We start from the raw sequence: 72,089 nt of genomic DNA on the forward strand, positions 1-72,089 counted from the left end.
ATAAATATGACCCTTTAAAGACGTAACACATCAAAATCAAGTAAATGTTCACTTTTAACCAGAAACTAAAACTGATATACCATTTACCAGTGCCCAATTTTGTGTTGATTATTTTTACAATTTGGCGTGCTGATAGAAAAATCAACAAGGTGATGGTCTTATTGCATATGTCAGATCTGATCGTTGCAGCTGATAGAAGAACTAAACTAGAATTCTAAGATGCTGAATCCATAGGTATTAAGGTAGCTATTTGAAGTACAAAATGATTCTTTATCGGGATATGTAAGCCTCCTAGTATGTCAGATGACCATCTCAATACAGATGGAGGTATATTTTTATTGGTGATTTTAATTAATTAAAGATTTAAATAATTCAAGACATACTGTGTGGAATAATACGACCGCAAGTGGTATGGATTTCGCTCATTATTGAAGGTTGTTCGGTCAACCTTGGTTGTTTACACCCAGTTTTAACAGTTGAGTTGTCTCAAAGGCCATCAATCCACATCTACATTCTGATCCAAGATTTGAACAATACAAGAAACACTATGTGGAATTAGGCAATCAATCCTCATCTACATTCTGATCCAAGATTTTAACAATACAAGAAACACTATGTGGAATTAGGCAATCAATCCACATCTACATTCTGATCCAAGATTTGAGTAATTCAACAAATACTATGTGGAATAATATCGGCCGCAGGAAAAAACAGTAAACGAGGTCTGGCAAGACGATACAAACCGCCGGCATTTGAAATATTGGCAAGTAGGGGCTATTCTGGTAACAGAAGTAACAAAAGTTACTCTAGTGGAATTAGAGTGAACGAGGAGCACGACCCCACACTTACGCTAGGCCATTACCTTAATAATGCTTTCCCCGGTTGTCGGAGAATAAAGTAATTCAAAACTGGTAGCAGTAATGGACCGGGCGCTCTGATATACAAGAGGAGAACTATTATAAAAAAACACAACGTTACTGTGGTACCGCAGGCATTATGCTTGCATATGGTCTATAGTAGAATTATAGGGTCATGACCCCCCTGTCATCTTACCAGACCCCGCCCCTGCCTGAACACTGCAACAATTGTTTTATTGAAAATAATACAAATAAAAAACAATCATGAATTTCAAAATGCATTAGGATTAGTGTCTCTTTTTTTTTTTTAAGAAAACGTGTATAAAATAGGAAATTCTAGTTTTGAAGTTTTCATTTTTCTAAATCTTTTAAACGACCACTGACTATAAGATGCGATAAAAACGAGCATGTCTTTTTGTACTGTCTGTTTTTTTTTTATATAAGTATGTATTAAGTATTCAAATAAAAAGATACGTCTAAAAGTTCCACCCTCCAAAGTATTCCTTCAGTAAATCGTGAAATCGGAATAACAGTTAAGCTTATAAACTGGTCATAACCACATTTTGTCGAAAGTTCATGATATAACCCCTTTTAATCCGAAAAATTCAATTCCTTTTGTTGAATCTGTTTTCGTCGTCTGCTGGATCACCACTTTTCATAAACCTGAAAAAAATTTAAAAACTGCAGCAGAAAAATAATCCCAAAAAGGCGAATGTAGGGGTAGGTGGGTGGGTTTTAGCAAGGTTCCTTATCGAACGTTAGAAAATTCTAAACGTGACGTACGTATGATGGTGACATCACACAGTGGAAAGGTCTCAAACACGTACAAGGTTCAGAATACGGAAGAAGAAATACTTGAGAACAAATACGGAATTTAAACTGTTATTAAACCTGTATTATCAGTAAACTGATAAACATTATTATGTTACGCTTAATTGTGATAAGAGAGATTCGATAAGAGAAATCGGTGATATTGTTTTAATTTAATTAAAAAACATTATAAAGAAAGCTTCATGTTTATGGAATTTTCTAAAGCACCCCATTTAGACTTGATTCAATGAAGCGTGAATATAAGTTATTATGGCACTGGTACTAGGGATGTGCACAACTTTAAATCTGTTCAGTTAAATTGTGAAATACCACTTTATCAAAAAAGAAGATATACAGAAGTTTAAAGAATTTTCACAAATCAATGTTTTTAAAAGATTGAAAATATTTAGAATTTGATGATGTAAATGTAGCATATGACAATTTAAGTTATGTTTCGACGAGGTAACCGGACAAACATGCACCTTGGAAAGACGACCCAGATTTTTTAATAGATTCCTTGTCGACCTCTATCTATTTTGTACGATATGGAGTTCCTTCAGACACTTGTCAAAACAAGAAGATAAAAAAGCCAGAGAAATTTGTTTCACATTCGGTATATTAATGATATTCTTTTCGCTAACAATTCATTTTTTTTTATTGGGTTCCATTAAAATATCCCTTAGAACAAAGGCTTCATCCGCCTTATTTTAAGATGATTCTTTGAATATGAAATAAGCGGTCATCTAAATGACAAATGTAAAATTTTTTATTTTGTAATTATTTTCTCCCACCTTATTAGCTATAAACAAACTTCACTTGCATATGGAATATACATATCTCAACTCATTCGAAATTCAAGAACTTGAAACTGCTATTCAGACTTAAAAACACTGTCTGAGCAGAGATTTGATGAACAAGGTTTGATTCAAAAGGGTCTCGTCCTTTTTTCTTTAAAAAGTTCATCGGAAGATTATGAACTTGTTAATAAATATACTGTATCAACTTTATAAATAATACCTGATGGTCTTGAAATATAGATTTTATGTACAGATGTTGTTATCTTTATTACGTGTTGTAGTGTTTTATTTGTCTTTGTTCATTTTTAACCTTTACTATTTAGTCATTTTGTTTAGCTCAAATTCTCACCACTTGGCATCCGTCGTCGTCGTCGTTAACTTTTTACATTTTAAAGGTTCTTATACAGAACCACTTGTTTTTATAGTGTTTACGATTAAAACACATTCAAGTTGTTAACTGTTGTATCCCAATTTCTGACAATTTTACCTTGTATTTCTGTTAGTTTTGCTCAAACATTATACTTAAAATAATGGAATGTTATGCGACTGTCAAACAAGTGTGATGTTTACCTACCAATAAAACCATGTTTAATCTACCATTTCCTACATAGGAAAATGTCTGCAGAAGAAGTGCACCACAGTCAAAAGAACATATTAGTCTACCAAACTCAGAAACATGGTTTTCAGGACAAGTGGCATCGTAGATTTGGTTTATAGCCATCAACAATGACAGAAAGATTTGACTACAACATTATTTTATAGCAGCTTGTGTTTCAAACGGTCCGACAAAAAATGATAGTATTCATTGAAATTTAAAAAAAGAAGACATTAAGTTTAGGTACCTTTGCTTTTTTTTCATTCTAGTAGAAATAGTTTTACAAGGGAATCTTGATCAGGAGCACACACGTTGGAATACCATATAAACAAGGATATATATATATAATTTAAAGAAAAACAACTCTTCGTACAACAAAGAACTCTGAGGCATTTGGCATTGTTGATCCAAGATTCACCTGGTGATTTCCTCCCAATATATACCGCATAATTTTATGAGATCGTCCGCTAACTCTAAATGTAGAAATATCAAACTTATTCGCAAGTAAGACAACCTGGAGTAAAATCCTATAGAAAAGTGTAATTCCTTACATATCAGTCGCAGGTTAAAAACTAACGACCACCAATACACTACGTATGTTGAGTTATGCGGCTGGAATTTTTCTTCATAGATATGGAGATTTCATTCAAGTTAATTGAAAGTCATTGTTTTATCATAAAATTTATTTAATTTCGGATTCTCTTTTTTTAAGATAATTTTAGGTCGTAGTATGAAGTAAAATCTAGTCGAATCTTTCAAAACTGACGTTTTACCAACTGTACTAACTTGGTACGCACAAAGCTAGCAGATTGGACAACCAGAAAGATACAAAAACAATAGATAGAAGGTTAATACAAGAAACATAATATTGAGAAAAATCTGGTCAATGATTACGGAAATTTTGCTATTATTTATTCTTATGTTGAAGGTTTTGGTAGGCATTTAGAATACATGTGAAAGAATGTTGTTGGCGGTGGCCAATTATTCCCAGCTAGATATATTGTAGTGCACTCCAATCCGGCTCCGCATTCACAGTGACCATAAGCCTTGCTATAATCATCGCAGTATTCACCTTTTTTCTTGTAACTTTCGCACCATCCACCTGAAAAAAGAGAAGAATAAGATGAAAGAGTATCCGTGGTAGCCTAATTTTAAAAAGAATTTGTATTATGGAATTGCTGAAAAAAATATAAGCATAACATAATGTTTTGGTATTTTTTGTTAAGCTATCCTTATAAGATAATTTTCCATTTTCGTTTTCATATATGTATACATGGGATCGGACGAGCCCAAAACAAATCAAATTACTATTTAAGACTATTCAAATCGAGAATCAAATAAAAACGTAAAAAGTTTGACTATTAAAGATAGAGCGTCATGAACCTAAATAATCCCCTTCAAGACATCACTTCCCCGGGCCTTGATTTAAGACATCATGAGTTTTTTTTAAAAGGGACAATACTGAAAACATTGCGTGAGATGAATACATTTGTTTAACACATATAACTTAGAAATTTAAACGCATAAAAGTCCTATGTCGTTAAGAACATTACTATTGAATTTGCATATACTTTGAAGAGTCTTTTCTGGTGTTTGCAATGACCGCGATAAGTGATTTTTCTATAAACATGAAGTAATGTATACTTCTTATTCAGTGATGTTTGAGACCAAAAAATATAGAAAGCTACAACGACAAGTCATGAACAGACACTTTATACATCAGATAAGGCTCGAGATGTGAAACCAAATATTTTCAATTACTAATAAGTTTTTGTCGAGCCTGCGACTTTTGTCGCAACAACGAGACATAGTGATCATGTTTTGTTGTCGGCGGCTTCGGCGTCCACTTATATTCACTCTGTGGTTAAAGATTTTGAAATTTTAATAACTTTCTGAAACTATCCTGGATTTCCACCAAATTTGGATAGAGGCTTGTTTATAAATCATAAAATAACATCCAGAAGTAAAAATGTTTCTCCTTATTTCACTTATAAATACTAGTAGACTTAGTATTTCTAACTGTTAACATTCAAAATGTGGTTAAAGTTTTTAGAATTGTAATAATTGAACTATCCTGGATTTCTACCAAACTTGGAAATGAAATTTTTAATAATATTTTCCCCCATTTTTGTTGAGCCTGCGACTAACAGCAAAGTAGGAGATACATTGGGTTTCATGGAACCCTGATGAATAATTTTTTTCGTGAGGTTCTCTAAAAAATTAATTGTAAAAAAGCAAATGCCATAGATTTAGGGGTAACGGTTAAAACTAACCTCGAGTGATGAAATATTGTGTCGCAGGTAAAACATTAACCTGCCTTTTCTTACTAGGCACCACTGGTCCCTCGTAGTAGTAACAACATTCATCTGAACCACACTGTGAATCATGTCTACACTCAACCTATAACATAATATATTCTATCATTTTTCGTATTTCCTTTGGCTTTCAAAATGTTTTGATTTGAGCGTCACTGAGGAGTCTCATGAAGTCTAAACGAGCGTATAGCGTAACAAATTATAAGGCCACAAATCTTTGACGAGTTTCCAGAATAAAAATTCTTGCTGTAATTAAAAAAAAATTCTTTAATTTGGTTTTGATAACTATTTTTTTTATCAAAATTCACACGTTACTTAAATTTGTGGCAACTTAAAGCATGTCGTTTGACAAATTTGTCCATAGCTTAATTTATGCTGTATAATAGGCGCCACATTTTTTCTCTCTCTCAAATGGTCTTTTTTAATCAATTGTTACAGAATCATTTCATAATTTGATGGATGGTGGTATTTACTTAGTATTAACAAAACGAAAGAAGCACATTCAAAAAATTTTGACAAGTCGATAAAACAAATACGTGTGACTTTAACAAGATTTAAAAAAAAGTGATTAAACAATCAGGCGGAAGATACTAACAGAGAGAATCAAAACTTAAAAAGCTTAAAACTGGACATCAGGATCCACACCAAAAATCTCAAGATACTTCGAAGCGTTATTTCGAACCGATTGTGTTGCTCACAGTAATACAAAGCTATTGATTACACAAATTCGGTAACTTCACAATCGTCGTAAATCGCAGTAAAACGGGAGATCAGATACAACAGTTAGAACATATACTAGGCCATCTGAGAAAGAAATTCCATAATAGTCCACCAACCTATGATGGCCCTTGTAATGTATTGAACTAATTGATAAAATGATAATTAAGCGTTTAAAGAAGATTCATTGTATACCACCATATTTGATTTTACTATCGCAGTACTCAATCAGTCTAGTTATTTGCCCAACTCTTCAAATTTTTATACAGATGTGCAATTTTATTGGTTGACTGTTTATTTATATGAAGAAACATTTCTGATATATTGCAGTAATCAAAATATTCCAACAAATACCAATATTTGTGTTTTAGAATCATTTTTTTTTCAACTAAGCCATTTGTATGTCTTTTTTTATTTTTAGCCATGGCGTTGTCAGTTTATTTTCGATCTATGAGTTTGACTGTCCCTCTGGTATCTTTCGTCCCTCTTTAAAGGGGAATCACTCTTTTAGTAAAAAATATACTGGAATGATAGGACATCTTTAAAATTTTTACTTGTAGCAAGAAAACAATATCGGTGACACCATTTTTTTTTTAGTTTCTCAAAACATATTATTTAACCTATCTTCTTACAATTAATTTGAAAATTCTGTGTCAGAGATTTCTTTTTTTGCGCTCAAAAATGTTTTTTCATGATAATTCTAAGCAAATTTAGGCAATTTTCAGCGACTCATAACTTGAAAAATAGCATTGTGACCTATCCTTTTTAATATTTTTTTTAGTAAAGTCTTAATTGTGTCAAAGTATAAGAAAACCTATCGCGGGAAACAAATACATAAAGGTGTGTATTGATATTTTTTAAGAATGCCTCATATACACATTTTTTTTAAATTTCGATACCATGCATTTTATGTAAATCCAGAAAAGCGCTTCGGACGCAAGAAATAATTCAACGTGTTGTTTTCAATTTTTTACCTATTACTTACTTTAGAAGCGGTTACAACTTGACAAGAAATAACTAACACCATTAATATATCTCTCCACATGTCTACTTCGTAAACTCGTCAAATCAAAGAGAACTGCGACTTTATCTATACTGTATTTATATCTGTAGATACAACATGTACAAAGCCTGTCTAAATTTCAGTACAACAAAGATATCGGTATTTGTATATAGTTTTTGACATTTAGCTGCTTTTGATTGAACACACAAATAAATTGTATATACATGACTAGCTACAACAACAAATTTACTTTATTTAGGTTTTATCTCCGTTGATATATTGTACATAAGACTAGATCAACGTTCTTCTCTTCAAATATTAATACGTTTGGAAACAAACCAAATTAACAAGCAAATTAATTCATAATTTTCCTTACCATTTTCCATATTCTCAAATATTATAAAGGTAAGAGAATTAAAACCAAATCAAAAAACGATCTAATTATAATATCAAACTCTTATTTCTAAAAAAAAAAAAACCCTCTTACGAACTGGATAATGAAATCACAGGTCTACATTCTCATTATATAAAAAAGAAGATGAGTTATGATTGCCAATGAGACAACTATCCACAAATGACCAAAATGACAGACATTAACAACTATAGGTCACCGTACGGCCTTCAACAATTAGATTGCTTTCAATAATGCAATACGAATTTGAAGTAAGACGATGATCCTAGCTTTTTTCATTCCTCCTTTGTAGAATCTTATGTGTTGTCTGCCTATTACGCGAGCAGAGGTTCCCAATGATGACTATTGGCAGAATACACACTCATAATGACACATAATACATAATATATATTTTGAGAAATGGATCAGCCTAAATCATATTTGTGTCTAGTAAGTTATTCAATTGGTTGTTTTTTTTGTACTCCTTGTATTCTATCTATGTTTGTTTAATTCATTTCTAATATTTCTCTCTGAGTTAAAAATCTTATGTCATTCGTTCAATGTAAATATTCAACTTGTAAAAGTTTGCATAAGGGTTTGTTGGATGTTAAAATATTCAAGCCAGCATCACTGAAAAGACATTAATTGTCAAAATGCGCATCTCGTGCAGTAAAATTGACAACGTTACTTTTATTCCAAATTCACATTTTTTAAAGGAGGAAGGCCCAATAAGACCCCTGTTTGGCCCAAAAATATAGCAGTTTTACAAAATTGTTAAAATGTAAATTTAGCTATTAAAGAACAATACTTCTGTTACAAAATTATGAGCTGTTGTTTGCAATACAATGCACATTTGTCGGCAACTACCATTTTAAAGTCATGCTGAAATACCGTGGCTAAAATCTTTGAATTGTTTGCAGTTTGGATAATTTCTAGACAGTTTCCACCTGAAATTGAAGTGGCTGCATTCGTGTGCATTCCAAATATTTAAATGTAAATTGTATTTGATGATAATACATAACATATATAAAAGGTGAGAATGAACACGGATACGGCCACTTTCATTTTTTGACAAAAAACATCTGAAAAGTGACATATTGTCTGCTCTATGGTCGGGTTGTTGTCTCTTTAACACATTCCCCATTTCCATTCTCAATTTTATATTATGGCATATTTGATAGATTTTGCATGATAAATCTTGAATTAGAGTGTCTGTAATGACTAAATCAGGTTAAATCTTTCACATAAACTAAATGAACCGTCCCTTAAATGGTTAAAAAGTGTCTTAAATATTTCTTCAGATGAACCTAAACTTTGAGGCCAAATTCGGCCCTTATCGAACCTATTCCTTTCTAAATGGTTTATTCCTTGAATGCCAACATCCTTTGATCTACCGAAAATTTACCTGTGAATCTATGTTGGCATTCGAGGAATAGGTGTTAGTATAACAAAAATGCATGCTTATCAAAACAATCATTCTAATTAGATAGAAATGTGAAAGTTCATGTTTGTCAAAATTAATGGTGAAATTTGCTGTTACTGCACGCAAAAATATGAATTCTCTTAAAATGAACACTATGATATGTGAATATGGTCTGAGGAATTCCCGTTTGCATAAATTCTACAATAGACTCCTTGGACTTTGTTTTCTATATTTCTATAGTTGATTCAATGTGCTGTAATATGCTCCCTTATTACATGATGGCATTTCTTGAAACTTTGTGTATCGTGTTAGATTACTATGTTTAATTTGTTCAGCTGTTTAAGGTATAATTTACTTGATTATAAAATTACACCCTTTTTTATTGTAAGGGATTCATAATAAATTGCTATGGTGTTTTTTATGCATGTTATGTTTTCAACTCATCGTATTTCTTGTTACCCTATTTTATTGATTTTCTTGAACCTTTGTAGTGTTGTGGATAATATGTTTTAAACATTCTTTATTCCTTTAAAATAATTTTACCCCCAATATATACTATTTTTCTATCAAAAAGTGATAAAAGGTTGCAATTTTATCAAGTTCACCAATCATCTTTAACAGTTATATATCATAATTAAATAAATATCTGCTGAAATACTTTTGTTGGCGTTCAAGAAATTGGTTATGTATAAAATGCTGACACCTTCTAAATACATCATTTTTATACGTTTTTCAACATAATCAATCTTTTCTGTTATGAAAAATGGATGGTTAAAATAAATAACTTAATGAAAAACTGAAGTATTTCAAATTACAACTTCTATCTAAAAAGTTTTATTTCTATATTTTCATATGTTACTTATGGACGACAAATATAATTTATACAACCATAAACAATTTATTTCATACAACCAACAAATGATGTCATATATGATACATGTTGTATATTCAATATATATCAGACATTTGACAATGCCATTTTAAAATTAAAACTTGGGGGTGTATAAAACACAATAAAACGTAATTTTTATTGCATATTATCTTTTTTATTTAACTTTGGGTTGACATTCATAATGGCCACCAAATGGTACACTTCTTGCATGATGGTCTTCATGACGCGTTATGATAGATAAAAGTGGGTGTGGAATCCATTTGCATTCTACTACAGAAGTACATTCACAATGTCCATTACGTTTAACAATGCTGCTACAGGGTACACCATGCGGCTTTTACCTTTTACACCATCCACCTAAAACAAAGTTTTTCGTTTATTGTTTTGTCAATAATAAGTTGAGTTTCTCTGTATTGTGTCTTGTTGGGGTCTATATAGTATATAGCTGACTAGTTTATACGTATGTATTTTATTCAATGCCGAAGGCCGTATGCTGACCTAAAGCTAACATTAACTTCATTTGGATTCCGGTTGAGAGGTTTAGCTAGCTATAAAAGCAGGCTCAATCAAAAATTTTCTACATCAGAAAATGCTTGTACCTAGTCAGAAGTATGAAAGTTAAACGCTGTTACATGTATCCATTCATTTGGCGTGTTTGCGCTTTTGATTTTGCCATTTGATTAGGGAAGTTCCATGTTGAAATTTCCTCGGAGTTCAGTATTTTTGGGATTCCACTTTTTGGATAGGAAAAGGTATTTAACAGGCCACATACGGACCTCTCAAAGATTTGTTACAAGTGTTTTAACGTGCAAAGAGCAAGTCATTCTCTTTAAACGAAATGAAATTTAATGTCCCCTTTCTGAGCAAATACACCCAGTGTGGCCAAATGGACGTCCCGCTTTGAAAAGGGTTTACTTCCGGTTTGAATAAATCCAAGGAACAGGGAATAAACATATTGTTTTATACCCTAGTCCAATTTAGAATTACATGTGCATCTTTAACAACCGATCTTCATGATAAAAACTGAAGTTCAACCTTTTAGGTTTTAGGTCAAATTGAAATCTGGGGGAACCATAAAGCCAAGGTAGGGGTAGTAAAGAAATTTAGTGTAAGTTTAAAATTTCAGAAGTACGGAGCATATAAACGTTGAAAATATGCCCTATATTTTGACCTTTCAAAAAAATAGTAGTACATATGAACTTTCCATTTTAGGATATATTGTTTTCAAAACTCCATAGTAAAAGTGGTACAGTTTTAACCGTTAAAGGAGTTCCTATGGGAAATTGCATTGTAGGTATTTACAGAAATGCAACCTATGAACTGTTTCGGCAGATAGACTGTTCGGTAGATAAACTGTTTATACCCGATAATATTGACGAGTGACTGGAGGTGAAATAAATATGCTCACCTAGCACGATTTTTAGTCGCGAGGACAAAATAATTCCTAAGATGTTCTATTGTTGAAGATCTTATACACAATATATAATTTAAATGTACTTTTTATTTTCTCTTGATAACTTCTTCGCTATAACAAAACAAATAGTTGTTTTGAAATTTATTAATGTTTGCTTAATGTCTGGTGGAAAATATTTTATGCATAAAAATTTTAGCTATTGAAAAGTAAATATGAAAATGTGCTTCGCCAGAATTTAAAACAAAAAAATAAAAAAGGGAAGTTCCATTAATAAAACATATCTGTGTAAAATTGTAAAGGAACATTTAAGATTGTTTTAAGGTATATAAAGCAGATCCGAAAATAACATCTGATGCTTTGGATCAAACTATAACTATTTTCATTTACCTTTAATGACAATGTTAAAGTAACAACACTAACTGACAATACAATAAATTCTTTCCACATTGTTGTTTGTTGTTTGGCGAATATATTCCTATCTAGACATTAATTTTTCTGGAGTATTTATGTTGTTTAGTTGTCAAATTGATAAGGATAATGACCTAATCTATACATTTATATTTGAAGTGACGAATGCTCTATCCTTAACCACAATTCTAATATTGCGAAATATAATGTACTGGCGGAAAGTACAGCCACTAAATTATCAACAGTTAATCTTTGGAAGGTGTATACAAATACAGGTAATTTAGTGAAGACAATGTAGGAAAGAGGAGTCAGTTTGTTTTTTCAGGATTTTGAAATACACAACCACATCCCTTCAAAATGGAAACGTTAAATTCGACGTCTGGTGTATATATAGATAATACCATGCTATATAAATAAGACCGTTAGTTTTCTCGTTTGAATTGTTTTACATTGTCTTATCGGGGCCTTTTATAGCAGTCTATGCGGTATGAGCTTTGCTCATTGTTGAAGGCCGTACGGTGACCTATAGTTATTAATGTCTGTATTATTTTGGTCTTTTGTGGATAGTTGTCTCATTGGCAATCATACCACATCTTCTTTTTTATAAATATACGTAACAGAATTCTTCATCAAATCGCAGTCAACACTTAACATCATAACGAAGTCATCAATACGATTATCCTTTCTTAAAATAGGTATAAAAAGATAGCCAATAGATCACTTTACGGTCGTCAACAGTGAATAAGCCCATGTCGCATAGCCAGCTACAAAAGGCCCTGCAATGACATTTGTAAAACAATTCAAACTCGTTCGTTTTTTCGTTGGTTGTTATATCTCTTCTTACAATTGATAAGGTAGAAACTTTCCATTACATGCGACAGATGTACTCACTTCTCAAAGAAAAGCCTAAGCACATGATTACAGTTTTTAACACCTTTATTTTATTAACTGACCAGTTGTTAAATAGTTTTTGGGAAATTTTCTCAAATATGATATATGGTTAGTCTGTCAAAATCACCTTAGTATTTAAGTTTAAATACGTGACCAGTTTTTACATTTGTAAATATAATTTGGGATTTTTTTCCAGTTAGGATTCATGGTTTGTCTATCAAACTCACCTTAAAGTTTAATTGCAATTGCTTTTGCAATTTACAGGACAATTTCCCAAATATATATGAAGACGTCTTTGTGGACAGAGCTTTTATAATTCTGATATTAATTTCGAATTTCTATTGGCTTGTCAATCTTACTTCAGCAAAAAAAATTAATCACGACCAATATAAACTAAAGGTCTGCTTAGGTAAATTTTTGTATTTTTAACAAAATTGCCAAGGGCTACCATCAGAAGCTAGCAAAATATAAACCATTAAAAAAAAAGAAAAACACAAGAAAAAGTATCCTCTTTTATTGTTGTATTATATTGATAGATAAATGTGTTGTCTCGTTGAAGATAACACCGATATACTAGTAGTCTCTCTGTTTTGTGGGAAAATTATCATATATCATTTAATTTTATATTTAGGTTCAATGTAAACACGACACTGAATGTGGAACAAATGAATGTTGTTACTATCATGAAGGGTTGATGGTAATGAGTAAAAGACAGACTTATGTCCCTATTCCTGTAATGGCTCAACAAGGTAACGTTTTGTAAAGGCACATGTTTTTCTTGAAAGGAACTGTTGTTAGTGGTTCAATTTAAACACAAACGTTTTTTTTTTTAACTCATAATAGATACCAGGATTAAAATTGTACATAGACGCGCGTCTACTAAAGACTTGTCAGTGACACTAAAATGAAAAAAGTTAAGGCCAAATAAAGTACGAAGTTAAAGAACGTTGCTAACCGAAAATACCGAATTGTTTTTTCAGCTATAAAGTTAATCTAATCCTGGATTCAACATCCTTAGTATAAAAAAGAATGATGAACAATGATGACATTAGCAAGTGAACTGGGGTATGAAGAGAGAGAGAGAGAGAGAAAAATAAAGTGTAACAAAGGAATAATACGGTTAGCATTCCTCATGTCCATTGAGGTAATTTATTAACATATGTAGTAACTGTGTACACAAAATTGTATATGAAAATTCATGTAAGATCTAACAACATTCCTTTTAACAACCGGATAATTCATTCCTTTGTTTGATTGAATTAATACTTCCTGAAGTTTGTTTACAATTGACTTTGATGTAATTCAGTCAAATGTGTTAGATTATTTGTGTTGTCTGTATGTCGGATATTGCATTTTCCTTTTGATATTTTTTAATTCGAAGTTGTAACCTACTTTTAGTACAAACATATTGTGCATGGACCTCGTTTGCAAAGAAAAAGTTTATTCTAGACAGTTTTTATGTGGTTTGTTTCGGTCCTTTTAGAGTTATTTTCAGGATTTAAATTCTAAAATTTGATCAAGAGGGATTCCAGACTTCAGGAATTATTTACTACGGGTTTTTGGCGAGAATATCTATAATATTAAAAAAAAAGAAAAAAAAACTTAAAAAGTACTTTGATTAGATAAATAAGTATATATTGTAGCATGTATAATGATTGCAAATGAAATAATTATCAATTAAAACCAAATAAGGTGAAGTAGACACATATATATTAGCGTACAGCCTTCGGCATTGAGTAAAATCCATTGATTAGTCAGCTGTACTTTATAGGCCCAAACATGAAAAAATGTGGAGAAAACAACACGTTACATCATAGAACAAAACCAATACGTTAAATTCATAAGTATAGATTGGTCAGCTATACTAAATGGCCCTAATATGACTAAAGAGGGAGAACAAAACAATAAACGATAAACATTGTTTTAGGTGGATGGTATGAAAAGTATCAACCTTAGGGTGAATATTGGAGCGGCATAGCTAAAATGAATAGGCATTGTGCATGTGCGCCTGAACTATATTGCAAAGGATCAACTGTAGCTATATAACTGCAACCTGTAATCCATGCAAGCAGTATGCAAATTGGTGGACATTCAGAGTGTCAACCTTAAAATGCTTAAAGAAAATTGTATGCCAATGAAAATTTTTTATTGTGTTTTATTCATCTCTTAACTTTAAATTAGAAAACGACTGATATATGAATTGCATATATATGACATCTTGTGTTGCCTGAATGAAATACGTACTTGAAAATGTTTGCACCTGTCCTAAGTCAGGAATCTGATGTACAGTAGTTGTCGTTTGTTTATGTAATATATACGTGTTTCTCGTTTCTCGTTTTGTTTATATAGATTAGACCGTTGGTTTTCCCGTTTGAATGGTTTTACACTAGTAATTTTGGGGCCCTTTATAGCTTGTTGTTCGGTGTGAGCCAAGGCTCGGTGTTGAAGGCCGTACTTTAACCTATAATGGTTTACTTTTTAAATTGTTATTTGTATGGAGAGTTGTCTCATTGGCACTCACACCACATCTTCCTATATCTATTGATAGTTGTATATCTATACTGTTAAATCTAAAGCCCGTTTTTTTTTGTTCACCTAATAAACGCATAACCGAAGTCAAACTTATATAATAAAATTATCGGTACCAATTTTCTTGCACCAGATGCGCATTTCGACAATACATGTCTGTTCAGTGATGCTCGTGGCCAAAATTTTTGAAATTCAAAACTTATATAAAAGATGAAGAGCTATAATTCAAAAGGTCCAAAAAGTATAGCCAAATCTGCGGAAGGAATCAGAGCTTTGCATGAGGGAGATACATTCCTTAATTTATAATAATTTCTATCATTTTGTAACAGCAAATTTTAATAATACAAAACAATCCCTATTTTCATGCCAGTACCGAAGTACTGGCTACTGGGCTGGTGATACCCTCGGGGACTCATAGTCCACCAGCAGAGGCATCGACCCAGTGGTAGTAATAAAATTAACGGTACCAATTTTCTTGCACCAGATGCGCAGGGTATATATACTTGATAGAGTATACTGAAAATTTTACCCTTTTATATCGATTACTGTTTCAAACAATTTGATAAGTTCCGGAATTATACGATGCGATTTCCTTTTAGTCATGTCATTATATGTCATATGTTACCTATTACCTTATCAGTACGTTTCGCATCTGTCATGCGCACTACCAAACGGTGTATTACAAATTCGCTTTAATTATACACTGGTCATAATCACAAGGTTGACATTACTAAATTCATCATTGTCCAATTGTTTCCTATTGTAATATTTTTATCAGCACGACTTTATAAAATGATAATACGAATGCTTAAAATCTAGACTTAAAATAAGGCGTAGGTACAGTTCCCAATGTGTTAGCCGACTGGACGTAAAAACGTCGAATCAAAGAATTCAACTTTATTTATAACTTATATAGGACAATGCTGTTGATAAAAAAATTACTCCATTTCAGGCCCTTTGTTTTCTAAATAATTAATATTACCAATAATTGATAAGTTCCAGGTCGACGGGTTCAAACAGAAAGATTTTGAAAGCAGAGAAAACTGTTAGATATCGGTTGTTTGCCATCGTGTAACTCTTCAATACCACTGCATATTTTTATTTTTCAAGCCCGTTCCAATGTGCACAACATCCCTGGTAAAATGCACCACAGCCTTAATTTCTGTTTCCGCAATACTATATTTGACATTTTTACTGAAATAGCACATTTTTGTTGAGGGGTTTGCTATATATGTTGAAGACCCTTTGGTGGCCTTGGGTTGCTTTTTGCTCTATAGGCGGTTTGTTGTCTCTTTGACACATTCCCGTTTTCCATTCTCAATCTTATTCCATATTCGTGCATGTTTATGTCTGTTGCTATGCTCGTGAAGTCCACGAAAAATGTATAATATAACCATTGATAAAAATAGCTATGTTTTATTCAAATATTTGGGCATTTTGTGTTTCCGTAAGTTCCAAGTGTCAACAGGGTTTCGGAACATTCAACACGCTTGCTTCTCAAAGATTACCCGATGACATTGCGTCATCTCTAGATAGTTTCTACCGAAGTATGCATAGGTTGTTTTTTTCTTAATGTACAGTTTCTCGCTTTTTATGTAGATTATACCGTTAACTGGTTTTCCCGTTTGAATAGTTTTACACTAGTAACTTTTGAGACCCTATATAGCTTGCTGTTCGGTGTGAGTCAAAGCTCTGTGTTAAAGCTGTACATTGACCTATAATTGTTTACTTTTAAAAGTTGTTACGTGGATGGAGAGATGTCTGATAGGGAATCATACCCATACACCATCTTTGTATATCTATTTGAATATATTTAATTCATGTTCCAAACGATCATTAAATAACAATAAAATATATTTCCGGGATGAAAATAATTTGGCAATTCCAAATCACTTCAAAACAAATACACCCCTTCAACAAGGGTTCTTATGCAATGTGGATACGTCTAAGATACAGAGAACCTTTGATAATATTTAACCTGTTCGCGTCTTCCTGGTTTTAATTCATCGGGAACAAAACGCGGACGACTGGATTCGACACAGGTTTTTACACTTTTAATCACGTTATCACGTCTTCATTTTCAAATTTATAAATGAAGTTAGAGCATGCATGATCACAACTTATGTGTCTAGATTAAAAAAAATGATGTCGAAACATTGAATTTATATTTGGCAATTGTTTTACATTAGACAAATATTATTTGTATATATGGTATATTGATAATCAATGAAACGATACACATTTTGAACTTTTTTTATAGTCAGAATTCGCGATATTACGTATACTCTATCGAAATCTTTACATTGTACGCCATTATATAAATATTTTAACTACACAATAAGGTTATACTCTATGTAAAGGATCAAAGCCATTTTAAAAGGTACAAAGTTTTCTTTTGAGCGTATTCTTTCAAATTGATTGATGTGTTTCATCTACGGAATCTTCTTGAAATAATGTTTAGGGTGATTAAAGAAGTATCGGAACAAATGCGATTTCCAATAATTCGCAGATTTATCATCGTCGATTGTTTTATATATCTTGGCTAGTATTGCATATACAGTTACCCTCCCCCTCCAGTCTCCCAGGAAACAATTATTGCGGCATGTTTTAATTATGTCGCATATTTCTCTGTCTCTTAAAGAGATGTTGCCATTTGCATTATAACACACAAAACGTAGAACATGTGCATATATAACTGGCGGAATAGTGCTAACTGTTAAATAAACATCTGGTAATAGTTCTTCAAGATTCAGTGTTGACCATGGTATATTATAAAACAGGTCGACACAATAACTTTTCGTGCAGTTCAGGAATGACAGGTTATGATTCCATTTAGTTGCAGCCACTTCTTCTAAATATTCCATCATAACGGCTTCGTAAAAACCATCAGCAATTAACATTTTATCTTCTCTAGGTTTCGTAAGAATCATCTCTGTAATCTTTAGGGTGTATAAAGGATTGCCGATTTTATAAAAATATGAAGCAAGTAATAACCAGCCCGCGATGGCGTCGACTTTAGTTCCAATGAGAAAATGAGCCTTACACTGCCTGTAACTTGAGTACATCCTTTTGTTTTCTTTATTAAACACCGTATGTTGATTTTGTGGGTAAACTTGATTTCCATAGCAAAACGCTATCATATACAACCCTTTAGTATAATACGGTAATTTGTTATTTAGAAGTCTGAATAAAACTTTGTGCACTATACCTCTACTCTGTTTCAAAGTGCACCAACACAAACTCGTCCGGATTAGTTGTAATTTGAAAATAGCTTTACTATTGTCAAGAAACAAAGTGTTAAGTTCTTTAAAATCTTTATGACCTGGGAAGTGTAAATTAAATTTTTTGGAGAAAATATATTGGCATAGCAATTGAAAAATATTTAGCAATTTAACTTCTATTTGTGTCCTTTCTTCCGGACGCAGTCCCTCGAATAGGTTGTTTTCTGTTATAAAGTAATGAGGACAATATCCGTATCTAATCCAATAAATAAGACGACGCTGTATTGCATGAAGGCACTGTACAAAATGTTTTGGTATCCACATATTGTTATCAAATTCTTCGCACAACCAAAATACAGTTGTCTTGATAAAGTAAGAGCATAATCCTGATTCTGACAGCAGGTCCCTTTTCATGTACTTAAACGCTGTGTAGCACAAAACTTGTGTGTGATTGAATGAATGAATTAAATCTCTTTCTTGTAATGAGAATGATATTCGCCATTCAAATGAACAGTCTTCAGTTGAACCGAATTTGCTGCCAATTGGTACTAGCAAGATTCCTTGGCTGACAGAGTTCAATATAACATCAGTTGTTGGCCACATTGATGAGATTCTATTTCTGGTCAACCACGAGTCTGCAACATCTGGCCATAACATAGCCCGGAAGCAAAATAGATGGTCAATTGTATCTCTTGAATCGGAAATACATGGACCATGAATCTTACAGTCACTATCACGATATCGCGACAGAAAATAATTCTTAAACCTAGTGTTTGAAATAAGAGGTCCATAAAACGTATTTTCTCCCCAAGTATTAAAAAGTTCCTTCGAAAATCGGTTTTGCCCAATTTTTAGATGTGTAAAACCGGGATATGAATAACCATTATCAAACAACAGAACGGGATAGTCTTCCTTAATAAAAGAACAAGCATGCTTTACTTGTATTTGTTCCAGAACTGTCATTAAGTCATAATCCCCACCAGGAACATGCAAACCCTCAGCTTTACTACCACTGCTAATATTTGTATACACAGGCGATATTTTAGTAGAATCATCTAAGACTTTAAAAACTGTTCTAATTGCTTTAACATAATTCTCCGATGCACATTCCGTGAGGAGGTATCGATAGATTTCCGATGAATGGCGATAAAATTGTTGAGGTTCAATAACCTTTAGCCCTAAAATATAAAAATAAAAAAACCTTTGTATTAAATATTGTAAAAAGCATTTTTTTGTGTAAATAGTTTGATAAATGTCCAATAAATAAAACTGAAATTGAGTAATATTAATAATATGTGGTTCTGAAATTATGAAAAAAATATGTACCAGTTACAAATCATAGAAATTTGTTTTTTTTAATAATTCAATGGTACCACAATTATTTATATCTAAATAATTAAATTCGAACATTATCAGTAATGTTATCTAGCGAAAAAATTATCATTATGTTGTTTGAATATGCTATTAAATCATTTTAGGAAAAACTTTAATCAGAACGAATAATTTGTTGGATACGTTTTTATGATTTGATACTCGTACCTTGGCTGCACAGTCGAGCATTCCTCAAATCGTGACAAATGTCTTGAAACTGTTTTGGAAGGTTATTCAGAAATACTTCAAAATAAGGAGAGGAATTTGAATGTGATTTTTCGGTCTCCACTTCCCCTAAATACGTTAGCATTCTAGAATATTCTTTTCCGGTAAGCTCTTCTTCGTCTTCATCATCTTCTGCATCAGAATCATCAAACGGTTCAGACCAGGTGAACGGTCGATAACAGACATCACTTGCTCCCTTGATAAAATCTTCAAATGACATCTGAAATAAACCATGTTTGTGAATAATACACAGACATCGTAATCTTGAATACTTCAAAATATAAAATACTTGTAACCTGTGATGAACAAGCTCACATACTTTACGCCAAAATATAAGTGAAAAAACTTTTAGTGACCTGATGGCTTGGTTTACTCTGTTAAGGTATGATGCATATCGTTTATGTTTTAAGGTACCACAATACAAAGATGTTTACGCCCCCAATCAGACAACTTAAAACTGATGAAATATCTTTCATCCATCTTTAAATTTCACAAATAAGGTACCAACAGAAGGAAAAAAGATTAATCTTTAAAATGTAATAGTTTCATTATGACATGATTATTACATAATTAATTAATTATTATGTAATAAGTTGCTATATTGTGATCTCCACACTTGCATGAAATAAGCTTGTTTTTTTGTTATTCATAGCATCCCAAAATATTTTATAGATTTTTGTATACCGGTAACAGAGGTTGACCCCCAAAAGAGTGTATCAGATTTTTCCTATTGTATTTCATTCTCTAATAAACCTTCAATGAAGTTTGCAACCTCAATTCATATGAGATCACTAAATCTAATTGGGTATACAATTTGTTGTATTGTTGTGTTTGGAAATCTGAGACACTCTTTTGAAGAATAACATGTGTGAACATCAAATATATAGGGGAACCCATGTAGGAGCTAAATTTATTTAAAACTACATTTTCATGACAAAATAAATGTGTCATAATTAAATAGATAACGATTTTCACACTTGTACCCCATTTACTTCAATATAATCCACACATGTGCAATTGGAATACTTCAGGATTGGTCTTTAATCATTAAGGTTTTGACCAGTAAGAAAGCATTCTATTTCAGCAGTTCTAAATATATAAAGAAAATGCACACCCTATGCATCAATATTCATTTCTGGCGGGAGATGTTATATCATTATTATATTGGCTACATCATATAACACAGTATATTTGACTTTACGCTGGAACATGTTTACAATATGTGCAGTTCGTAGACCAACGTTTACTTCAAAATAAATTAAATCAACACAGTTATAAAACAGAAAGACAGACAGACACACAACATAAGTTTATTATTATTATTTAACAATCGTAACAACTCGTTACACAGTCAAATAACTTAGTGCTAGCAGAAAGGCTACTGAAGTATACTATTTTTCAAATAGTAAATCGACAAAAAAACTTTTAAAGAGGATAAAAAGAGTAGTCAATTTAACCAAAGGCCCATGATGCCTTAGTTTGTATTACTTACTTAATTTATCAGCTGACAGACAGAATATCAGCAAAAATTAAGTTAGATAACCCAGTATACAAAAAAAAAGGGGATCAAAAGAGGTTCCAGAGAAAGTGAGCAGTAGCAATGCAAGTATAATTAATAGATATGACATTCATCTTTCACAATGTCATTCTCAAGTAATCATCATGTAAAATAAAATCAATGTACAATATTGAAGTAAATTGAGGCTACTGTAGTTTACCGATGTTCATGTCTTTTAAATCGAGTATCAAGTCAGGAATATTGAAGTTGTTTTCCATTCTTTCGGTTTGAAAACAAAATACCGAGCTTCTAAATGGAAACATCAAATGGCAAAATCGACTGTTCAAACGCACCAAACGACTTGAAAACAATTATATTATTCCTGACTTGTTACAGGCATTTTTTATGTAGAAAGTGGAAGTTGAAACCTGGTTTTATTGCTAGTTAAAGCTTTTAAAATAACACACAATTTTCCAAGGTACTTTTGGGTAGAACAATTATTTTCTTTTTTTCTGTTATACTCTGAACATACAATTACCATTCATAATGTGTATTTATTATTTACTATCAACGGCGGTCATATATCATATAATGATTTTAGTATATGTCTGTTCGAAGTATACAGAAAAAAGGAAATATAATTGAGATTAATTTAAAACTATGAAATAACGGATCTTGAAAAAAGGGTGATTTCCTACACACATTTTACATACATGTACTTCCAATCACACTCAAAATGCCCGCAATTTTGCTTGTAACCCGGATTTGTTTTTTTCTCAATCGATTTATGAATTTTGAACAGCGGTATACTAATGTTGCATGTATCTAATAGTTTTAGAATCTTGAATACTATAAAAACAAACAATTATGTCAACAAAAAAAAATCAAATTGGCATATGTGCACTTTTTAGACAAACCACATCAGCGAAAATGAAATGCAAGGATTCAAAACAAATACCATGGAATAATAAAACAATGATGAGATCTACAATTACGAGCCATGCCAAAAGAATACTGTGAAATAACTTTTATTCATTGGGTACCAGTTTTAGTGGTTTTCGTGGAATTTACGTGTCCAACGAAATATAAAACCTGTTGTCCAATTCTAAACATGGAAAGATCCCCATGTAGGTTTCAATAGATGGATACGGTTCGTCTTGTATCACATGTGAATATGACCACAGCTTTTATAAATAAAACATACTTAATTGTATTGTATTGTATTGTGTCGTATTGTCATATAAGTCAATGCACTAAATGTACTAAATATACATTTTGTTTATAAAACTTCAGACCGGATTTTACCCATTCAATCCTTGATAACATCTAAAATGAACTGCTGTTAACCTTTAAATTGTAATAAGAAATGAGTTTCGACAGATGACAGTCAGCTTTCCGGTGATGATAAGCGATAATAAAGTGTTCAATTCTTCATAATTCTCATACGAAAAAAAATCATTTTGGGATTTCATAAAATAATTCCACAATTCAAATACATTTGTAGAATTTTCTTATATGTAATTGTTTTCTTTAAGTGACTTGTTTACCATTTTTATGGTCCAATTAACACATTACTAGAAAGTTAATCTGTTTATCATTCTATCTCGAGTTAATAGATGTAATAACTTCTGATTACACGTGTGCAACAACTAAATATAGTTTCCTTCAATCAAAATCATTTGTTAGCATACATGTAGATGAATCAGCTTATTTCGAAAAACCTATTACATGTAGTTTGATAAAAATATTACGTGAATTTTGTTTATGACGAAAGATAAACAAGTGAGAGAAAATGCCACAGCCTTGTTTTACAATGTCCAACAATAAACAAAATATGATAAATAAAACAAATATTCGTTTCTGAAGTCTTAAAATTCGTTACTCGAATTTTTTCTGAGAAAATTAAAATCCACGAATTTAAAAACCTACAAACATGTAACTTTTGCTGAAACCAAGAAACCACGGACTAAATTGGATTAATAGCAGAGACAAGAAATAGACAAAGCCAAATAAAAAGATCATTATTACTTAATATTACTTTAAATTATGATGTAAAACAACGTCATTACCAAGAATCTATACTGCAAGACCATCGTGTACTATTTGTGAAGTTTGGAAGCATTTAGAGGTCGTAAAACTGCATTTGAAATTCGACAAAATTGATATACCCAATTGTACCTTTAAAAGAGATATGTATTCAAATGAATGTATAGAAAATGCGGAAAATATGCATTTTAACTTTTATTTTAAACATCTGTTTAGAATACAAAAGTTCAGAAAATACGAAATGTCGCCCATTCATGTATACTTTGCCATAAAATAAATATTTTAAAAAGACACTAAAATACGTTTAATTAAGGATTGGAATATTGAAGTGAGTATAATTTTTATTCAAACAGGTATTAAACTTTATGTTGAATATAAAAATAATAATATTGTCTTTATATCTGTTTCAAATTCTTCACACTGATTGATCGAAATAATCTATCACTTTTATCCTTCTTTAAAACTTTTCAGAAAAGTGCAAACGATCTTTTCCTCTATTGCAGATGTGTGTTGGACGTCTTTAGGGGCATACGATACAGTTTTGATCCCGTATTTAGAGTTCGATGAAAAGTCCCACTTAGGCTAATTTTTGCCTGATTAAATCAAATATGTAATAAAAAAAATACCTTCCTTCTACTTTTCGAGTTAAATGAGGTCGAAATTTTGTATATTTGCTCAAAATTCAGATTTGTGGTCGTATTTTCCTTTTTGATAGAAAGCAATAACTTTTTTGTTTTAAAAGATAAACAAAAATTGTTTTTTGTAAAATAATTTGTAATTTCTGTATTTTATAAGTATCATAAAAACTTATGCATTTTTGTATTCAGAAATAACTCAAATTTTTCAAAGGATCATGAATTGAGAAAAAAACGTATTTTTTTGCTATATATTTATCAAAAGTTAAAAAAATGCACTATTTACAGTTTTATAAAATGTGGTTCACATAATCTCCCTGCAAAATGAAAGAAAATGTTGTTTTAAAAAATAGGGGTCCACGCACTCATTTTCAAATTAAATCGTTTTGAATGATAAGAATCAGTTGAAAAATGCATCTTTTCCCGGTTTTTCACAGATTGACTTCGCGAAAATAACATTTTACGTTAGCAACGTCATTTCCGTCCCTGTAACTGTATCGTATGCCCTTAAGATTGTCTGTAACACAGTTATTACCTTTGGACGTACCCAATTAACTTAGTGTTACTTTCATTTTAAATCATGTCGTGCACTGTTGCAGTACTAGCATTCATTTGTCTCAAATTATAAGACATAAGTCGTAGCCGAGACAATTTCAATTAAAAAAAGGTGAACAATAAAAGGTGAATGTAGAATACTAAATAGTAAAAGAAAAAAAAAAGGATATAAATAATATAAATTTCTGTTAAGTCTTTGTTTTATTCACATAAATTAGAATTGTTCTTATATAATAAAATAAGAATATTTAACGTTTAACGATGTCCTTGATAAAGGCAACAGTAGTATACCACTGTTTGAAAGTCATAAATCGATTGAGAGAAAACAAATCCGGGTTACAAACTCAAACCGAGGGAAACCCATCAAATATAAGAGGGGAATAAAACGAAACAACATAAAAACTGAAGTGAACAAAAAACAAACGAGAATGCAACAAACACAGAAAAGAACTGTGAGATAACTTCTGCCATTTTCCTGAGTTGGTACAAGACATTGTAAGAAAACATGGTTGGTTGAACCTGGTTTTGTGGCTTTCCAAACATTGCGCTTTTATTGCAATAATAAATATAACACTTAACTGACAACATAACATGATAGGAATACATGACAAGAACAGTACAAATAAATGAAGAACATTCAGGACAGCTAGAGAAATACACAAATAAACTAAACACAGAATTAGAAACGAACACATAAAACGTAGGACAGCACAGCAGAACAACGACCTGTCTCCTGTCTGTCACTCGACTGAATCAATGCCACAAAAGTGACGTCACAGATAAATTTCTAAAAATTTGATATCATTCAAGATCAGGTTTGTTATTATATTATTTGATGTATTTGATATCAATAACAAGAAAAATAATATAGAATTGTATTTAGTAATTCGATAATCAATTGTAGCTATGTCGGTATATCTTCTAAATCAAACTGTTAAACAAATTAATCATATATTTACTTCAAACTAAAATCTTATAAATGAATTATATGATTAATTATCTTTACTTTTACATACGAAAATAAAATAAAAATAGAATTACAACTTTGAATGTGCATGCTCAAACTCCTGAAAAAGTTATGAAAATATATTTAGTTTACAAAGTTTACTACCTTGATATTGAATCAATAAACTTTACTGCACCACTATGCTTAGCATGACTAACATTGACACTTTTTTATAATGCGCTCCGTTTGCGTGTGACATCGTTACCGTACTAGCTGTCATTTGCCTCAAATTTTAAGACCTTAGTCGTAGATGAGACAATTTCAATTAAATAGTAAGGTAATAAGAAATAATTAAAAATAAATAATTAGAATGATATGTTTTGCCGAACGTTGAGCGATGTCTTATAATTTTCAATGAAAGTTTGAACGTTTATGCTTTCTACTCCTGAAAAATGATGAAAATATGTTTAGATTATCAATTGTACTACCTTGTTATTGAATCGATTAATTTCACTACACCACGATGCTAAGTATGTCTAATATTGAATCGATTAATTTCACTACACCACGATGCTTAGTACGTAATCGATTAATTTCACTGCACCACGATGCTAAGTATGTCTAACATTGAATCTTTCTTCTAGTTTGCTCCTCTATGTGTTACTTGTGTTTCGTTTACACGCTTTGAGCTTCGAACAATTTCATCATATTATATATTATACTAGCCGTCAGCTATCTCAAGTTGTATATTATCATTAAGTATTTAGGATGGACCAAATCGTGTATATACCAAATTTTGTCATCGATGTACTTGAAGTATTATTATCTTTACGATTTCCTCCTGATTCTTGGAAAATACAAAATGTTCTATTCCTGTAAAATGACATACATATGTAACTCGACGTACAGCCCTAATTGGACTGGTTATTGCCAACCAATCATTGCGTTTGATTATATATACATGTATATATGCACAAGTTTAAACAAAGTAATCCAGAACTTTCAAAATCACACGCTGGAAATTGCGTCCATATAAAATAATTTTATAATGACAAAAAATGATAGAAATCTGGCATTCTATTTATCAAGTTTTTTTCTAGATTCCCGTCCTATTGTAGTTGACATTTAATCATGTATAAACACATGTATTGTTATGATATTGTAATTGTTGTATTTATTTATATTGGCCTGATTTGTGTTTTGTGGCCTGATAGTTGTCCATTCGTTTTTGATACGTTTTGTTATTTGATTTTGCCATCTGATTATGGACGTTCCGAATTGATTTTCCTCTAAGTTAAGTATGTTTGTGATTTTACTTTGTACAGAATAATCTTAGAACTGTGCAGTTTAGAAATCACTGGAACAATTACAGAATGATTGAAACTTTCCAGAATGATCATAATAAAAGATGCGTTATATAAACTTCTATATATAGATGACGTTCTATATAGATGACGTTCTTTCACTAAACAATTCAAAATTTGGTGACTATGTGGAACGCATCTATCCCATCGAATTGGAGATAAAGGATACTACAGATACAGTTAAGTCGGCTTCATATCTTGACTTACATCTAGAAATTGACAATGAGGGTCGGTTGAAAACAAAACTTTACGACAAAAGGGATGATTTCAGCTTTCCAATTGTGAACTTTCCATTTCTAAGTAGGAACATTCCAGCAGCACCTGCATACGGGGTATATATCTCCCAATTGATACGATATTCCCGTGCTTGTATTTCCTATCATGATTTTCTTGAAAGAGGGTTACTGCACAAGGAAGCTATTAAACTAAGAGTTCCAAATGGTGAAGTTGAAATCATCCCTTCGTAAATTTTACGGACGCCATCACGAGTTGGTTGACCGTTATGGAATAACCGTTTCACAAATGATATCGAATATGTTCCTTACGTCGTAACTACAATCCCCTTCACTTTCATGAATGTGACCTACCGAATTAGACTATTTACCGGATTTGTAATCACATAAGCAACACGACGGGTGCCACATGTGGAGCAGGATCTGCTTACCCTTCCGGAGCACCTGAGATCACCCCTAGTTTTTGTGTGGTTCGTGTTGTTTATTCTTTAGTTTTCTATGTTGTGTCATGTGTTCTATGGTTTTTCTGTTTTTCTGTTTGTCTTTTTCATTTTTAGCCATGGCGTTGTCAGTTTTAGATTTATGAGTTTGACTGTCCCTTTGGTATCTTTCGTCCCTCTTTTTCTACATTTTACAAGAAACTTCTGTTGTAACTTTCTAGGATGTTCCATTATAGACTGTTCTAGAATCTTCCATGACAACTATATATATACAGACACTTAGGTTAAACTCTTACTCTTGCACTTGGACTTAGACATCGATAGACATTAATATTCATAGCATTGACACTTTTATTCTACAAACAACATCCTACTGGATTGTGACTGTAATATTCAGATTGGATTCCGAAAGATATCCGGATACAGATAAAGATAAAAGATTGGACTCATATTTTGACAGTTAAGTTGATAGTAAAATTTGTGTAATACTTCTTGTAAACTTTTGTATAATAAATATTGTTAAATTTTAGTATTGATTTGTGTCTTTTATTGGATACAATTTAAAGGTAATTTCTGGCCGTAACAGTATTCCATACCTATCTTACCCAATATACTTCTTTTCTGTCCTCCTTAAAAAATCATTTTCTTTTTATTAAATTTGTTTTGGGGAAGATATTTAGAAGGTGGTAAAGAAAATCTTGGCATTCTCTCTACAAGATGCATTTGATTAAACTTCTCTTCTCTGACCAGACGTTAAAAACATATACATGCACGTGTATAAATTTGCAACAAGAATGTGTGGCCAATATAATTGTGCCCATCACATTCAAGATCATATTTCCATGTTCAGTAAACCACTTAATCCGGGTCAGACTCTTATTTGGTATATATATTGTAAAACGTTTGCAGAACAGTAGAACGGACGGAAACACAGATCAAAAGATAAAATATCAATTTGCTATCATAAGTTGATCATAAAAGTAACATCCTACTTAACCAAACCTCAAGGAAATATTTTCAGTTTATGTCCGTTTTTGAGTACGTATTTATATAAGTTAGATGAGTCCAGTTACCATAAAATACTTTCGAAGTATTCATAAAATTTTGAATAAATATTGAAAATATTAGTCATTTGTTAGTCACAATTTTATTTTTTTAGATTATGTGATCAACTTGTTTTATTTATATTTTTAAAGTTGATATATATTTTTACGTAAGTGTGGATTAATATTGTGTTGATGTCATATTATGATTGATTATTGTGAAATTTTAATTTCAATACTGTATTGAATACATTTTTAATTTCAATTTGTTGTTCAAATTTCAAATTTGTGTCTTTTGTTGATTACAATTAAAAGGTAATTTCTGGCCAAAATATGATATCTGATAAAATTCAGTTGATAGATACAAAGAATAGGTCTAGGTTGGTTAAGACTTGGTCGAGTATGGTTCAGACTAGGTCGAGTATGGTTAAGACTTGGTCGAGTATGGTTCAGACTAGGTCCAGTACGTTTCAGACTAGGTCGAGTACAGTTCAGACTAGGTCGAGTACGGTTCAGACTAGGTCCAGTACGGTTCAGACTAGTATAAAATGGTTAAGTACTGGTCAAGTACACATTCAGACTGTTAAGTATGGTTCAGACTACAGTCGAGTATTATCAAGTCAATCTCAGACGAATTCATACTGGTCGAGTAAAAATCAGTACAGTCGAGTACAGATATATGCCATTTCAGACTTTTAATGGTTTGTAGTGATACTAAACCCTTAACAGGAGGGATTGTGCCTGATATTCATATGATGAAGACATAACCTTTCAATAAGTTTAATTGAGGTCTAGAGCTGGCATGTCAGTTACTGCTAGTAGTCTGTTGTTATTTATGTATTATTGTCATTTTGTTTATTTCTTTTGATTCATATTCTGACATTGGACTCGGACTTCTCTTAAACTGAGTTTAACTGTGCGTATTGTTTTGTGTTTGCTTTTTCTACATTTGCTAGAGGTAAAGGGGGTGGGGGTTGAGATATCAATAGCATGTTTAACCCCGCCGCAATTTTGCGCCTGTCCCAAGCCAGGAGCCTCTGGCCTTTGTTAGTCTTGTATAATTTTTAAATTTAGTTTCTTGTGTATAATTCGGAGTTTAATATGGCGTCCATTTTCATTGACATAGTATTCATATTTGATTAGGGGCCAGCTGATGGAAGCCTCTGGTGCGGGAGTTTCTCGCTACATTGAAGACCATTGTTGTGTCATGTGTACTTTTGTTTGTCTGTTTGTCTTTTTCATTTTTAACCATGGCGTTGTCAGTTTATTTTTAATTTATGAGTTTGACTGTCCCTCTAGCATTTTTCGTCCCTCTTTGACACATTCCCCATTTCCATTCTCAATTTAATTTCAACCACGCACTAAATGCCCACGATGTCACGAATATGTTCTAGTTACTCTTATTTCAGTAAACATTAGTAGAAATATTTTCTGTTGTTCTAAAGGACATGTAGATGAGAACAAAGTTTTTATTTCCACTTTGGCTTTTCATGTGCTTTTTTTTTGTCATTTAGCTCTTTAACTGTTTCAGTTCTTATACATTCTTGGCTTCCAAATATTCGATAGATCAATTGATTGTTGGTTGCTCAACGTCCAGTGGTTTAAACACTCGACTTTGAGCGTTCCGGATAACGGTACATTCAGAAAAGCATTTTAAACACATGCGATAATAACCTGTTGTTTTCAGATACGCATGTAAAATGTTTAAACACGCTGCATGTTTATGCACCTGTTGTAAATCAAGAGCCTGTTGTTTAGTGGCTGTCTTGTGTTGTTGTAATTCATATGTGTTTCTCGAATCTGATATCGGGTTTTTTATATACTTGTAGATTAGACTGTTGGTTTTCCTGCTTAGATTGTTTTACACTAGCCTTTTTTGTGCCCTATATAGCTTGGTGTTCAGTTAGAGCATAGGGTCCGTGTTTAAAAGGAAGCTCGCTTGTCATGTTTTGGAACTTTAGTCAGATTTTCGGAATCCTCCGGTTTATCCATTTGAATGCCTTAACAAATTTTGCCTGGTGACCTCCATTTTTCTTTTTATAATTCTTTTACATGTATAATGATAAGCTGTCTGTTAAAGTCTCATGAAATTTTAATTATCTTTTAGTTTTTTTTGAGGACTTAAACTTGTCAATGATAAAGCTATGAAAAGTCAAGAGAGAACATTTTCCCGCCAAAAAAATGGCTTCTATCTCGAAAACAAGCAAGGTGACCTATATATTTTGTTTGCTCTTTTGATTCCTTTATTTATCCTCTATCAATATATGCTAGTGTTTTGAAAAGTTGATTATTCTGAAACTGAGAAGCCAACTCCCTTAAGGCTTTACCCTATAATTCTCAAGATTTTTTTTTACATTATGACTTGAATGGAGAGTTGTGTCATTGGTTTACTCTGACCACATCATCTTGTTTGCATACTTCTTTTTGTGCTGGTGCTTTGTAATTTCGTTATCAGTACTAGTGCGCAAACGCAATCCCACATATTTTGGTCGCTATATATTTCCAAATGGCATTTTTTTTTAAATATGCTATAACCTACTTGTTCATGTGTGAAAAAAATTGTGTTTGAAGATGTCTATATAAGAATAGATGATATTGATAAGTGTGCCGGTTGTTCCTTTGTTTTCCTCTTATAGTTGATGTGCTCTCCCCAGTTTAAGTTTATAACCCGGATTCGGTTTCTCTCAAGCGATTTATTACTTTTGGTATGCTAAAATTGCTTTTGTTGATTGACGCTGTATTACCTTATATAAACAGAACTGCTAAGAGCAGGAGACAATTATGTGAAATAAGTATCTCTTTGACACACTCCCCATTTCCATTCTCAAAGTGTCTTTTATTATGCAACGGTTCTTGAAAACAGTTATTTACAGTCGCTGTCAGAACCACCTCGTCATTCTTTTATCATACACGGCACAGGTCGAGTGAATTTGTAGATATTCTTTGATTAACGTTTTCTCTATTTGTATTTAAAAGATATATAATCTTGTTTTTCCTTTATAGAAAGATCTAGATGCGTTTGGTAATCTTTTGTAGACAGTTTATTGATTTACAATAAATTGTTTGTCCAAATTTGTAACAAAAGTAAAACTTAAGTAACGATTTTGTGAGATATAATCTGTCATTTTCATACTCCTATATTGAATGGAAAAGAACACAATCCACTTTGGGAAATCATGGACTAAATTTTGAAGTTTTGAAATAGCTTACAGTAAATGCTAAGACTCTTATGTCGGTACTTTGTGTCTTTTGTGATTTAGTTGGTTGTTTTGTAGTGGATATCGATCTGATGATTGAAACAACGTTTTGAGTCAATGTTTTTTTAGTTTGATTTGTTGTACAATTATAAAAACTGTCGAAGGTAATGAAGAATTAATCACTCACAAGCATATCGCAATACAGTTGGAATAAAAGGAATGTTTGTTTCATAGATGATCATGAATATGTGCCATTTCTATCATACTGATAATGTCATGCATCATTTCTAGTTTACCACCACTTAACGTGAACTAACGCAGGCAAGCACGACTAGCACTAGATATTATTTTATCCTACCTCAACCGTACTCTTCATTTTTGCAGTTGGTTTAGTTTGGGTTGCTCGATCTGTTATTCTCTGTGTACATATTAAGTGTTAAATAAAATTGAGAATGGAAATGGGGAATGTGTCAAAGAGACAACAACCCGACAATAGAAAAAAACAACAGCAGAAGGTCACCAACAGGTCTTCAATGTAGCGAGAAATTCCCGCTCCCGAAGGCGTCCCACAGCTGGCCCCTAAACAAATATATACTAGTTCAGCGATAGTGAACGTCATACTAATTTCCAAATTGTACACAAAAAACTAAGATTAAAATAATACAAGACTAACAAAAGCCAGAGGTGGGGTTAAATATGTTTATGAGATCTCAACCCCCCCCCTATACCTCTAGCTAATGTAGAAAAGTAAACGCATAACAATACGCACATTTAAAATTCAGTTCAAGAGAAGTCCGAGTCTGATGTCAGAAGATGTAACCAAAGAAAATAAACACAATAACACATAAATAACAACAGACTACTAGCAGTTAACTGACATGCCAGCTCCAGACTTCAATTAAACTGATTGAAAGATTATGATTTCATCATATGAATATCAGGCACAATCCTTCCCGTTAGGGGTTTAGTATCATACCATCATAACATATATGAGAAGAACATAACCCGTGTCATGCCAATAGCTGGTTTTTGAACAAATGTGTTTAGTTTCTATGCAAAGACCCTATAAGTGAATCAATATTAACGCTAAAATATGCAATCTTTAATGACCTGACAACAGCATAGTAACTATATTCATTCTTAATTAGTCTATCTAAAGGTTTTGTTAGTTTCTGAGGTAAATACTTAGTTTGTTGTATCATGTTTCAGTTGTTTGCGCTTTAGCTTTTTGTGATTCGAACAATGATTTGGATTCTCCGCTTGATTTCTTCTTATCTTAGTTTAAATTTCCTCGTGAAACAAGACGTATTTGTTTCATCGATAAACATGTTTGATCAGTAAGCCTTTTTAAGCTGAAAAGGAAAAAAAGTTTTATTATTATTATTTGTAATATTTAAGTAAAAAAGAAAGCGTGAGACCTTAAAGTTTAAATTATGCAGAATTAAAGACCCTTTTCAAACTTTCCGACAAACACGTTCTCTTAAATCCAGCACATGTATTACGAAAGTTTTGTCCTTAGATCTTTAGACAAAAACAACAACAATTAGCATGAGGATAATCGAATCAATTACTATAAGATAGGCATGTGTAGTAAACAGAGATCATTATTACAAGGAGATAAGTGAATCGTAACAGATTATATAAATAAATGAGTTGCTAAAAGTGATGCGTGGGTAACTCTTAGGTAATAAGAAGTGTAGACATAATACGCAAAGGTGTGAACTAAGACTCCGTGTTGAAGACCGTACTTTGACATATAATGGTTTACTTTTACAAATTGTGACTTGGATGGAAAGTTGTCTCATTGGCACTCATACCACATCTTTTTATATCTATAAAAGCAACAGTTAAAATTAAATTTTGGAATCTAAAGCATTAACAATTAATAACACTGGAGAAGTACATATACATCGGTTGTGTCATCAGATCAAGACACGTGGTATCGTTTGTAAACAGAGTGCAAAGCTTAATTAGAAGAATCTAATATGTGCTTAAAACAAGCCATTTATAAATACTATTATTTTGATACGAGCTAGTGCGAAATAACTTATAAATAAAGACAACAGTAGTATACCGCTGTTCAAAACTCATAAATCTATAGACAAAAAACAAAATCGGGGTAACAAACTAAAACTGAGGGAAACGCATTAAATATTAGAGGAGAACAACGACATAACATTAAAATGTAACAGACACAGCGACTTTCAAATAATTTTACTTTGTTGGTGGCGTCATAGGTTCTGCAATTAACCATAAAAACAACTGCTGAAATAATAATAAAAACTTCAGATTGAATTATGTTAACAAATTGGCAAGACAATTACCAAACTGTGACATTAGGATAGTTTAGTGTCAAATAGATCGAAAATATTGAATCCACCATTCTCTACATAAGGAAATGCTTGTACCAAGTCAGTTTTTATCCTTTCATGTGAAAAGTTTGAGCTTTTGACTTTGTCATTTCATCGGAATATTTGAATTTTGACATACCCCAACATGTAGAAGAACTAAACGTATCCGTCTTTCCGATGCAGGATATTCACGTTGTGTCGAAAACCCCTTGATTTACTTTTGCTGCTCTTTGGTCGGTTTGTTGTCTCTGTCACACATTGTACACTTCCATTCTCCATTATATATTAATAACATTAACGAAGGTGGTAAAAGGGGGGGGGGGGTGCTTGCACAGAAAACACGTGAAATAAGACATCATTTCACGTTGAGCGTGAAATAATTTCTGTCATGAACGTTGCACGAAAAAAAAAAGATTTTGATGTGAACCTTTTGTGACTGAGTCATTCTTTAATGTATAATCTACCTATTTTACTTTTTATAATATTCCTGATTTAGTATACACATTTATGATATGAATAGATTACGACTTTCAATAAGTATATACCGATCATCTTAACGTTTGAAATGCAAATATCCCCCAGACATGAAAGTGTATTCTTGGTTTATTTCATTGTCTAGAGATCTCAAGAATACACACGATATAACAAAGAAGATGTGGTATGATTGCCAATGAGACAAATGTCCACAAGAGACCAAAATGACAAAGACATTAACGATGTCATTTTTCTTGACGATCCTTGCCAAGTGTTTGAATTTTATTTGAAAAATAACAAACACGTTAATCACGATGCACGTAAAATCAAATAGGCAAAACACGTTGAACGAAGCAGCTGTCTTGTACGACTGAACGTGAAATAAAAAAGTAAAATACATTGAACGTGAAATAAAAAAGTAAAATACATTGAAAAGTAAAATACATTGAACGTGAAATAAAAAAGTAAAATACATTGAACGTGAAATAAAAAAGTAAAATACATTGAACGTGAAATAAAAAAAAAAACGGCGATCACGGTGCACGGAAATAACCCTGTACCACCCTCATTAACAGTACCAATTTTTCTTCAACAGATGTAAGTTTCAACAATGTCTCCTCAGTGATTCTCGAAGCCAATATATTTGAAAATCCAAAACTTGAAAAAGATAAAGTGCTTACAAAAATAACAGATTTAAAAATAGAGCCAAAATCTGGTTAGTAATCAGAGCTAATTGTGTAACTGCAACACAATATCTTAAGATTAACTTGGTCCATCTAAAACAAAAGAAGGCAGATAATACTCTATGAATAAGTTAAATAAGATAAGAAGTTAGCAATATCTTTCAACTCTACTTTCCGCTATATAGATGATGTTATTTCACTAAATAACTCAAATTTTGGTGACTATGTAGAATGCATCTATCCCAACGAACTAGAGATAAAGGATACTACAGATACAGTTAGGTTGGTCTCATATCTTGACTTACATCTAGAAATGGACAATGAGAGTTGGTTGAAAACAAAACTTTACGACAAAAGAGATGATTGCAGCTTTCCAATTGTGAACTTTCCATTTCTAAGTAGCAAAATTCCAGCAGCACCTGCATACGGTATATATATATCTCCCAATTGATACGATATTCCGTAGCTTGCATTTCCTATCATAATTTTCTTGATAGAGGGTTGCTGCTCACAGGGATTCTATTAAACCAAGAGTTCCAAATGGTGAAGTTGAAATCATCACTTCGTAAATTTTACGGACGCCATTACGAGTTGATTGAATAACCGTTTCACAAATGATATCGGATATGTTCCTTACGTCGTAACTACAATCCCCTTCCCTTTCATGAATGTGACCTACCGAATTAGACTATTTACCGGATTTGTTATCACAAAAGCATCACAACGGGTGCCACATATGGAGCAAGATCTGCTTACACTTCCGGAACACCTGAGATCACCCCTAGTTTTTTGTGTTGTTTATTCTTTAGTTTTCTATGTTATGTCATGTGTACTAGTGTTTGTCTGTTTGTCTTTTTCATTTTTAGCCATGGCGTTGTCAATTTTTTTCCCGATTTATGAGTTTGACTGTCTCTCTGGTATCTTTCGTCCCTTTTTTGTAAAAAAAAAATTAAGCGTCAGATTTCTAAAATATTATTTATTGATGAATCTTTTACCTCTGATATTTTGTATTTATAACTTCAAGATTGATTTAACGTTAGTTTGAATATCCCAAACTTTTTTGTATACTCACCAGACTGGAAAACACGTAACCGCAGGCATAAATCACTCATAAGCCATAATTCTGAAAACAATAAAACAATCAAAACCAACGAGTAAACAAGGACTCATGAAACCAAAAGACATTTACATTAACAGTTATAAACAATACATAAGAAACAACACGAACTCCACTAAAAATTCAGTGAAATCAGGTGCTCAGGAAGGGTAAGCATTTCATGCCCGTATACGGCACCCATCGTGTTATTTCTTTCTTCAGTTCGGTAATGATGGAAGGTTATTATGACTGAGGAAGAATATCAAATATGATTTCTGACACACTCTTGTCATAATAGCCAATCAGCTCATGCTGGCGACCGTAAAATTTCTTGAGTGACCTTAAAAAGTGATTGATTCATAGCCCTGTCTTAGCAACTTTTAAGATACTTCTGAACTTAGTAGCAACTCACCAAACAACGATGATTGTTCCATGTGCTTACATTTATTGCCGATCACCGTGTGTGTTGTATTGAAAAAATGTCGTCTTGTCAAATAATGATCTAATGAGGAAATGACTGTCAGATATAGGTATTGAAAAATAATAACATACGTCATTTCTTGCTCCAGACATTGAATACAACCGTATGATTAATGATTAATAAATTCCCGAGTAGTAAACTGTTTATTATTGCGGTCGTGCGGTCTGCACATATAATGATTAACCTGTTCATTCTATTTATCAAGATGACAGATATAACTTCCTTTTATAACATCTACAGACACTGCCATCTAATACTATTTTCATCTTTCGGACATGAAATGTTATTTCCCGCTCAACTTATTTCATTAATGGAATAACTCCGACAGTTTATCTATAAATTGTAATTGATTGATTGATTGTTGCCTGTTTGCTTAATGTCCAGCAGTCAGCATTTTATTTAAACCCTAGACAAAAACAAATTGACAAGTCATACATTTATTAGAATATATACATGAAGAATCTATAGTGATAGACGACCGGAATGAAAAATTGAAAATCTGAGCTGACATTGAAGGCTATATTCGACAGGTTAAGAAATAATGCATTTATTCAAATTTTCTTTTACAGAGCGTCGGACCTACCCTCATCCATGAGGCATCCAGATATGATGCATCGTTTTCCGTTGTTGTTGAAGGCAGTTTATTTTTTTTTATAGAAATTCGCAAAATATTGCTTTGCATATTAACTAAAATCTGTTTTGGTACAGAATATCATATTTCGGTGGTCACATACAAAAAAAATATAATCGATGATAATGTGGCTTCCATCTCAAGGTACACACATGACGCCTTCAGGATGCAAAGTTAAAGATATTCATTTTTATAGCATATCCGTTAGGATTAAATAGAAAAACATTATAGAAATCAACTGGACTTACTGCAAAAATATTACAAAATTTAAGCAACAAGGAATGATCACAAAACATTCCCGATAATTTAGAAGTACACCATAAAACAGTAAAATAAAATAAAAATATCGTACTTCGAAAAAAATTCTAAATGGAAAGTCCGCTATCGAGTTTTTAAAATTAAAAACTCAAACTCATCACACGAATGGAGAACAACTCTCATACTCCTGACTTCATACTGGATTTTTTTTCTTATGCAGAATATGATGGATTAAACATGATTTTCTAGATAGCTAAATCTCAAACTTTTATGACAGTCTCATAAAATTCCATATATTTACAACGATGCGTGAACAAATGAACTGAAATATTAGGTAAAAATGTCAAAAATAAGGGTGTAGCAGTGAACCCACTTTTAAACAAACATATGTGAGCATACGTCTTTGCATACAGTTTGTAAGAAATATTTTATGTATAATAGACTATACTATAGCTAAGACATTAATTAATATATCTCCTTTCTGAAGGAAACATGTATCTCACTCACTTGTGTTATTAACGATATGTAAAGAGTTACATAAACAATTCGGAATAACATTGACAATACAACTAGAATATTCTTGTTTATACAAACTGTCAGTGCGCTATTCGTGTATGTCTTTTTTGTCTCATCAAGTTTTCACATCATAAAGCTCACAAAAAAATATAATGTATTTTCAACAGAATGCACTTAAAGTGTGCCAATGAATTATATGCTATCAGCACTCACACCAATTAATTGCTACAGATATACATAGGTCAGAATAATCTTTTGTTATTTTTTCGTGACACTTTTTTTTAGATCTAGTTAGGAATATTTCAATTGTTTTCATGTATTTGAAATTGTTGATATAGTCAAGCGTTTTCTTTTGTCTAGTCTGTTAATCTTTACCCTATTTGGATTTACTTTTGAATTCTATATATTTTAAAAGAGAATTAGTCATTTCTCCAAGAGGTCAATATTAGGATTCCATTCGACATTTCAATAGTCGCCATTCATGATTTCTATATACTTATTGTCTTTTTTCAATATCTTAGTTTAAAATAAATGAAATGAAATGTGAAAACAAATGTGCCAAAGGCTTACTAATATACATCATTCTATATTATGAAATAATATGCGAAATAAAGCAGCAATAAATCTACCCACTGTGGGTTCGTCTGGCGTATATATTAAATTTAGTCCTGGTATCTATGATGCGTTCATTCGTTCTCTTCGTAAATATCTTGTATGACTTCGGAATATACACAAATCATATCAATTTGAATTGGTAAACACACCAATTAATCAAATATACCACGCAAATGTTGGTTTACAAAACGTTAACGTTCTTGTGTTTGCTAGAATTAGATTAAACATATTTCATCCCTAGTTTACCCTACCTCAGCATATAATTTAATTTTGCAGTCAATTTAGTGTATCGGTTGCTGGGTCTGTTAATGTCTGTGTGCATATAAAGGACTATTTGTTTGGTTGTATTACTTTTGCATATGTTTGCTCTTTGTATTGTTTCTTCGAACAATGATTTTCATTCTCCCATTTATGAATTCTATCTGTTTTATTTAACATATAACACAATATATTATTCATTGACAGATGAATTGAGATGATCTTGATTAGTTTGGTTATTGTTATATTTCTGTAAAAACCAGAAGCGTGAAATACATTTTTATATCAAATCATTTTAATGATATAAGATTTTAATAAGATTCTCAGTTATTACCAACAAATACGTATGACGAATTTTGAATGGGATTGTTTATTCCAGCACATAAATATGAAAGACGAACACTATGTGAAAACAATAACAACTGACAAGCAGCTTATAAAGTTTTTAACTATGGTATAGTCATGTGTCGAAATACATTGATCTTATTTACAAGAAGACAAGTCAACTGGAACAGGTTATACAAATAGAAGAGTAATTGAAAGAGAAGTGTTTGTTTTTCATAGGTACTTAAGAAATGAAGGCATAATAATAACAATTAAAGCGCAATCGAAATCAATAACAATTAATATTATTTGGAATATAATCGATTGTTTCAGTAAATTAAATATAGATATAGGAAGATGTGGTATGAGTGCCAATATGCCTATTTGCTTATGTGGTATCATATTTAAACAGAGTGTATAGGTTTTTTTAATTTTGTTTCGAGACAGTGCGAAAAAACTTATTTTTATTGTCTATAAATTTCGATCTTACTTTGTGAATGACGTCATCAATTCTTAAAATAACCAGACAAACAACTGCTGAAACAATAATCAAATCTTCAGATTCAACATAAATAGGTATGTATATCAATTATATAAGTGAAATAGTGCCAAACCTTAAACAGGTGGCAAGAAAAGGACATAGGAACATAACATTTTTGTCATTCAATGTTAAATCAACATATTATCACGAATCTGTCGATTGTTTGTGACACAGCATTCCACAAATCTTTCTTTTACCGGTACCGAAAAAAGCTGAGGGAGAGTACTCCAAGTTCGGGATTATTTTTTTTTACCAGTAGTGCACTTATGGCGAAATTGCTACCGACAAACAAGAATCGTGAACTTTTGAAGAAAAAAAAAGACAAATGGAAAGACGATAACCTACCCCATGACGTTATGATAGTTCATCATTGAAACGATGAGAATGTTATTATATAAGTGAATGGTTTAGATAGGTGTAAAACCAGGTTTTATCCACCATTTTCTTCATTAGAAAACATCTGTACCAAGTCATGTACTAAGTCAGAAATATGACAGTTGTCATTCATTCATTTGATGTGTTTGAGCTGTTGATTTTGCCTTTTGATTGGGGACTTTTCTTTTTGGATTTTCCTAGCGTAGTCAAGTATTTTTGTGATTTTACTTTTTCTCAGACAAACAAATGAAGAAAAACTACTACTATAAATACGAAAAAGTACTGAATGTAAAATAACAAATAATAGAAACGTAATCTTAATAGTATGCTCATAATAATTAAAACGATAATAACATCCGGTATCCCTTGTTAAAAGAAGCAATATGTTAATTGTAGAATCCATTTCAATTACTTACAAATAACCTGTTTATTTTCAAGAAAGAGATAAAGAAATAACATGTTTATTGTCAATTAATTTCTAAGTATATACTTTGTTTGAAGTAATCGGATATTTAATTAACAAGACAAGTACCTTGTCTGTAAAAAAACAATAACAATCAAAGTTGGAGAAACACTTACGCTGAAGTAACTGTTATATAACATTGAACTAACATATACTTGATATAATAATTATTTGTTTCATGTTATAACAGCTATGAAATAAGAAGTTCGGCAACAATATGAGATGACTTTGAATGAACTTTGATTATTGAAATCAAGGCTCAATCACGTTAACGTTTATTTAAATCCTAAAGAGTAAGATTCAACTGGGGGGAGAGGTCTAGACAACACTTCTGGATTTCCATATTCATACTTATTCAAACATATAAGCATTGATACTTAAAACTTGGACAGTTCAATCGAAAGAAGCACGCGTACAATAGAGATATACCTTACTTATTTGAAATAAACAATCAAAAGTCTATTACAGATTGGACACGCTAAAATTTTTTTACAAAAAAATAACAATTACAAATATGTCATGTCATTACACAAACTGTCAAACATTCTATCAATACATGTACATCCAATTCATTTGAAATGTGGGGATAACTGTCTGATTGGCAATTATACCACATCTTTAAAATTTAGAATGAAAATGGGGAATGTGTCAAAGAGACAACAACCCGACCATATAACAGACAACAGCAGATGGTAACCAACATTTCTGTAAATATTGACAATGCATATTCCCATTGTATTGAAATATTACTTTAAATAGTATTTCAACTTTTCAGTTAAGAAAAACAAATAAGTCTGTATGTACCTATTCTGAGCATTACAATGTTTTGTGCAATATAAATGCCTACCACTAATATTGAGTACATGTTAACGCGCATATAAACATGTCTAACCTTGATGATATTAATAAATCTTTTTAGATAAAGAAAACAATTCATAGTGTTATTTTCATTTAACCGATTATTCATAAGTGTGTCATATAATACAAGACTTGCAAGGTTGCTCCAACAATAAATCAATATATCCACATTACTAAAGTACATAACACTTACATGTACGTATACATGTAACAAATTTTGATAATTTCTTGCTTCAATCATGCCATAATTCTAAATTAAGGAAGTTTGCCTTCTATGTTGCATTTCTGTAAAAATTGACAATGCATTTTCCCATAGGAACTTTCTGTAGGGCTAAAAATATACCACTTTTACTATGAAGTTTTGAAAAAAATCATATCCTAGAATGGAAAGTTCAATGCACTATTATGTTTTTCAAAGGTCAAAATATAGGGCTGTACGGCATAATTTTAACGTTTAAATGCCTTGAATTCGAAGAGTTTAAACTAACACTAAATTTCTTAACCATCCCTACCTCGACTGTAGGGTTACCACAGATTTCAATATAAACAATATTCACATGCATATTTTCTGGTAACATTCCCAAGTTATATCTCTATGAGATGGAACTTACAGATCAGAACTGGGAATCAGAATGTAAAAAAAAAATCAATTATCTATGAATATTATAAATCTCCCAAAAAGAGGCGTGGCTTGAGAAACAGCTTTACTGTTTCAAAGTAACAAGTTGAGTAAAAAGTAAAATCACAAAAATACTGAGCTCCGAGGAGAATTGAAAACGGAAAGTCCCTAATGAAAGGCAGAGTCTAAAGGTTAAACACATCAAACGAATATATAACAACTGTAATACATTCCTGATAAGGTACAGGCATTCATTTTTGACCTTAAAGCAAAAATATTCCGGTATTTAAACACATCTAGGCCTCAAATGTTTATGTGTATGCGTTCTTTATGAAGTCAGAAGGAATACATGTTTTCACTATTTCATTTATCTAATGAAAAGATTATTAATAAGTGGTTGTAAATGAAGATAATACTAGTAATTGACAATTAAATAGGTAGTTTGTTATTTTATTCAGGGGTTGATATTAATAGCCTGCAGTAATTAAAAGTTACCTTACAAATCTTAACACTTAAAAAAAAATACATTTGAAACTCGTCTGATTGATATAAATGGTTTGAATGGTAACTGGCAATAGTTAAAATTGAAATAAACGTAAATTACATGCCGAAAAATAACTATGCCATTATCTAACTCAACGTCGTATGCTTTTAATTAATTTTCAATTAACATATTACCGACTACAAAAATGATGACAAAATATTCATCATTCTGTCGGATATCTCTGGTTTTAGTAAAAACACAATAAAACTTTGATGGTTATACCATGCAATCTTTAATAAAAGCTGTTTGAAATAATAATACGCTAGCCAAAGTTTCAATTTAGTTCTATTTTGAGCGTTAAAACATTGATTAATAATGTTATCGTATTAATCGTTATTAATTATTGCAGATCTCTGTGTTTTTTCTTCACTTTTGAAATGATGACATGGAACTGTCCAAACTTTGTGTCTAGCACCAGCATCTCTTTATAAACTTCATAAAGGCAGCATAGCAGTACAGATTTTCTTTGAAAATAATGCAAATAATTGTAAATTTACATATTTGTCTAGTTGGTTGGTCATTAGTTTAAATATATCTATTTATATCGGATTGGGAAACAAGTCATTGCAATTTATATTAATCCCTTTCCACTTTGCGGGTGCGAATGCTGCCTTGTAGCAGCGATAACCTGCTCTTTTTCGAAATCTATAAAAGTCTCTTTTACGTGCAAAAGGTATGTCTCTCTCCTCTCTCTCTTAACAACCATTTATCGGACTGTCATTGATTCTGCAAGACTATGCTCGCATATGGTGTCAAGGGAAAGCCAAAAATCCAGTCCCTAAAATTCTTACTCCGGTACGGGGATCGAACCAGGAACTTTTTTGTAAGTAGTCCGTTGCGTTAACCACTACACCAGGGCTCTAATTGCTATAACCACTGTTTATCGTCGTTTGCTTGTGGTATACGTGGTTAAAATCTAAAAAAAAAAAACCAACAAAACAAAAACCAATCACTGATATTTAAGTGATACAAAAAAAAACTACAAATTAATGTATTACCGGACCTTTGAAGATGCTTCCATTCGCTTTCTTTCTTGTTTTCCATTAAACATGGTTTTATAGTATTAACTCCTGTCACGAGAAATTTTGCTTGATTTTCAGCCGATGTTTTACCTTAACGATTTTGCACAGGCAGTGTCGATGTTCTGCTTGTTAATTAAAAGTGTAATGAACAGTTTATATATAAAAACAGATGTAATGACATATTGAGCTACAGACGCAAACAAATAAATTTGCAGATATACGTTGAAGATCAAAGAATAACATATAGAACGCACATTGTATTGCGTCATGTCTATGCATTGTGTACGTTGCTGTTATTATAAATTTGTGAAACAGAAGATAAAGGAAAGGTCAAACCATGTTAACAAGAGTTAACCTGAATTCTTTTCTGAATAACTTTATACCTTGGAATTTCATATTAAAGATGTTCACGTGTTCCCTTTTTAACCTTTAGTCGAATATTCGAAAAGCTTAGCCCTACTTTTCTTTTTCTGATTTTATACATGTAAAATATAGTTAAAAAGTATGTTTTTGAAAAAAGAATTGGATCCTTGTTTTTTTACAGTTTAAGAAAGCACAAAAATGCCAATATTAAAGATATTGAAGATGTACACAAAATCATTGCCTGACACATATTGCAATGGTTTATAATTTAGAAAAACGACATGAACTTCGCATGATCATAGTTTGTAAATTTGATTGTATATATTCTATTTACTAGTTTTTTATACAATCTTTTAAAGCAGAGGAGGGAACAAATTCTTAATCAGAGGTAGCAGCAGTTTCGTTTTTTATTCTTTGACAATAAACGAGTGTAAAACAATATTAGAAAATCTGTGTGTGATTGTTTTTTCTTATGAAAATGCAGAAATGCGAAAAATTACGGACCATTGAAAAAAATATGCCAATAAATATCTGTTTAACGTGAACACTATCATGTCCCCTATACACTGTTTTGGTTTGGAGAAAGTGAACTACTATTAATTATGACCAAAACTATGAAATATGTTGCCAAAATATATCTTTTGTTTCTAAAAGCAGTTTGATTGTACTCTTAAACTTTCATTTTTAAGTATTCTTTGCTAAGTTTTATTTATCTTACGATATTATAATAAACATTGTTTCATATACGAGTCAATTTGATTATGCCTTTTAGTTCTACAAGGAGGGACAGTACTTAAATGCAGATCATACAACCCGTTCAAGTTCGTAATTGATTCATTAATAATTTCAAGATTTGATTTGAATGACTCGTCGTTAAATTACAATGTACATATACCATATTATGTTGTGTTGTGTTGTGTTTTTTAATCATATTAAAATGGTTGGCCGTTGGCTTTTATCCCTTTGGTCAACTTGTTGTCTTTTTGACACATTCCCCATGTACATTCTCAATTTTACATCTCATGTATGTTGCAATTAAGTTCTTAACTTTAATAAGCTGACAACAAGCGAGATGCATTAAAATATCATATTTGATTTATTTATTCGATGATTTTGTTTGTAATTTTATTTGGATAAAAACGTGTTGTATGGAATACATTCCATACTTATTTGTGCACTATTAACAGTTTTACACACTTATACAATAACTAACAGAATTATTCAATGCAAATACTTTTGAATGCTACTAATATGAAATTATGATTTTTGTTTGATTCCTTAAGTAATTTTCGTTAGACATACGTTCCCTCATGCATGATGAATGTAAAGTAGTGACAATACATGTCGATACGCAGATAGTGCCATCAATCTGTCAGATTTAGTTTGTAGAGGCGTTGACCCGTATATTGTGATTTAATAACTTCATGATTTATTTTACTGAAATGTACAAATTAACTAACTTTCTAATATACCCGTAGGACTGAATAAACGAGCAACCAGGGGCATAAAAATCTCAAAAATTCTGATTCTAAAGGTAGAATCATAAATTCATTGAACAACAAACTATGATTGTTTCACATGCTTAACAATTTTAACCTTATTGCAATCACGGTGTTTATTGTATTGAAATAATGTACTGTTTACAAATGATAAACGGGGATATGACTGACAAATACGCCAATTATATCATACATCATTCTTGGCTTTTTGCACTGCATATACAACACATTATCGTGTATTAACCTGTTTACAACTCTGTCGCCAGGTCTATGGTTTTATATTAAATTGTGTTTGTCAAGTTTCCAAAAGTAACCACTTTTATTACATCCGTAGACACCACAGAGTGAGGCACTCATCGTACACGAATTGACATATCTTCCATCTTAATGGTAAAAGAGTCTCAAAGATTTGTGTTACTTATGACAGTAAAGAGTCCGCGCTTCATACAAAATGTACTTCGGTCAACGCTTTTACACCCCAATGAAGTTACAAAAAGAAGCATTCAATTCTGAAGTATTTTCGTTCTCGTTTTTGAAGCAGTTCCTTTAAAAAAAATGCAGGAGGTTGCCAGACACGATAAATCATTATTGAGTATGCGAAAAACCGGATGACGTCTATTTTAACCATTCTGATACCGTTTTTTTAACTACTGAAAGCAAAGTACACAGATCAAACTGTACCTCTGTACCAACTGCCTTGTCTTATCAGAAATGTATGATCTGCACAACGAAGGGATAATATTCGTTTTTACATTGAAATATAAAGCAATACATGTTTTTATCCGAATATATTAATTGGAAAGAGTGAAGAGATTATAATATGAACGCATAAAGTATGCAAGAAACCATCAATCAATCTGAACTTTAAAATCCAGAATATGTCTTCGGAATATACTAGTATTTCAAATACCGGGAGGGTTTAAAACAACAATAAATTAATCAATCGGCAAACAAAAAAAAAATGATTTAAAAAAACACATATTTATAATAAACATGATTAAAAAAAAAAATAAAAAAAATGAACAGATTTGTGTATTCTGTCAAAATGAAAGAATAGTTACATGCAGCTAGCTAGCCGACATGAGAACGCAGTAAACATTTAGTGCATCACTGACTTAATCATATATGCAATTAGACGTTCGAGGCTATTTAAATGCTAATTTACAAACAAATGCAGATGCTAAAGGCATACCCTACGCAGTTGCTGTCTATTACTGTGGATATTCAGTGCTAGACTGACACTTACTTTGAATTAACGAAACATGCTTGTCAAATTTCACTACACATGTGTTATGCAACAGCATATACGAATAATCGGATGAAGAAAATATCAACACTTTAAAATCGCTGAGATAAAAATTCTCTTGTAGTAAAAATAAAAATACGTCCAATGAAAAAGTATGTTTATCACATTTAACAATACATATCGAATTTGACATCGGTTACTTTGCTCGATCGATAATCATAATTAAAAGAGTGGATATGTCAATTGGGAGAATCATTTTCTACAGAATTAAATTAAATAATATCATGAAAATAAAAATAAAACTTTTCATACAAAAATTATAGATACTCCTCTATCCCTCTTAGACATAGCTGGTATGCAAGTATAACTATAGTTGAAAGATATTCTAAATAAACAGAACACAATCCAAAAAGGTTGTGCTAAATTACAGATACAGTTAATTACTAGATACAGTTAAGTCGGCCTCATATTTTGACTTACATCTAGAAATTGACAATGAGGGTCGGTTGAAAACAAAACTGTACGACAAAAGAGATGATTTCAGCTTTCCAATTGTGAACTTTCCATTTCTAAGTAGCAATATTCCAGCAGCACCTGCATACGGGGTATATATCTCCCAATTGATACGATATTCCCGTGCTTGCATTTTCCTATGATTTTCTTGATAAAGGGTTGCTGCTCAGGAAGCTATCAAACCAATAGTTCTAAATGGTGAAGTTGAAATCATCCCTTCGTAAATTTTACGGACGACATCACGAGTTGGTAAACCGTTATGGAATAACCGTTTCACAAATAATATCGGATATGTTCCTTACGTCGTAACTACAATCCCCTTCCCTTTCATGAATGTGACCTACCGAATTAGACTATTTACCGAATTAGCTATCACATAAGCAACACGACGGTGCCACATGTGGAGCAGGATTTTCTTACCCTTCCGGAGCACCTGAGATCACCCCTAGTTTTTTGGTGGGGTTCGTGTTGTTTATTCTTTAGTTTTCTATGTTGTGAAGTGTGCTGTTGTTTGTTTGTCTTTTTCATTTATAGCCATAACGTTGTCAGTTTGTTTTAGATTTATGAGTTTGACTGTCCCTTTGGTATCCTTCATCCCTCTTTTAGCTAAGGCTATCTATCATACACGTGATTTTAAATCCTCATTGTTACATATTTGATTTAAATGATTTATGTTCCTTTATCACAGTCTAGGAATGACAAGAATATCAAAAAGAATACAACAGACCACATTCAACACCAACACCAGAACAAACCAACAGACCTAGAATAAATGCAACGAATACGGGTCCAGCCAACCATAACTTGGTACATAAAGTATAAATATTTTTACTAAGATGATTTTGCAAATGATTGTGACTGGTCTTTTTGATTTACTGAAAGAAATCTCAAATATAGTTCAATACTAGTTTATGGTTTTTGTTTCGTTTCACTCATATAGTACAAACAATATTAAAAGGGACATATTTCAAACAATTACCAGTGCCAGTTTAGAAAGACAATATGAAGTATTCCAAGGTCAAATTGCTTTCTCTAGATACTTACATCAAATGATATATCTTTGTTTTGTCACAAGTTGGAGGCCATACATAATTTAATATCACATATGATTATAATAGAGGAAGATTGAAGCAAATAAACTTGACATAACATTAAGTTTTTCCAGGCGTCGACTGAGAGTAGTAGACAGTAATTTGAAATTTGTATCACCTGTGACTTTATCAAGTGTTTATTTACAGTCGGTGTCAAAACAACTCGTCATTATTTAATCATAAACAGTACAGGTCATGTATATGTGGGGATATATTTTTGTAAATGTTTTTCTCATCTAATTTATAAACAAACCTTATTGTGTTTTGGAGTGAGAGTTAACTGGTTTAGGTTTGTTATGTCGATAATTATAAATAGAGTAAAATAAATTGTTAACGATATTTCGTTTATCTAAATTCTAAAATAAACTAAAAAGATTAAACGGTTATCTTTAACCGTTATTGTTAATCTGCCATTTTTATAATTCTACAACTTTTGGAAAAGAAATCCTACTAGGGAAATCATGGAGAATTTTTGTTTAGTTCAGCGCGTTCAGTAAATTGGAATTCTGCTAGGACAGTACTTTGTTGCTATTGTCGTATTGTTCTTGTTTGTACTAGTTATCTATCTTATGAGCGAATACTTTTCTATCTGATTTTTTACAGTTATATTGAAGGATAAGAGAGGATTGAGTTCTCACAAACAGATTCCATTGTAAGTGTAATTGCTTCAATATTATCTTTGATTATAATAATATATATATCTTGATTTTTTCTTTTATCAATAAGTCAAAATGACATAAATTTTACAGGAATTAAGGACCAGACCCTCAAATATTGCAGACGAACACGTATGAGAAATTTGATGATTCTTAGTTTAAATGAATGACGAAGATTTGTTTTCCTTATACAACAACAACAACAGCAATAACTGACAAGAAGAAGAGTTCGTAACAATGGGATAGTCGTATGTCGAAATATAGAAATTCTTATTTCCAGTGGAAAAGTCAAGAAAATAACAATCAAAACCAAAGAGTAAACAAAGACTCATAAAAACCAAAAGACATTTACATCAACAGTTATAAATAATAAAAAAGGAAACAACACGAACTCCACTAAAAACCGGGAGTGATATCAGGTGCTCCGGAAGGGTAAGCATTTCCTGCACCTTATACGGCAGACGTCGTGTTATTTCTTTGTTCAGTTCGGTAATGATGGAAGGTTATTAGGAATGAGCAAGAATATCATTTATAATTGCTGTCACATTTTTGTCGTAATGGCCAATCAGCTCATGATGGCGACTGTAAAATTTCTTAAGTGATGACCTTAATTTGATTGATGCACAGCCCTGTCTTAGCAACCTTTGAGAAAGCAGTATTCCTCGTTCAACAATATAAACGTACTTTGAGTTAGCTCTAGAGTAACGTATCAATTGAGACACAAATACTCCATATGCTGGTGCCGTTGGGATGTTGCTGCACAGAAATGGGAAGTTGACTATAGGAAAATCAAATCATCGAGTTTGTCATAAATTTTGGTATTTAACTTACCATCAGTAGTCATTTCGAGAAAAAGGTCTAAATATGAAGCAGATTTATCTGTGTGGGTAGTATCTTTTATTTCAAGTTCACTTGGATATTTTTAATGTAAGTTATCACTGAATCTATTATTATTAAGAGACAGTGCATTATCAATATACCGAAAGGTGAAATTAAAAGACTAGGCTAATTAATTTTCTTCTTTCTGTACAAGCCCTTGGATAAATTCTGCTTCATAGCAATACAAAAAACAAATCTGCAAGTAGAGGAGTGCCTATTGGGATTCCAATAGTCTGTTGGAAGACCAAACCTCCAAATTTAACAAATATGTTGTCAATTAAAACGTTTATTCAAGTTCAACAAGTTATACAAATGAATAAAGAGTGACGAAAAGAGATAAGTGAGTAAAGATAAGAGAAATTAGGAAACAAAGACTTAATAGTGACAATCAAAAATCAAACTCGTCCTCGAAGTAATCATTATTGCTTACTACTTCTGAAATAATAGTCATATTTTGAAATTCAATTATGATATTCAGTTGGAATGCATTTCTTTAATGATGTCAAACAATTATCATGACCAAACTGATCACAGGACGCAAAACAGTGACACAGGAAGAGAACTATTTTGTCATACATAGTTAAGTAAACATAGTAAACTTCAATTGTTGTAATATACCATTCCACAGTATTTGACTTGTACTTAACTACCTGACAAAGAGTACTAATACTGAAGTAATTTGTTATTCACCATTGTTGCTGATGACAGATTACGTCACTGACATACAATCATCATGAACCTTTGAAGGTTATTATGTATCAAAGTTTACGGATGAACAAAGACAATAACACATGGTGTAACGATTACCAGACATTTACAATAGAAAAGCCATGTGTCGTAATAATTGGTAAATTTCATTTCATATGTCAATGAAGAAAAAAGTACAACAAAAGTACCGTACTCCAAGGTAAATTAAAAAGTAAGGAAGTCCATAAAGCTCGACAAAATCAATCGTTTGATTTTATTAACAAAAAGAATGAATGGAAAACAACTGTCATATTCCTGACTTAATAGAGACGTTTTAGAAATAAAGTGGTAAGTTAAACCTGGTTGAATAGCTAAACTCCAAATATTACAGTTCTTTAACCTTTGATACGTGGACGAAATTTGGCGAGTAACCCAGACCTTAATTTTTTTTTATAAATTTCCTATTTACAAAACTTTGAATTTTTCAAAAACTAAGGATTTTCTTATTCCAGGCATAGATTACCTTAGCCGTATTTTGCACAAATTTTTGGAATTTTGGATCCTCAATGCTCTTCAACTTTGTACTTGTTTGGCTTTATAAATATTTCGATTTGAGCGTCACTGATGAGTCTTATGTAGACGAAACGCGCGTCTGGCGTACTGAATTATAGTCCTGGTACTTTTGATGAATACTAATAATCTAAAACATTTACGGACCAAGCAAAGCAAAGTACACATACATAACATTAACTTAAATCGACAAAAAGATAAAAAAAAAAAAATGTATACTATCAAATTATAACAGACAAAATCAATTGTTGTGCTAGGATAATTAACAATAAAAATCGAATTGACATTGGTTACTATCCATATCCGATAGCCATTGTTTAAAGCGGTTTTAAAATTATTTTAAATTACTTGTTTATTGCGTTTTAATTTTAAAGCAAAAACTGTCTTGCATTTTCAGTTCAATTAACAAGTCAAGCACACCCACTTCTGTAAACAACAATCAAGTCTTGACAATTGTCACATTGATATAATTGTCATATACTTAGATAACTTGATGTTATAATGATGTAATCAAAATTTCTAGCACCTCTTGGATCTAGTATTTGTGCAATAATATGCCATTACATTTTACGACCTTTGATAGAAACAATCAACACACTGTGTTTAAAAAAAATGCTTTAATTGTGGGGCATAGTAATTCTAGATCTGCATTTACAATTGTATTACTTTTAAATCTGATTGGTATTTGAATCTGTAACCGGTCACTAAACAGTACAAGTACAATAGATAGCAACCAAGCATATCGAAAATAAATAAATCAAAAGACATAAAATGTAAATGCTTTATTTTCCAGTAAAAATGCATCTATCAGATCTTCCCACCGATTGATATAGCTTTGTTTTACTTCGGAAATTTCTGGGCTATATATCATTAGATATCAAATAAAATTATCATGAATTGAGTAGAGTCAACCACATTGGCTAGTTGACCTCGAGAGTGGAGTCAGAACGGTATTTTGAGCGACTTCACGTTTTGGAAGATTTTCCAGTCGTCGTTGCTATTCAATTGTGGGGGCGATTTTTAGAGAATAAAAAAAATGTTTAATATTGACAATCAGTCAGTTGTAAAAATTTTGAATAAAAAGTCATTAAAATCTGCTAGAGTAATGATTTTAGTTAGGAAACTTTATTTATTTGTCTCAAACATAATATTTTGATACAGGCTCAGCACATTTCGAGTAGCCGGAATGAAATTGCTGACGCTTTGTCTCGTCGTCATTGGTAGCTCTTCAGACAGTTAGCACCACAAGCAGACAGGGAACCTACTCCATTACCAAGCCTACTATGGATATTTTAGGCGTGGAAGTTGAAATATTGGTACATATTTGAATGGGGAAAAGTACATTGAAAACTTACAAGACAGCACTGGAGTCGTAGCAAGTAATATGACTTAAATGTATCATGACCTATACAAATTGATGTGTTAACTCGTTTTATAGCTTACTTATCGTATTCTGGTTTAACATCATCTACAATCAATACATAGTTATCCGGGATTATCCATAAACATAAATTATTAGGTATAACTGACAATGCATGTACTTTTATTGTTTCTAAAATGTTACAGGGACTTTGAAGTAAGAGTCAATAAATTATCAGATATTTGCGCTCCTGTTACTTTAGAAATTTTGCAAAAAACTGTACTATCACTCCCATCCGTTTGTTCTTCTCATTATGAATCTTGTCTGTTCGCTTCTGCATTTAGTCTTGCATTTTTTGCTTTATTAAGAATAGGTGCGCTCACGGCCGATACGAGTACAGATATCGGAGCCCACACAATTTTCGTTAACGAATTGTCGTTGAAATTTTCAAATAGTACATATGAATTGCATTTGAAGATTTGCAGTGCTAAAACTGACCATAGAGGTTATTTCAAAAACTTTGGTTATTCCTCAAAGGGAGGCAGATCTTTGTCTTGTGAGCATGTTGCGTGCCTTTTTGGGAATAAGATATCCTGCTACTGACAAAGCCTTGTATTTACATTTCAATGGGTCTCCATTGACTCGTTTTCAGTTTATTTCTATACTTAAGTAAACCCTGTATTTTTTGTGGCGTTAAAGACCACATCCGATCACATTCGTTTAGAATAGGCGCAGCAGAATGGGGGCTTCAGATTCAAAAATTAAGAAGTGGGGACGTTGGGTTTCTGATGAATACACGAGTTACATTCGGATTGGTAGATTTTATAGATACGAAGATCTTCGTAACTGTATTTTAATATGTTATATGTTATGTAAAGATTTTAACAAAACAGAACTTTAAATTTTTTTTTGTCATTGTAGAACCCCGTCAAGTTTGGGTCATGGGATCAACTATTGTAAATTGAGCGGCTAGAAGAATTAAGAGAAAACCAGGAGGTCAAAACCTCGGATTACAGTCAAAAGGTTATAATTTTCATTGGTATGGCCAACGAGTGATGAAATGGAAAAAAAATGTCATCTTCCGTTAAAGAATATCTTAGATGTTATCCACCTCCACAAATTTTGATCATTTGGGTTCTTACGATTTGGGTTTAATCAAAGGAAAAGAGCTTATTGAGCAGATAAGGTTGGACATTATGCGATTACATATGTTACTGCCAAATCTCTCCTTGGTATGAAGTGAAATTTTGCCTCGTAGATACTGGCAATTGGCATGAAATCAGGTGGCTATCAATTCGACTCGTAAACGAGTTAATGCAGCTGTTCGTAATATATTCAAAGAAGAATTAAATCATGGCCTTGTAATTTGCCATCCAAATATAAAAGCTCTAGAAAGAGATGTGTTCAGGCATGACGGAGTGCACTTGTCATATGTAGGTAATGATGTTTTCTTAAATAATGTCCAATGAGCTTTAGAGTCGTTTGCAAGTTCTGACCGTCGAGTTTTTCCTAATTGATGAGTTAATTGTATTTTAGTACGGGTAGTAAACTCGTTTCGTTGGGGATGAGAGTGTATAGACCTTTTTACTAGATAACATTTTTGTTCGCTTTGGGAATTCCGCATATCGTCATATTATCAGAATTCCAATGGGGACTAACTGTGCACCACTTATTGCGGACCTGTTTTTGTATTGCTATGAATTACAATTTATGACAAAAATAAGCAAAGACCCATCGAAACAACATCTGATAAACAAATTTAATAATACTTTTAGATATTTGGATGATATTTTGGCTCTCAATAATGACGACTTCAGTATGTATATTAAAGAAATTAATCCTGCTGAACTTACTTTAAATAAAGCTAATACTAACAATGACCACTGTCCTTTCCTCGATCTTGATATCTATATCACTAACGGAAAGCTGAATACTAAAATTTATGATAAAAGAGATGATTTTTCATTTCCTATCGTTAATTATCCATTTTTAGATGGTGACGTTCCCTTGTCACCATCTTACAGTGTTTATATATCTCAACTTGTACGATTCGCTCGTGTATGTAACAATGTTTTAGATTTTAACGAGAGAAATTTATATATTACTGAAAAATTATTACACCAGGGTTTTCGATATCACAAACTAGTTAAAACATTTACTAAATTTTATCATCGGTATAAGGACATCATTCGTAAATATAGCTCGACATGCAGACTTCTTATACGTTCAGGTATTTCACATCCAATTTTTTATGGAAATATTCTTTATAAAGCACAAAGGTGTCAGTATTCACCTCAAAAACTAACAAAATCTTTGAATAGACTTATTAAGAAGGGATATAGTTACGATACTGTTGTCAGGTCATTAAAGATTGCATATTTTGGCGTTAATATTGATTCACTTTTAGGGTCTTTGCATCGGAACTAAACACATTTATTCAAAAACCAGTTGTTGGCATGACACGGGTTATGTTCTTCTCATATATGTTATGATGGTATGATACTAAACCCCTAACGGGAAGGATTGTGCCTGATGTTCATATGATGAAATCATAATCTTTCAATCAGTTTAATTGAAGTCTGGAGCTGGCATGTCAGTTAACTGCTAGTAGTCTGTTGTTATTTATGTATTATTGTCATTTTGTTTATTTTCTTTGGTTACATCTTCTGACATCAGATTCGGACTTCTCTTGGACTGAATTTTAATGTGCGTATTGTTATGCGTTTACTTTTCTACATTGGCTAGAGGTATAGGGGGAGGGTTGAGATCTCACAAACATGTTTAACCCCGCCGCATTTTAGTTTCTTGTGTACAATTTGGAAATTAGTATGGCGTTCATTATCACTGAACTAGTATATATTTGTTTAGGGGCCAGCTGAAGGAGGCCTCCGGGTGCGGGAATTTCTCGCTACATTGATGACCTGTTGTGACCTTCTGCTGTTGTTTTCTTCAATGGTCGGGTTGTTGTCTCTTTGGCACATTCCCCATTTTCATTCTCAATTTTACTTCTCATAAACCTATAATTTAACGTTAGAACATATGTTAAAATATTCTCCTGTGTTACCACAGGGAAGTTGTGGTTTTTTTTTATAAACGTATTTCTCTTGTTTACCAGACCGACCGGTTCATCACTGTTACCAGTTTTGAATTTTATCCTCCGAGTACCGAGGAATCGTTATTCAAGTTATGGCCTAGCGTCAGACGGGGTTATACTCTTCGTTCACTCTAATTTTCCTTAGAGGAACCTTTGTTACTTATGTTACCAGAAGAACACCTATTTGCCAATATTAAAAATGCCGGCGGTTTGTATCGTCTTACCAGACCTCGTTTACTGTTTTTTCCCTGCGGCCGATTACTTAAGATTTCTTGAATTATTTAGTTTTAAGGAGTTGTGGAATGATCGCCTATGAAACAACTCAATTGTACAATCAACGTTGGTATAAGCATCTAAAGGTTTCCGTACAATCTTTAACAATGAGCAAAACATTTACCATATGCGGCCGGTTTTATTCCACACATTATCTCTTGAATTATTTTAATCTTTAATTAATGTACAGTTATACAACTATCTAAGATTAAGCTCATTGAATACAGGCATTACGGGTACTAGCTTTATAGTAGAGGCAGGTACTGTTTACTTTTCTGGATCACATACTTTTGCAATTATTTTTGGTTGGGTCATGTTATTTGATTCATAACTGTTCGATTTAACCCTGCCTGCCGAGATCACCCCCTGTTTTGTGGGGTTTGTGTTTACTCTAAGTCTTTAGATTTCTATGTTGTGTCTTGTGTACTATTATGTGTCTGTTTGTCTAATTCATTTTTAACCATGGCGTTGTCAGTTTATATTCGATCTATGAGTTTGACTTTCCGTCTGGTATCTTTCACCCTCTTCTATTGTGTTCAAGTTTGTTCAAAACCCAAAACAGTAAGCTTCAATTTCAAATGACAACCGGTAGACATTGCAATGTGCCGGTAAATGTTGTCCTCGGTCATAATCGTATATTTTGGATTGATAAATCATTGCATTGACCTCATCAAAGGTCAATCACTGTATAATTCCGACATTCCCAGACTGCAATAAACCTACAAGTACATATGTAATGAATTGTGTCAATTACTTAATAATTTATACATAATTACAAATCATTATACATAATAATGACTGTCTGCTTCGGACAATTAAGTTATACTTATAAAGTATATAAACATAATGCAATGATAGGTGAACGATTGGTCAACATGCGGAAGTACATTGCCTTCTTCTAGGGTTGTGTGTTCGAAAATTATATGATACCTTATACTAAGTAGTAATTCACAGTGTATTATATTAGCCTCGGTAAATTTTCAAATATCATTATTGTCAAATAAATATATATTTATACAACCGAAATTGTCAGAGCCTTCAAAGTTGGTTAGTCGAAACATCGAGATGTTTTAGGTTTGTTATATGAGCCATTGACTGTATGATAGTCCGTGTTGCCTTTATTTGTTATACTGCTAACTGGACTTATTCGAATGCAGGAGAAAAACGGGAAGTGTATAAAAAAGACAACAACACGAACATAACCCTAAACTTGTCAACAAACAAGTTCAGAACAAATGTGCTTATTTTCGATTCAAAGACCGTACGAGGGAATCAACATAAATTTTAGAAAATGACACATTTAATGACTTGAAAACAGTATCATAACTATTTCCCTTGTGAATAAGCGTATGCGTTTGTTTAGCTTTTAATGTGAATATCAAAGTTTTAGTGCATTGTATTGAATACTTCCATTAAAAATGGGATGTGCAATACCTGAACGTTTAAATATCTGCATATTGTTTTTATCTATGAATGTTGTCTTATTACCTATGATTAAATTTACTGAAAGTTTAGACAGGTTTGTTATATCAAAACCCCTGGTGCAATAAAGTTTCATTTAAATAGATTTTTCATTCGTAAAAATCAAGTTGTGGCATGTACAAGCGAGTTATATCCTAAGACTCTATGTGAGTGTGCTATGAGAACGTCTACAACTACACACGAATTATCAACGATAAGAAATGAAAGTTCATACCTGTTACCGTAAATTTTAGTTTAGATTCCTGTACGAGATTAAGATATCAAGATCCAGGAATGGATGGTGTTCATTGTAAGTATTAGCTTTGTGTAAGTTTCGTTCAATAAGATACAGTTTTATTCCAGTTTTAGAAAGTATATCCAAAATGTAAGCATAATTATTTTAGACAAAACCAATTCCCATGCTATTACCCTTAAAACCGAGTAGATATTTTGTATGTATTTAATTGTAAATTTTACTTATTTCAAGTCTAAATGTCTAAATGTTTTGATTTGGTGATTTCTTTTTTTATATTGTTTTTTTTATTCATCATGGATTAACAGGCATTTACATAAATTATCTATAGTGGCACATGATAAAGCAAGCAAGCAAGCAAGAAAAATAAGCATTTACACATCAAACAAATAGATAAAGATTGCATCTTTGATCTGTATATAAAATACTTTAATAGTAAAATTGCTTTTTTTTATAAAATTTAGTTTATAGTTATCATAAAGATCAAACATGACTATATCTACAGTTAGTGGAATTTCAATATTTGTTGTTTCAAAAATCCAAGCATTCAGATGGTGCCAAATGTCTGCTACAATAGGATAGCCCCACAATAAGTGTTTTATGCTTTCTTGTTCTTCCTTGCAAAATGTACATAAATTACACTGTACACGGTTCATCTTAAAAAGTAAAGTATTAGTACCTAAACTACGGTGAATAATAAGCTTGTTGTTGTTTTTCCCTTTCAGTGTTGATCCCCATAGATTGTAACCATTATTTTAATGCTACTTTAATACCATGACATTATAAAAATGTGGGTTAAAAGGTATATAACCGTTCAAAATCTTGATAATACAATATATTTTCTTGCTCATCTAGAAGGTCATTCACAGTCCATACCCTATTTTGGCGCCCAACTTCTATAATAAACACTGACGTTAACAATTCTAATGTTCTCATTATTCCATATGGATGAAGATATGACTTTCTCAAAATAGCGAGGATGTCGGAATCTCGACATGTTTTTCCAGGCACAAATAACTTCTGTCCAAAAAACGTTATCCATTTTTTTAGTTAATCCAAGATAAGCTAACTCTGTAAAATTTATATGTTGTGTAGCAGTAAATATTTTGATCCACTTTGAATTTGAATTAAATAATATTCTAACCCATGTCAATTTTAGCCCTTGTATAAAATTTCTCAAATTAATCATTTTTAAACCACCTCTGCATTATTCTTGACATAAGAGCTCCCGATTTACCTTGCCGGGTTTACCATCCCAAATGAAAGCATAAATTTTTCTATTGAGTTGTCGTAGTACATTTTCATCTGGATTGGGATGGATAAGAACAGATGATTTAATTTTTTTTATTTGGGAAAGAAAGGGGGGGGGGGGGTTGTAAAACAACAAAGGTGTTCTTGTGTTTTAGCATGACTATTGCGATTTTTGTTTTATAATATTCCCCAAGGTTTTCGTCTTCTAGTACTTTTAGAGCTGACGAAAAAGTACTATCAAATCAGGATTATGTAATTAAGCAGCACTGATAATGAACGATAACGTCTCTCTGACTAACAAGAAGGTTGCACTTTTGAAGGTAATTAAAACTCCAGTCTAGCGATTAACAAAGACAACTTAAGCGTAATAACAAATAGCAAGACGATTACAAAACCTATGACTATAGGGTAGGATTTTACTATAAATGTCAAATAAGACAGTTGATTATACTATTAGGTACTGTAAATTCAGAAATTATTGCGATGTTTTTATTATTGCGAAAAAATGCGATAGGGACTTTTCTGAATATCGCAAAAATTAAAATCGCAATAATAAATGCACGCAATAATTTCTGAATTTATAGTACATGTATTGTACTTGATCTTTTTCAAAACGTATTTTCATTTGTGTAACCGTTTTCCACATTTTTGACATTTTAACGGTTATGTCTGTTTGTTTTGTTCACACATCGTTGTCAAAAAATGGAATTTGCTGCGACTGTTATACAAGAGGGAGGTTAAGCTAGCTTTAAAACAGGCTTAATTTACCATTTTCTACCAAACAAACATGCATGTACCAAACTTAGAATTATGACAGTTGTTACCCATTCGTTTGATGTATTTGAGGTTTTGATTTTGCCATTTGATTGGGACTTTCCTTTTAGAATTTTCCTCGGAGGTCAGTATTTTTATGATTTTACTTTTTTTTTCATGAATCAACAAATATTTCAGATAAGATTAGATGTAAACTAAACGTTTTTGGAATTAAAAACAATTGTGGTTTAAATTGTCTATTAGATTACTCACAGCGCAACGGGTATATATCATTGTATATAGACGATTCTTGTTCTACTTTATGAAGAAATAGATAACAAAAAATGTCAAGTCAAAACACAAACATGCCATCCGTTCTGTCAAATTATATCATTTTTGTTTCAAATAATGACAGTTTTGCATATTTGATGGATAGATCTGAGTTTTTAGGAATAACCAAGCTACAGATTGGAATAAGAATAATAATTAAGCATTTTTACCCGAAAAACCCGAAACCAAAAGTTTAAATAAGGTATTCGGTTACTATATCGAGAAATTAATTCACTCTTTAATCTGGCCTTATTTGATGGAATAAGGTATCAAATATCCTGATATTGTATCATCTGTGAAAGATTATTGCTTTGAATAGTTAAAAGGTAACAGGGTCAAACAAAATCTTGATCGGCCCTTGAAAAATCCTATTTAATATCTCATACTTGAAGAATTATGAGGTAAATAAAAAAAAAATTATAATGTTGCTGATACGCTCTAAATTTATGAATAGTTTATGTAATAGCAAACATCTTTATGACATTGCATACCTTCTATCATATAAAACAGTTACCGCCGCGTTCTAATTTGTGTTAGTATAATATAATGGTGTTATTCTATCATAGATTGCAAATAAAAGAGTTTCAGATGAAAATAAAGATCCCTTTGAAATAAGAATGCTCGTATATCAAACAGTTACCACAGCGTTGTAATTAGTGTAAGTATAATGCAATATTGTTGTTGTTTTATCACAATTAACTATTTAAACCGATCCAAATCTGTATTTTGGTTCTGCATAGACAAGGAAAAGGCTTGATACGGTAAAATGATTAAGAATAGAAAAAGCTATAAATTTAAAATCTTGATTCTGCGAGTTAATAAACTAATCAGAGATACCGGGATTGTATTTGTGCACGACGCGCGTTTCGTCTATAAAACCTAATTTAAAGTAACTGTTCAAAATACCAACTATTTCAAGTTTATACAAAAAAGGAAGGTATGATACAACAAACACGTTTTTACCCCTACAATTAGAAAATTTTCAATTTGCAGTTATTTATAGATATTGAAACGCAACTTCTTGTATATCGGATACTAAAATGTTCAAACTTTACTATAATCGTACACATTATTATTTTTTTAATTGGAAGAGTTAATTTCTATTAATTACCACCAACCAGTTTCAACTTGTTTTATTTTTTGATAAGAGACAATAACTTTGTAACTGTCTATAAATTTGTTATCCTATACCTTGATGAAGTCTTCAGTTGTTCAATTACAAGCGCCTACTTCTGTAAAAAAAATCAATCAAATCTCGAGCGACAATTTTGTTGATATAATTGTTATATACTTAGATTCACTTCATGTATTCAATATCTATATAATATATTTCGATGTCCTTGAATCTGATTTTTCGACAACTGTATGTCATTACTTCGTATTTCATTTTTTTTGCATTAACGCTCAACTATTTTTTATAAATCCAAACGAGTAAGCTTCAACTGTGAAAAGATGAAGACAACAGCTCTAGATTTTCATATGCTTATTTATTTTAACAACTAAACATTGATATTCGTTTCTTATACAGGTCATTAATTATATATGTATAATATAAGAGATCAACCTTACTTATTAGATAAAAATCAAAACGCCATTACAGATTCAACGCAATCTTTTATATACAGGACACATTTTCCGAGATGAGATCAAATTATAAATTTTTCAAGGTAGTGTGGCTTCACCTGGAAACCTGTTTCATTAATGGCAAAATATTGAAGACACGTATCACAATGACAGACCTTTGGAGACCAAATATCATACACACAATAGGAATAAATGGACCTTATGATAATTCATGGACAATCCCTGTCTGTCCTCCACACTCCCTTCCAATAGGCTCTAACTTAGTGATTCTACTATGTACCATGACTGTCATCAGTTTAAATGTTAGAAACATAGAGTAGGATTACATGTCGGTACATGTAGCTCATTTTGTATTAGTGTATACGAAAAATTACGAACTAGACAAATACGTATGTGCCAACCGTTTAGTTCATTGTGTCATGCTTGTATACCTATGCTCAGCTAATATGTATATTAGATAGATAAAGCTGAGTCTAAAGAGACGACCAACTTTTAAATACAACGTTTTAAACAATTTAAATGAAAAGTCATTGGATTATATCTTCATTGGTTTTCTTGGATACTATTATTTGTTTGTTGTTAATACGACACCTATACCCTAACTCATTCTATTCTAAAACATTTCTGTTGTGATAAAAGTGAAAAGTGACCTTAGTGACAAATCGGTTAACACTAACAACAAAGCAGTTTATACTCTTTTTAATTATATATCGAATGCTCTTAAAATGTAGCAAGTATGTGCGATACAATCTTTTAGAAAGCTAATCAGACCTAGATAAAACAAAATCAACTAGCACTTCAACAGTGGAAATTAATATCGCTTGTGGAAGGTGAACATTAATAATGAAGCAGTAACGTTATAGTATCTGCGTTCGTGAATTGGGAAGATAAAACTGTTAACAAACTGAGAAGGGATTCATACGTTAAGAATAATGCATTAATGTATTTGAAAAAAAATTTGATGCTTTTTATTCATTTCTGAATTAGTTTAATCAAATTGGCAATGAGTCTTTATTATAAAACCAGACTAGAATTGACTGACAAAATGTCCGATATTCGAAGAATGAATAAATAAAATAACAAAAACTACCAAACTCAGCGGAAAAAATAAAAACGGAAAGTCCCTAATTAAATGGCAAAAAAAAAAACTTTTACACATCAAACAAATAGATAAAAACTGTCGTATGCATGACTTGGTACGGGCATTTTTTTTTTTGTGAGGAACAAACTTAATCGACGTTTCCACACGGAAACATATGGAGGCTTGCGTTCTTCGCTAATATTATAAGTCAATGTTACGGTGTAATTGTATAGTGCTGGATCAATTTAAACAAAATTTAAACCATACAGACAGTGAAAGTTAAAAGGATATTTCAAAATATAATTTAATCAAGGAAATTTTATTGTATTATACACAGAAAGAGTTAGTCATTTGAAATTACAACAGTTAAATGCAAACAAAGTACCCTAAAGATTCAACCACGTTGCTGTCTATGAAAGTTACAATTTCACGTCTTTTTAGCAGTTCTACACATACATTAAAACGTAACTGTTTATAAAATCCTACTATGTTTTAGAATACGACGTTCTTCCATATATGTTAGAGTGCTAGTACGAAATTTATATAGTATTCACGTTATCTTTACTTAAACTTAAGGGGGAAACTGATATATTGATGGGATAGGGGTAACTAAAAATAAAAATACAATAATCATGACATATATAAAAGGAAATCATTTTTATTTCTCTCCTATGTCATAAACGTTGATTAAAAGTCTTTAACAGTAACGTATGCAGTAATATTTATACATTACTTTCCATTGTCTTACACATATTAAGTCAAAGTGATAAGAAATATCAAATTAAACTTATCTTTCGAAAAATAATAAGTTTGTATGTTCCTATTTCGTGCATAACTATATTTTATGCAACATAACCTGCTTGAGGCAACTTTTAATTACACATATATACATGTATATGCGCAATTAGATATTCAATGCCAATATGTATTACCTTGATAATACTTATAGATGAGAACATAGATATAGGAAGATGTGGTGTAAGTGCCAATGAGACAAATCTCCATCCAAATAACAACAATGTCTTTTTTCCATATTGGCTCTAGTATCATCCCGAGCCTCTAATATCAACCCGAGACTTAAGCCGAGGGCCGATATGGGTTGAAGGATGATACCAGGGACAATATGAAAAAGACAAGTTATAATCTATATATCACATATTTAAATTCTGCAGAAAAGAGAACAACAACTAATATATAATTATCTGAATTACCACAAAAATTAAAATCTAAACTGACTTATAACATTTCTATATTTTTTGTCAATTACGGCACACAAATATATTTTGTAATATTTCCCATTATTTTTCAATATGGTAATACACAAAACCAATAGTATGGCATAACTGTTGCTAAATCGATAATAGTTTGTGACACATTAGTAACTATTGTAGCAAAAAAATCATAATTTTCAATTCAAACACGTTAAGAACGCAATGACTAACTTTCACTCGAAACTATAAACTGTAACCATCTTGTACAATAAAGTTGTTAACCACCAAGTGTTGTTTTAATTTATTTGACTACTTTTACACGAGTATCAAAATAGCTATTTTCGCGGAGCGCAAACGTTCGCGGATAGAACAAAATCGACAAAATAAATTACGCCAAGTTAAATGTGCACATGAAAAGGTATTGATAATAGTTTTGAATCCACGAAAATAATAACCGCCACAATATTTCGTATACCTTATTCAATACAAATCAAGAACTTTTATACTCGCAAAAATAACCCGTTGTACGGTACTGTAACAATTAATCAGTAAACTACATTGCAAAAGAACAAAACACTTACAAATATACATGTAACGAATGTTGTAAGTTATTAAATTTTCTCTTTTAATAATAAGTAATAACTAGTCTTGTAAAGAACAGAAGTTGTCTAGATGTAAGGTACATTAGCTCCTACTTGATCGTTTTGTTCAAAAGTCCTAACAAAATCCCGGTATGTTTGTATATGTGATGAGGTACATGACTAGTGCCGTATGTGGAGCATTGTGTAATATTTGACGCGATGTTTTTACGTTCGTTTTAGACACAAGTTTGCTTTCTTATACTTTCACGTAACTTGCCACTGTAAAAGTTATAACTGGGAAATTGAAGTTTTGCGCGATATGACGGGTGCAACTAGTTTATCAAGACGTCATCCTTCTTTATGAGTATATGATTAAATGGTGCATAGTGTTCGTGTTTAGTTGCATGTGCAATAATCTGATGGCTTGAGGTAATTGTTTTAGTATTTTGTACCAGGATATTATCCGACCTATGATTTAAAAAAGGCCTCTCGACTCTATATTTCTTTCAAGAAAACACACTTATAAAAATAAATGTGTTACACTATATCTATTTTTAATTGACCATTATAAAATTTTAAACTATTAAGGAAATATCGAGAAAACAATGATTTCACGTTAAAATGCCATATTTTGACTGTCTAATACGAGGGTGTTAACTTACTTTATCACATGACTGAGCGGGTGACAATTTTTTTGAATGTCACATTTCGTCCAGACAAATCAAAAATCGATAATTTAAAGGACAATGAATTGAATTTACTTCAAGTTATTAAAAACAATGCTTAAGTTTTAAGTTTTTGCTCAGATTCTATTATTTGACTGTCAAAATAAAAATAATGAAACATCTTGCCTCACTTCACCTGTAGTTTCTAATACCATATATGTACGTGACGTCACAGAAAATACTTTTAAATAAAAGTCATGAGTAAAGGATAATAATGATAAGACATTTAGTGCAATAAATTAAATAACACATAGCTGAGAGGGTGATAGAGGTGATTGGTACACCTCGAAAAAGCATTGTCAACTTTGGCTCCGCAGCTGTTGACAATGTTTTCTCGGGGTATAATGCTATACTGAGACTGCTTTATTAAACTTAATTACTTGTTCGGTTTTTAACGTGCTTCTTAATAAAATAAAACAAAATCATTACTACGTGAAACTTACTATAGTTGAAAGGCACTTGGTTACTTGTTTTTGTTATGATTGGATTATTCGACATTTTTATAATCTTGTTTCGATAAATATTTTCATTTACCAAAATGGTTAACCAGAAATTACTTAGAACTTTTCTTGTGAAGAGATAACGCAATTAAACACAGATGTGAACAGAGAAATCACAAAAATACTGAACTCCGAGAAAATATCAAAACGGAAAGTGAAAATATTGTAACAATTAATTAAAGTTATTCCATTTTCGTGCAGAAAAGATAAACCTTTAACCTCTCCAGTTTCTTTGTATTTTTTTTAGCTGCTTTTTATGTTGCCTGATGACTTTGCAAACCATATTTATTATTTTCTTCATATATTGACCATCTAACTGATTTACATAAATCATGTTTACAAACCATGCAACTATAATTGAATGTAATTCAACCTCTAAGAGACGCACAAATGGCAGTATATTATTTGTAAAGTTGTTAATTTAGTCTTCCTTTATATTGGGCCTCTGTGACCAAGTGGTCCATGAAGCCGAACTATTGTTTTAACACCGACATTGTGAATTTGAACCACGCATGTGGCAGCTATGCTCGAAACCGATCGTGTTTGATTAGGTGTGTCAGTTTTCTTCTTCCGAAAATCAACTTTAACACATGCATGAAACGGGAATAAAGAGTAATTTTAGATGTTGAAAACTAACGGATATAAACACAATTTATCTTGGAACTTCTATCTAGAGGCATTAATTTTGTCCGAAGTATTTATATTCTGACGGGTTCTATCAAAACAAAATACTAGTTATCATAGTTTACATCCATGTACAAGTTAATTTCGAGGTGAAACAATTTGTTTTGAATCTTTTTACGTTAAAAAGGCAACCTAGTGTATTCACATGAAATTAAAATTTAGCATTTTACCAATTAAATAGACCTTTTATTTTTGGAACGATAAATCCTTTGATGGAACATCTTAATATTACCATTTACTTTCGTATATACTGGTAAAGATATCTTATCATTCGTTAATCAGGAAACGATCTTAGAAATAGACATAAAGTGGAAGGAGGGTTGTCTCATTAGCACTCATTTCACAACTTTATCTTCTTTTTTTTTATAGGTATATCTTATTGTTTCAATTGTTATAATTATATAAAAGAGGGACGAAAGATACCAAAGGGACAGTCAAACTCATAAATTTAAAACAAACTGACAACGCCATGGCTAAAAATGAAAAAGACAAACAGAAAAACAATAGTACACATGACACAACATAGAAAACTTAAGAATAAACAACACGAAACCCATCAAAAACTAGGGGTGATCTCAGGTGCTCCGGAAGGGTAAGCAGATCCTGTTCCACATGCGGCACCCGTCGTGTTGCTTATGTGATAACAAATCCGGTAAATAGTCTAATTCGGTAGGTCACATTCAGGAAAGGGAAGGGGATTGTAGTTACGACGTAAGGAACATATTCGATATCATTTGTGATACGGTTATTCCATAACGGTCAACCAACTCGTGATGGCGTCCGTTAAATTTACGAAGGGATGATTTCAACTTCACCATTTGGAACTCTTGGTTTAATAGCTTCCTTGTGAGCAGCAACCCTCTATCAAGAAAATCATGATAGGAAATGCAAGCACGGGAATATCGTATCAATTGGGAGATATATACCCCGTATGCAGGTGCTGCTGGAATGTTGCTACTTAGAAATGGAAAGTTCACAATTGGAAAGCTGAAATCATCTCTTTTGTCGTAAAGTTTTAATTTGTTTTCAACCGACCCTCATTGTCAATTTCTAGATGTAAGTCAAGATATGAGGCCGACTTAACTGTATCTGTAGTATCCTTTATCTCTAGCTCGATTGGATAGATGCGTTCCACATAGTCACCAAATTTTGAATTATTCAGTGAAAGAACATCATCTATATAGCGAAACGTAGAGTTAAAGGATAGTGCTAACTTCTTATCTTTCTTCCTAAGAAGTTCCTGCATGAAGTCAGCCTCATAATAATAAAGAAACAAGTCGGCAAGTAGAGGGGCACAGTTTGTTCCCATTGGAATGCCGACAGTCTGTTGAAAAACACGTCCTCCGAACGTAACAAATATGTTGTCAATCAAGAAATCAAGCATCTTGATAATATCAGTTTCAGAGAATTTTTTGTTCGAATCAGAGTGATCCTTTACAAAGTATGATTTATCCCTCCCTAAGACAAGATACTACGTTGGCCATTCTTTTTTACGAAGCAAAGCAATACCAACTCTTTCAATTTGTCTTTTAGTTTGGATTGTGGAATACTAGTGTACAGAGTAGAAAAGTCAAATGTTTTAATACTGTTACAAGATGAAAGAGAGTTAGATTGTATGTACTCTAAAAGATCTTTGGAATTTTTAAGTATCCACATCTGATTCACGCCCCCTCTAGAATAAACAGTTTCACAATAACTTTGAAGCCCGTCTTTGATTGCTGATAAAATAGATGTTAATAATTTAGAAAGAGGTTTCGTGGAGCACTTGGAAGACCCAGCAATATACCGTTGTTTGTAAGGACACTTATGTAGTTTAGGTATCCAATACAGTGGTGGCAGATCCAGTTCTTCATCTTTGGTTGAAATTCCAAAGGAACACAGAACAGACCTATGATTATCCAGGATTTCCTCTTTAGTAAGTGTCGTGAGTGTATATGTTGAGTTTCCAAGTGAATTGTCAATACCTAATTCGTTTATCAAGCATTTGATGTAATGAGTTTTACATACAAAAACGATGTTGTTTGGGGCTTTATCTGCGGGGACAACAACATATTTATAAACTTGGCAGAGCAATTTTCTGCTGTCATCAACCACTTTCAGACATGTTCTTAAATTTAATGAAAAGATGTTTTTTATTGGAATATGAAATTTTACCGATTCGTTTTGAAGTATAAGATAAACTCATAAATAAATTACAACATGTAATACAGTCATTTATAATTAGCGTAACCACAACTGTGCTTCATACACCTTTGTATAGAAATAATAAAATACAAACAAAACGTGCGTCTACCAAATTATAATCAACAATACTCTCTATCTTTTTATCTGCTGAAATGTTATAGGTTGATTGTTCTCATGATGCATGTTATCAAATATATTTGTTCTACAATCACTTGCATCTACATAAACAACAAACCACGTGTCTTTTTACCTGGTATAATTACTCTATGTTTTCTTTTGCATATACGCAAAACACTTTAAACAACCACATCAACATTCGGAAGTTAGATTTATAGTTATTGAATGGAAAGAAAAACTTACAAAGTAATTGGCAAAATAAGTGACGGTGGGTTTGGAGAAATCTACAAAGTAAGTTCGCCGACTACAGATGAAATACTTGTTCTAAAACATTTAAAATTCAGGGGAAATTTAAACGAACAAACGTATATTAAAAACGAAATAGCTAGTTTATCTTCTTTGAGACATCAGAACATTATATCTTTTCGAGAAGTTCTAGTGAAAAGTGAAGAAGTAAATATTATAATGGAATATGCGGACGGGGGAAATCTTGAAGATTTTATTTCTGAACATATAACGTTATGTAATACATTGGTTGTTGATATTTTCATTCAAATCTTAAAAGCAGTAGATTTTTGTCATCAGAATTACATTGCACATAGAGACATTACCCCTAGTAATGTATTGCTATTAAGAAACAGGACAATTAAATTAGCCGATTTTGGTATTTCTATGAAATGCATGTCCTCAAGTGGACAACCGTTGCTGTGCGATGATTTTCTTGGAAATAAACTATATTGTGCTCCAGAAGTTATTCGTGGGATTGTCCACGATGCAATATTAGCGGACTTATGGAATCTTGGTGTTCTCCTCTATTTCATGATATTTACTAGGGTCCCATTTACTGGATACGACGAAGAAATTCTAGTCCAGCAACAAACAATAGGAAATTCTATAACAACATCACATTGTATTGACATATTTGAAACCACGTTACTTGATTTCTTAAAAATTGTTCCTTGTGAAAGAACATGTGTGTCAAAAGTATTACATTCCTGGAACAATGCACTAAATGCATCTGTTTTATGTTGATTGCCTTGCTTTGAAAACTATGCGTTAGGTGAGTTGAATAAATGGCATAATGTTAGAACTGTATTCATGTGTTGATCACATATAGAATATTGTATATTACTACTATTAAAAACTATATTGAGCGCACGTTTGTTGTCATGATCTTTCTTAATTAAAATAATGAAAATGACCACTCTATATCATCCGACACTGATAGTAACTTTATTTAACCTTTCTAACCTTCTTTGTATTAAAGCGTCACTGATGAGTCTTTTGTATATGAAACGCGCGTCTTGCACAAGCACAAAACTTCGATTCTGGTATAGAGATGAGTTTATTTATTGGTGGTTAAAATCGTTGGGAGCACATTTTGTAAGAAAAGCTCTTGTTTTTTTTAAATGTGCACACGATCAATACAAACTTATTTTTTTATATTTTTATTTTTCTTTTAGTTGTGTCTTTTTGTTGTCTGGATGAACAAATACCCGGCCATATCCACTTGTGTTTTTGTCCATCTGATGAGTTAAGCCTTTTTCAACTGATTTTTATAGTTCGTTCTTTTGTTGTACTGTAATACCCCTGTCCCAGGTTAGGGGGGATCCCGCTAACATGTTTAACCCCGATGCATTATTTTTGTATCTTCCTGTCCCAAGTCAGGAGCCTGTAATTCAGTGGTTGTCGTTTGTTTATTTGTTACATATTTGTTTTTTTGTTAATTTTATTATATGAATAACGCCGTTAGTTTTCTCGTTTAGATTGTTTTACATTGTCATATTGGGGCATTTTATAGCTGACTATATAGTATGGGCATTGCTCATTGTTGAAGGCCGTACATTGACCTATAGTTGTTAATGTCTGTGTCATTTTGGTCTCTTGTAGACAGTTGTCTCATTTGCAATCATACCACATCTTTTTTTTATAATTATACAATTAAAAAAAAAAATCGATGAGTAAAATAACTTTATCGCTATAATGTAACAAGTTAAATGACACTTTGCGTCTTTTCTTAAAGGATCATGGTCATTAGAATAACAAACCGTCTTCATGTTTTATACTTTTTGGGAAATAAAATATTGTTTTGGAATCACTCACTATAGTTGTAGTCTGTTCAACATTACGGATTCGGATTAAAGATATAAGTAATTCTATCATTTCATAGTATGTGTAGTAAAATTTTTAATTGAAAAAAAATAATAATAAAAATGAGATTACAGGTAAGAGTGATTTAATCATGGCATATTTGAAAAGAAAAGTAAAACAAATATACTTCGGAAACTGGTCTTCAGTAACCAAATCTGACAATTAGATATGTGATATATTTTTCTTTGAATTAGACCTTTACAAACTTTTTGGTTACTTTCCGTAAATTAAAAAACATAAAAAAAGTATGCAATCATATAGTTCAACGTTCTGAAGTGTAATTGATCTGTTTCCAATCAGATGTGACGAACAAATAATTGATACCCAATGTTACTATGTCATACCATTATTAGTAGATTCATTCCGTGCGATTTTGAAATTACAATTGTTATAATGAAAAACTTCTCGTATAAGAAAAACATGAAAAAAGCATGTAAAAATTCATCACAATAGAATTGAAATTCTGACACACGTTTCGTCTACAATAACAAAAGTTAAATGCAGGGCATATTGTTTCTATTTTGAAAATTGAAATCCATTATTTTGTAACTGCAGGTCTGAATACATCATAAATAATTGATGACAAACAAAAAACTTTTTTTTTTCTTATCGAATTCAAAAACTGTTTTAGTATTGTTTTTTTTTTTTTTTTTTTTTTTAAATATTTGAGTGCTTCAAATATCAAAACAATGTAATCCTCCCATGTGTTACATTAAAGAAAATCAGTGGAACCATCTAAAAGAATTCAAAAAGAGAGAAGTCTATACTTTTCTTCCACTTTCTTTCTACTGCAGAATAATGAATTTTATCAAATTGGCATGCATTTAATATAGTTCATTAATTTCATTTATTATGACTGTAATGTGTAATATTAAATTGACATATTTGACCTAGATACGACAACCGTTCATGTGGGCTTTTCCAAACTCCACCCTCTGAAAAATCACAGTTCCAGCCGTTTGCTTCTTTACATTTAACAAAAGGGAGGTTCATGGAAGAGCTTACACAAACGCTCTGCACTTAAACAAATCGGACATAGAAATTAACTTAATTCTAAATTAAGATTA

General features: G+C 31.8%; 1 protein-coding gene and 2 long non-coding RNA genes across 4 annotated transcripts; 1 reads left to right on the forward strand and 2 right to left on the reverse strand.

The window, feature by feature from the left end:
• Positions 1 to 3,954: 3,954 nt before the first annotated feature.
• On the reverse strand, positions 3,955 to 11,710 carry LOC143046985 (uncharacterized). Of its 2 annotated transcripts, none has more exons than XM_076220005.1 (3): positions 11,602 to 11,710; positions 5,333 to 5,459; positions 3,955 to 4,161 (listed from the first exon to the last, which is right to left on the reverse strand). In XM_076220005.1, exons 1-3 carry the CDS (start codon positions 11,659 to 11,661, stop codon positions 3,977 to 3,979), a joined length of 372 nt encoding a protein of 123 aa, XP_076076120.1. In that variant the 5' UTR covers positions 11,662 to 11,710; the 3' UTR covers positions 3,955 to 3,976. The 2 variants fall into 2 exon arrangements, with proteins under 2 accessions (XP_076076120.1, XP_076076119.1); XM_076220004.1 differs by lacking the exon at positions 11,602 to 11,710 and adding an exon at positions 7,077 to 7,204.
• Positions 11,711 to 13,142: 1,432 nt separating this feature from the next.
• LOC143046986 (uncharacterized) lies at positions 13,143 to 15,030 on the forward strand. Its single transcript, XR_012969344.1, has 3 exons — positions 13,143 to 13,262; positions 13,494 to 13,657; positions 14,441 to 15,030. It is a non-coding gene; the product is annotated as an uncharacterized LOC143046986 (long non-coding RNA).
• A 2,160-nt stretch (positions 15,031 to 17,190) lies between these two features.
• Positions 17,191 to 26,332, reverse strand: LOC143045378 (uncharacterized). The gene is made up of 3 exons (XR_012968943.1): positions 26,028 to 26,332; positions 19,803 to 20,079; positions 17,191 to 19,441 (listed from the first exon to the last, which is right to left on the reverse strand). It is a non-coding gene; the product is annotated as an uncharacterized LOC143045378 (long non-coding RNA).
• Positions 26,333 to 72,089: the final 45,757 nt, after the last annotated feature.

Source organism: Mytilus galloprovincialis, chromosome 9 (assembly GCF_965363235.1).
Source record: "Mytilus galloprovincialis chromosome 9, xbMytGall1.hap1.1, whole genome shotgun sequence".
NCBI lineage: Eukaryota > Metazoa > Mollusca > Bivalvia > Mytilida > Mytilidae > Mytilus > Mytilus galloprovincialis.

Excerpts from the sequence above, each read along its gene's own strand:
- LOC143046985 (XM_076220005.1), bottom strand. The coding sequence starts at position 11,661 with ATGTGGAAAGAATTTATTGTATTGTCAGTTAGTGTTGTTACTTTAACA. Across the intron at positions 5,460-11,601 it reads CTTTAACATTGTCATTAAAG|GTTGAGTGTAGACATGATTC; the intron begins GTAAATGAAAAT and ends ATTATGTTATAG. Across the intron at positions 4,162-5,332 it reads ACAATATTTCATCACTCGAG|GTGGATGGTGCGAAAGTTAC; the intron begins GTTAGTTTTAAC and ends CTCTTTTTTCAG.